At 54.5% G+C, this 67,439-nt stretch overlaps 5 protein-coding genes and 1 long non-coding RNA gene across 8 annotated transcripts; 3 read left to right on the forward strand and 3 right to left on the reverse strand.

Moving 5' to 3' along the window:
- Positions 1-2,454: 2,454 nt before the first annotated feature.
- Positions 2,455-28,952, forward strand: LOC109564202 (myosin-6). Its single transcript, XM_070797103.1, has 36 exons — positions 2,455-2,670; positions 3,864-4,007; positions 4,240-4,396; positions 4,493-4,520; positions 4,794-4,905; positions 5,159-5,251; positions 5,893-5,956; positions 6,228-6,326; positions 6,779-6,882; positions 6,968-7,106; positions 8,750-9,018; positions 9,256-9,426; positions 10,571-10,880; positions 11,798-11,868; positions 12,158-12,245; positions 12,336-12,453; positions 12,819-12,942; positions 13,223-13,359; positions 14,914-15,169; positions 15,316-15,558; positions 15,705-15,881; positions 16,392-16,537; positions 16,784-16,874; positions 19,355-19,744; positions 20,093-20,219; positions 20,311-20,429; positions 21,040-21,236; positions 21,761-21,944; positions 22,121-22,286; positions 22,412-22,536; positions 24,095-24,403; positions 24,714-24,917; positions 25,922-26,047; positions 26,264-26,539; positions 27,650-27,745; positions 28,391-28,952. Exons 1-36 carry the CDS (start codon positions 2,470-2,472, stop codon positions 28,703-28,705), a joined length of 5,976 nt encoding a protein of 1,991 aa, XP_070653204.1. The 5' UTR covers positions 2,455-2,469; the 3' UTR covers positions 28,706-28,952.
- On the reverse strand, positions 18,832-21,761 carry LOC139185209 (uncharacterized). The gene is made up of 4 exons (XR_011568757.1): positions 21,474-21,761; positions 20,486-20,603; positions 20,305-20,411; positions 18,832-20,152 (listed from the first exon to the last, which is right to left on the reverse strand). It is a non-coding gene; the product is annotated as an uncharacterized lncRNA (long non-coding RNA).
- A 2,308-nt stretch (positions 28,953-31,260) lies between the features above and the next one.
- On the reverse strand, positions 31,261-34,172 carry CMTM5 (CKLF like MARVEL transmembrane domain containing 5). The gene is made up of 5 exons (XM_019967907.2): positions 33,561-34,172; positions 32,454-32,606; positions 31,934-32,026; positions 31,639-31,723; positions 31,261-31,542 (listed from the first exon to the last, which is right to left on the reverse strand). The coding sequence occupies exons 1-5, from the start codon at positions 33,684-33,686 to the stop codon at positions 31,529-31,531; spliced, it is 471 nt and encodes a 156-aa protein (XP_019823466.1). The 5' UTR covers positions 33,687-34,172; the 3' UTR covers positions 31,261-31,528.
- Positions 34,173-34,522: 350 nt separating this feature from the next.
- On the reverse strand, positions 34,523-38,993 carry IL25 (interleukin 25). Its single transcript, XM_019967908.2, has 3 exons — positions 37,979-38,993; positions 37,543-37,787; positions 34,523-35,553 (listed from the first exon to the last, which is right to left on the reverse strand). Exons 1-3 carry the CDS (start codon positions 37,985-37,987, stop codon positions 35,298-35,300), a joined length of 510 nt encoding a protein of 169 aa, XP_019823467.1. The 5' UTR covers positions 37,988-38,993; the 3' UTR covers positions 34,523-35,297.
- A 5,985-nt stretch (positions 38,994-44,978) lies between these two features.
- EFS (embryonal Fyn-associated substrate) lies at positions 44,979-56,098 on the forward strand. Of its 2 annotated transcripts, XM_019968325.2 has the most exons (6): positions 44,979-46,736; positions 51,940-52,218; positions 52,477-52,617; positions 52,735-53,457; positions 53,821-53,910; positions 55,123-56,098. In XM_019968325.2, exons 1-6 carry the CDS (start codon positions 46,719-46,721, stop codon positions 55,555-55,557), a joined length of 1,686 nt encoding a protein of 561 aa, XP_019823884.2. In that variant the 5' UTR covers positions 44,979-46,718; the 3' UTR covers positions 55,558-56,098. The 2 variants fall into 2 exon arrangements, with proteins under 2 accessions (XP_019823884.2, XP_019823885.2); XM_019968326.2 differs by lacking the exon at positions 52,477-52,617 and having other exon boundaries at positions 46,107-46,736.
- A 3,340-nt stretch (positions 56,099-59,438) lies between these two features.
- Positions 59,439-65,570, forward strand: SLC22A17 (solute carrier family 22 member 17). Of its 2 annotated transcripts, none has more exons than XM_019968327.2 (10): positions 59,439-59,639; positions 59,836-60,342; positions 60,435-60,538; positions 62,609-62,763; positions 63,339-63,504; positions 63,703-63,848; positions 63,931-64,036; positions 64,203-64,420; positions 64,700-64,811; positions 64,941-65,570. In XM_019968327.2, the coding sequence occupies exons 2-10, from the start codon at positions 59,935-59,937 to the stop codon at positions 65,227-65,229; spliced, it is 1,704 nt and encodes a 567-aa protein (XP_019823886.2). In that variant the 5' UTR covers positions 59,439-59,639; positions 59,836-59,934; the 3' UTR covers positions 65,230-65,570. The 2 variants fall into 2 exon arrangements, with proteins under 2 accessions (XP_019823886.2, XP_019823887.2); XM_019968328.2 differs by having other exon boundaries at positions 59,446-59,639; positions 59,833-60,342.
- Positions 65,571-67,439: the final 1,869 nt, after the last annotated feature.

The following is a 67,439-nucleotide window of genomic DNA, read 5'->3' on the forward strand; positions in this document are numbered from 1 at the left end:
GGTGTGAGGGTGTAGGGAAAGCCAGGGCAGCGGAGTCTGGCTTTGTTTCCTGAACACAATGTCCACTTAGTCATAACAGGCACGGCTACTGCCTCTGAGAGGTGGCATCACTGGAGGCGGGGAGGGGGCCACGAGGGCCTGGGGCGCTTGGGGACACCCACCAAGAAGGACATGTGAGTATGAGCCCCACGAGGGTTGAGAGGTGACACCAGGGTTCTACCTGGGAAGACGGGAGCTGACTGCAGAGCCCCCACCCTGTGGAATGCCAAGCTTGGGGCCCAGCTGGTGTAAATCCCGGGGATTGCCAGGGCCCCAGCCAGCCTCAGCAGCACCTGCACCCTCTGGCAGCCCAGGGAGGCGGAAGGGAACACCGCCACCCTCACCCCTCCTGCCTCAGGCCCCAGGGATTAACGCCTCTCCCACCCCCTTCCCATCCCACATGGGAGCAGAGGATGGCAGTGAAGGGTAAAAGCGTCTACGTGCAAATGTGTGTTTGGGTGTGCAAAACAATGCAGAGGAAAATCTGCAAACTGGAGTATGTAAGTGTGGAAAACCCTCATGTGTGTGTTAAGACTGGGCATGGACCCGTAGTGGTCAAGTCTGGACAGTAGATTGCTGGACTGCGGGTCTGCGTGCACATCTGCCATGGTGGCATGGGGGAACTCCGTCTTCTGCTTGACAGGTCAGACAGTGGCCACTGTATCAGGAGCGTCGGGGAGGGGCTGGGGGCTCCGGGTGTGTCCCTAACGTAATGCAACCTCACGTTCCCAGGAGGACACCTGCCTGCAGACAGGGGAACACACAGAGAGGGCAGCACGAAATTCTTTTCCTGACAAAGGGAAACTGAGTCAAGGACCCGGGCAGTGGAGCCCCTCCCTGGGCATCCTGGCTCCAGCTGCCAGGCCCCAGCACCATGGGGCTCCAGGTCCAGAGAGGGTGGGGAGTTGCTCCCAGCCTGGGGCCATGTGAGGACAGGCCAGGGAGGAAAGGAGGAGGGGAGCCTGTAGCTGGGAGACAGGGGACAAGCCTCTGGTCTGCAGGAGAAGGTGGCCCTCACCCCGTGTGCTCAACTCCCCCTTCAGATTAAAAATAACCAAGGTAAGGGCTTGATGAGGGGGCGGCGGGGAGGTGGTGTGAGAAGTCCTGTCTTGCCACTATCTGCCCATCAGTCCTTTGGAGGGGAGGAATGTGCCCAAGGACTAAAAAAAGGCCCTGGAGCCAGAGGGGCTGGGGCAACAGACCTTTCATGGGCAAATCTGGAGGCCCCGGTGTCCTCTTGTCACCTCCAGAGCCAAGGGATCAAGGGAGGAGGGGCTGGGAGGAGAGAGAGGTGGAAGGGAGGGTCCCTCCGGAAGGACTCCAAATTTAGGCAGGGGGTGGGGGCAGCAAAATATAAAGGAGCGCGCTCCAAGGACAGGCTGACACTCCTCTGAACCAGGTAAGTACGGGGTTCAGGGTGGGAGCCCCCATCTCAAAGGGAATGGGCTGAGATCAGTCAGAGGCCCGAGGGTTCTTGCTCCAGCCCTGGGAAGTTGCCCCCGACGGAGGGGAGGTTCCCAGGGGAAAACCAGAACCCTCTTTTCTTCTACCGGCATGGCCTCCCCGGCTTTCGGCTTTCGTCTCTTCCGTATGCTTTCTTCCCCTTTGTCCTTCCTTGGATGGCTTCCCTCTTGCAGTCCAGTTTTTTGTTTTTTGTTTTCAAAGGGAGGATGGTTACAATATTGTGGTGGTTCTTGCCATACATCAACATGAATCGGCCACGGGTGGCTCAGTTTTATTTTTCCTCTTGGTTTTTGTCAGCACGTGTCACTATCACACTTCCTGGTCTGTCTCTCTTCCTGCCCCTCTTGGCTGTGTGTTCTAATCTCCTTGCATTTCTCTGTTTCAAACGCAGATTCCACACCCCACTCCTTGCACTTTTACCAACTCTGCATCCTTTCTTTCCTGTCTCTCTGCCTCTCACCTGCCCCTGACTGCCCCTTTCAAGTCTGTCCCGCTCGGTTGACTCTCTGGCTTGAGACTCGCAGGTTACTTCTCCCCAAGGGCTGCCTCCCTTGTTCTTCATTCTCCTTGTCTCTTCTTCTCTCTGCCCGGCTGTACCTCTGTGGCTCATGGTCCAGGGTCTTCAGGATTCTCTGTGAAGAGGTCACCAGGTGAGAATCACCCCAATTTTCTCCTGGAAGCCAGGTTGCTGGACCAGGGGCCCCTGTCTCTCCTCTGAGTGGCTCAGCACCCTGCCTTAGCAATCTCCAGTCCGTTCCACCCCACGCAAACCCCTCACAGATTTCCCTTCAGCCTCATATCAGAGGACGAGAGAGGGCTGGAGGCAGGCCAGGTGCTTCTCAGCTGGGGAGGTGGGAGTGACAGGACCCAGGTGGTGAGGAGATGGGGCAGGGAATGGGGACTGCAGAAGGCAAGGCCACCACTGAGGCCCGGGCCCTCCTGTCTCAGCCGCAGAGGAACGACAAGATGACCGATGCCCAGATGGCCGATTTTGGGGCGGCAGCCCAGTACCTCCGCAAGTCAGAGAGGGAGCGACTGGAGGCCCAGACACGGCCTTTCGACATCCGCACCGAGTGCTTCGTGCCAGACGACAAGGAGGAGTTCGTCAAGGCCAAGATCCTGTCGCGGGAGGGAGGCAAGATCACTGCCGAGACAGAGACTGGCAAGGTGCGTGGGACACAGCACAGGGTGGTGGGTGCAGGGGTGGAGCCACGTGCAGTGGCAGCTGAGGGGCTCTGGAAAAGAGCCAAAGCCAGCGGGGGCTCAGGACGATCTCCCCTCAAGTGGCCCAGCATCTGAGTGAGAACTGACCATTCTTGTTGGATCTGAGCAAGTGTAACAAGGCCACCCCAGGGATGCCCACCCCTTGCCAGGGAGGATGCTGCAGGCAGGGAACCTCAGCTGGTTTCCTCCCCAGATGGGTTATGTAGCTAAAGAGGGCACAGACCGCATCAAATGAAGCTCCCTTCTCAAACCTGCATCCCTCCACTCTGTGCCTTAGTTTTCTCCACGGACCAACTCTCCCCAGCGCGCCCCAACCATACCAAGAGCAAATTTACAGATGAACACAAAGCAGGAACTCTTGAGCAGAATGCTCAGTCCAGGGCTGACGACTAGCACTCAGAAGCCCACAGCCCCTGGTCCCTCATGCCAGCTGTGAGAACTGCCACCAGTCAACAGCAGTGGCTCTGAACCGTGTGCCCGGTAGACTGACTGTCTACGAGTCCGACTGTCTATACTGGCTGACTGTCTCGTCCCCTTGAGGTGTGCAGTAACAGGCCACAACCACTGGGGACTTTAACTATGACCCCAACTCTGCCACTAGCAGCCACCATATACTGACAAATCATTGATCATTTGCTCCACTGTAAAAAAAGTGCTGGAATACCTACTCACAGGATCTCATGATGCAAGGGCATGACAAACTGGCCAGTGGCAGTCAAACCATTTGACAGTGACCAGTGAAGAGTGTAGAGTAGATGGGTGAGATGTTTCTCCAGCAGCAGCAAGGTTTGCCCTTAGCAATTGATGCCCTCAAGCATGCCCCCAAGAGTCAGGGTAAGATCAGAGAGCTTCTGCCCCTAGACCCTCAGGGAGGGACTGAAAGGTGATGCTCATGGGCAGAGTCTGGGGAACTGGCAAGACACAGGGACTCTAGGACAATCCATAAGAAGGGACAGAGAGCAGGAAGGTAAATTATCTGGCATCATAGGAAGCTATGGGGTAGGGCCCAGGCACTATGAGAAAAGAGCCAGGGGAACAAGGCCAGGTCACAGCCTGTGTTCTGGGAGGAGGTAAGTGGGCAAGTCTAGAGAGGGTCCTGGAAGAAATGTCTGTCCTACTGCCCCTCGCCTCCACAGACGGTGACCGTGAAGGAGGACGAGGTGTTGCAGCAGAACCCGCCCAAGTTCGACAAGATCGAGGACATGGCCATGCTGACCTTCCTGCACGAGCCTGCTGTGCTTTTCAACCTCAAAGAGCGATACGCAGCCTGGATGATCTATGTGAGTGCGCCCTACACACGGCGGGGAGTCTTCTGCACGGGGTCCAAAGTCGGCCTGGGCAACTTTCTCAAGGGGAGGGGACTGGAACTCTCCCTCTGCTCCCTCCCAATCCCTGGTTAGCTGCAGGAAGACAGGAGCCAGCTGGCATAACCAGGGACGCCTCTGCCTAGCACCACGCCCATCCCAGGCTCTCCCCTCCAACTTCTCGTGACTGCCCTGTCTCTTGTTTCAGACCTACTCAGGCCTCTTCTGCGTCACCGTCAACCCCTACAAGTGGCTGCCCGTGTACAATGCCGAGGTGGTGGCCGCCTACCGGGGCAAGAAGAGGAGCGAGGCTCCTCCCCACATCTTTTCCATCTCCGACAACGCCTACCAGTACATGCTGACAGGTGGGCTGGCGGCCCTGACATGTGGCCCCTCGGCCCGACACCATAGACTGAGGCCCTGAGCCCTGACCCCTCTGCCTCTCCTCTTTTCTCTTCCAGATCGGGAAAACCAGTCCATCCTCATCACGTGAGTGAGCAGCACCCATCCACAGAGGGGCCTGGTGTGGGGGAGGCCGAGGCTGATTCCTGGGGTGCTAGAGATGGTTGAAGGCTGTGGTTGCCAGGAGCTGGGCTCTCTGAGGAGAGCCAGAGTGACCTACGGTGATGGGCAGATTCTGCAAGGAGCTAGGCCCTGGGGGAGGAGATTCAATGGCTGGTACTCTGAGGGAAGAGGGTGCAGTGCTGAGCTTCAAATGGAAAACTGGGAATCTGGGTTCTGATGGGTCCCTGTTGCCTCCAGTGGAGAATCCGGGGCAGGGAAGACTGTGAACACAAAACGTGTCATCCAGTACTTTGCCAGCATCGCAGCCATAGGTGACCGTGGCAAGAAGGACAATGTCAATGCGAACAAGGTACGAGGTGGGCTGCAGGCTCAACAGAGGGGGTTAGGGGGCAGGCTGACCAGATGACCCCTAGCCCTGCCCTGGGGAACAGTGCAAACAGCATCCCTGAGCCCAGTGCCCGAGACCTTCCCGGCAGGAGACATGCTCTGAGGTCTGAATATGGCCCTCTCGAGCTGCAGACCACCAGCAGTCCATCCCACTCCACCCCCACCCTCCCCAGCACCACCTGGAGGTGAAGCCCCACGCTCTGCCCCCTCTGCAGGGCACCCTGGAGGACCAGATCATCCAGGCCAACCCCGCCCTGGAGGCCTTCGGCAACGCCAAGACCGTCAGGAATGACAACTCCTCCCGCTTCGTGAGTGCACCTGACCACTGCCCACAGGCTTCATGCAGCATTGATGAAAAAAGGGGGTGGAGGTGCAGTTTTGCCAACAGTCTCCACACGTGGCTGACCATCCTGCATTTGGTTTTGGGATATCAAGTAACACACATGCACACTCAAACCCTCCCTACTCAACCTGGCCCCTGAGTTCTGAGAACTCAAGAAAAGAGACCCAGAGCCACCAGAGCTGTTCGTTGCAGAACCAAGTCATCGGGCTGACTTGGGTCACATTCTATATTTTTTTTATGACTGTTCCCAAAGCTCTTCCACGCTGTAAGTGGAAGAGCTGGAAGGAGGACAGCAGGGCTTTTGAGCCAATTCCCCAGCCTTCCATCTGTCTAGCAAGTTCCCAACCCTCTCTGAGCCCCAGGTCCTTCATCTGTGAGACCGAGGCAGTAGTCTCTACCTTGCTGGTTATTGGGAGGATGATGTGAGAGCATATCAGAGGCACAAACAGGATGCATTCTATTTTGTTTATGATACTAAACTGGGGCTCCAGGGAAATCATTTACATTTCCAAAACCATCCAGGGCATTCTGGATTGCACTGAGGTCCAGGATTTCCATCTGTCTCTTCTAGCCCCCTCCCTCACTCTTTGTCCCATCTACCCCCAGGGAAAATTCATCAGGATCCACTTTGGAGCCACTGGAAAGCTGGCTTCTGCAGACATAGAGACCTGTGAGTATGCAGGGAACCTGGCCCCCTCCTCGAGTCCTTCACCTCTGCCTTCACTCCTCGCTGGGTGCCATCTTCTGTCGACATTTCCCCTCCATCTCCTGTCTCTGACTTTAGATAAAGTCTCCCGGCTTTATCATTCTTTTCTCTTTAAACCCAGTCTTCCCCTGTCTCTCTCCACTTGTCATGACAGCCTTTCTCCCCTGACCTCCACCCTTTCGCTGATTGGTTCTCTTCCTTCCCACCTGCCCTCCCCCCGCCTCTCCTACTCCAGATCTCCTGGAGAAGTCCCGGGTGATCTTCCAGCTGAAGGCTGAGAGGAACTACCACATCTTCTACCAGATCCTGTCCAACAAGAAGCCAGAGCTGTTGGGTGAGCCCCGTCAGAGGTCCCTGCTGCCCCTGGCACCCCCCGCAAGCCCAGCAGTGCAGGGCAGACCCCTCCTCCTCCTCACCCGCCCCGCCCCCCTGCTCACCTGTCCCCTCCCTCCATCTGCCCGGTACCTTTCTCTTCCTCCACCTTGGACCCACCTGTGTCAACTCTTGCCTCCTATTCACACCCTTCCTTGTCTTCTTTCTCCTCCCCTTTACTTCTTTTCTCCTTCTCCTCTGCGTTTGTCTCCCCCTCTTCCACCTGTCACCCCCCACCATCCTCTCTCCCCATGTCCCCATCACCCACTTTTCCTTTTCTTCTGGATCCTTCCCTTGGCCTTTGCTGACTGTCCTCCTCTCTACCTGCTCCCGCTCCTCCCTTCTCCCCACCCCTTCCCCCACTGCGCCCCACTCCCGTCCCCTTGCCCCTGGCCCTGCCCCTCGCCTGGACAGACATGCTGCTGGTCACCAACAACCCCTACGACTACGCCTTCGTGTCTCAGGGGGAGGTGTCCGTGCCCTCCATCGACGACTCTGAGGAGCTCATGGCCACAGATGTGAGTGAGGAGGCAGTGGGAGGGCTCCGGGGGCTCCTGGGCCACCCGCCCCATCACCCACTCTGCGTCTCTCGCCCTGCCCCAGAACGCCTTCGATGTGCTGGGCTTCACTCCTGAGGAGAAAGCCGGTGTCTACAAGCTGACAGGCGCCATCATGCACTACGGAAACATGAAGTTCAAGCAGAAGCAGCGGGAGGAACAGGCGGAGCCGGACGGCACGGAAGGTTCGAGGACAGGAGGGCAGGCTGAGAAGGCCTGGGGGGCAGCGGGTCTGCCTCTCATGCAGGGACAGCACTCTGGGGGCAGAGTCTCCTCCATGCCATGTCCAAACGGGGTGCCTTTCAGTGATTCTTAAGGAGCAGCATTCACAGCAGCAATGTTAGGACCACAATACAGAAAGTGGGAGGAAACCCAAAGCAGAAGCAGGTGGTCAGAAGGTGGTGCCTTTTCTCATGGTGGGCTCTCCCCACCTGATCTAGACTCGAGGCTTTCTGTTCTATTATAACCTAGCCAGACACCACCCTCCATCCCAAACAGGCTGGATCCCAGAGGACCTGAGGCTTATGGGTGGGCGAGGGCAGGGACATGGGAGAAGTGGGAAGACAGGAGGCACCTCACAGTCCCGCTAGTTTCTCAACCCCAGCTGCACCGAGCAGAAGTGAAATGGAGAGATTTCCTCCTGTGCCCAAGACTCCGCCAGGCCCAGGAAAGCACGGACCTGAGTTCTGAGTATCCCCGTCACTAAAGCAGTGTGTATGTGAGAGTGCCCAGCCCTCAGGAGAGCTCCTCACAGGCTCCCTGCCATATTCTGCTGGGAGACAGGAGGCCAGGGGTCAGGACACAGCTCTGGGCATTGGCACATCACCCACATCACTGGCTCTCAGCTTCCGCCTCAGTGGAATGGAGCAGTAGCCCTTCCCAGCTCCCTCTGAGGCTGATTTGAGAATCCCTTGAGAAGTAGATGTGAAGGTGTAAACAGGGCTGGAAAAATGCCTGAGAATATTCCTCTTGACCTACCTTCAAGGATCCCTTCTCTGTATCTATCTAGATCAAGTGCCAAACCTGAGTTTCACAATAGCATGTCACCAGTTATCATAAAAACTCTCAAAATTAAACCAAGCAAGTCTCCTCTAAATAGAGATCATGGGGCTTTCCAGGTGGTTCAGTGGTAAAGAATCCACCTGCCAGTGCAGGAGACACAGGAGCTGCAGCTTCGATCCCTTGGTTGGGAAGATCCCCTGGAGGAGGAATGGCAACCCACTCCAGTATTCTTGCCTGAAAACTCCCATGGACAGAGGAGCCTGGTGGGCTACAGTCCATAGGGTTGCAAAGAGTCAGACACAACTGAGCATGCACACACACACACAAATAGAGTTCGTATGCTGGATAGCACATTTGGAGAGCTGAGGGTTGGTGGGCTGACCCACACACTGTTAGGAACCCTGATTTCCCAGCGAGTCAATTTGATGGACACATAGATTCACTGTAGAGCATGCCCAGTCCTGGGCTAGATCCTGGGACTGGGGACAAAGACAGCAAGGAGCAGAGGACATCATCAGCCACAATCCCTGCCCTGAGAGAGGAGAGGATGCATGAGGGCAGGGGACACGGCTACAGCTGTGCTGGCACTGAGCCGGGTCCAGAGACATGCAGGAGATGTAAAGATGGAGGTGAGCAGGCAGGGTGGTGGGAAGTCTGGGGTGACGGAGGGGCCTCAGGCACACAATGGCTGTGTCACCACGGCAAGCCCTGTGCCCTTCAGGCCTCAGTTTGCAGCTGTTTAATGACAGGGTTAGGACCTAGTGGCCCTGAGCAGTGAAGGACAGTCTATGGAAAGTGCTTGTTTATCCCTTTCTTTCTCCACCAGATGCTGACAAGTCCGCCTACCTCATGGGGCTGAACTCAGCCGACCTGCTCAAGGGGCTGTGCCACCCTCGGGTGAAGGTGGGCAACGAGTACGTCACCAAGGGGCAGAATGTCCAGCAGGTGTACTACTCCATCGGGGCGCTGGGCAAGGCGGTGTACGAAAAGATGTTCAACTGGATGGTGACGCGGATCAACGCCACTCTGGAGACCAGGCAGCCTCGCCAGTACTTCATAGGCGTCCTGGACATCGCCGGCTTCGAGATCTTTGATGTGAGTGGGGAGCCCCAGGCCCGGGAGAACGGGAACTCACTGGTTCACACAGGCAGCCACCGCTGGCCAAGCCAACTACAGGCCAGCCCCGGGGAAGGCTCCCCAGGGGTGGAGACAGCCATGTGTCTTCAGGGGGTGCTCCCTCCCTGTTGCCTGGCTGGACGCAGCCCTGGGCCGACCCCTCAGGCCACAGACCCCTGCCTGCCTGATCCACTCCTCCCCGTCCCCACCCTGCAGTTCAACAGCTTCGAGCAGCTCTGCATCAACTTCACCAATGAGAAGCTGCAGCAGTTCTTCAACCACCACATGTTCGTGCTGGAGCAGGAGGAGTACAAGAAGGAGGGCATCGAGTGGGAGTTCATCGACTTCGGCATGGACCTGCAGGCCTGCATCGACCTCATCGAGAAGGTGCTGCCTTGGCCCCTCCACCCAGGTCCCTGCACCTGCCATCCCAGACGAAGTGGCAGCCCTATCCCTCTACACCCAGGAAACTAGTCCCCAGATCCCCCAGCCTCCCTCCAGGCCCTGCTTCCCCTCATTGTGACACTGTGGGCATACACAGGTCCAGCCTTTCCTTCTCTCCCAGCACCCAGGACTTTGTCCCATATGGTGGACCTGAAGAGAGAGATGCAGTGAAGGAGGAGACTCCTAGCCCCTCTGATGCCCCATGAGAAGCATCATTCGTGGAAAGGACCTAGGCTGAAACTAGACACATTGGCTTCCTATCCTCTTCCAGTTGGCTGAGGATAAGCCTGTCTTCAGGCCCTCTTGTCTATGGAGCTTCCTCAGAGGACACTCCTTGTCCTGACTTGCTTTCAGTGAGCCTTTGCGGAGGGAGGCAGAGCCCACAGCAACTGATGGTCCCCCAGCCCAGCCACGACCAGTCAGAAATAGGGGCCTCCCCCCACAAGCTTTGCCTGGTGATCCAGGGGCCTGCTCTTCTGGAGGCCTCGGATTCCCCTGAGATTGTATGGAAAAATATGTGTGGACTGGTGGGGGCGTGGTACATACACAAGTATGTGTGTACACAAATTCTGGGGAGGAAATCTTGGGGTTCACCAAATTCTCAGTAGGATCCCTGTCCCAGGAAAAGTCAAAAACTGCTACACTTTCTGAAGTGCAGGACATCGTGCAGAACCTGAATCCCTCTAACCATTCCTTGGAACACCGTTCCCTGACATACAGGCACAGGTCTGGCCTGCCCTGCCCTGCAGTCTGGCGCCTCCCATCCCTTCTGTCCTGTCCTCATCCCGCTCTGGGGCAGGGACATCCAGGAAGAAGGGGCTGTGCTGTGAGCCCTGGGGGTAGGGACTGGGAGTACAGGGCTCTTCTTTGGGGCCACTGGGGCAGGAAGAGGTTCCCTAGGCCAGATCTGAACGTACTCAGATTTAGGTTAACGTCAGGAATGTTGGCTTCCTGTACCAGGACATGAGGTGGCAGCACGGGCTCTCTATGGCTTGCCAGATACACAGCTGCAATTTCTCCTCAATCGGGGTGTGGGATTCTGCAAGCCTGGGGATGCGTCCAGTAACGCTCTCCTCTCCCCCTTCAGCCCATGGGCATCATGTCCATCCTGGAGGAGGAGTGCATGTTCCCCAAGGCCACCGACATGACCTTCAAGGCCAAGCTGTACGACAACCACCTGGGCAAGTCCAACAACTTCCAGAAGCCACGCAACATCAAGGGGAAGCCAGAAGCTCACTTCTCCCTGATCCACTACGCCGGCACGGTGGACTACAACATCATAGGCTGGCTGGAGAAGAACAAAGACCCGCTCAACGAGACGGTGGTGGGCTTGTACCAGAAGTCTTCCCTCAAGCTCATGGCCACGCTCTTTTCCTCGTATGCCTCCGCTGATGTCGGTAAGAGGGCAGCCCTCCACCGCCAGAGCAGTTCTGGAGGTGCAAGGGGCCAGGGGCCCACTGCTTCAAAGCACGTGATTCCAAAGGCAGGAGGGAGAGTTCCCTGGTGGTCCAGTGACTAAGACTTCAAGCTCCCAATGGCGGGGTTGGGAGTTCGATCCCTGGTCAGGAAACTAGATACCGCATGCCTCAACTAAGAGTTCACGTGCTGCGGCTAAAGAGCCCACATGCCGCAACTGAGACTGGCACAACCAAATTTTAATATATATATATATACTTTTTTAAAATTAAGAAAATAAAGGCAGGAGGGAGCCATAAGAGGGGGACATCAAGAGAGCCCACAGCAGCCCATCTGTGCCGTTTCTGTGGGAGTGTGATTTTCCCCTCTGGGTTATGGATGTTGGTATACGTGTTCTGCGCCTCTTCAAGACTCAGAGCAACTGAAGATCGGTGCCAGAGGCACCCGCATCACTGCAGCAGGCCTGGCATAGAACCATCCTCTGCAGGAGGCCGCAGTGAATGTGTAGAGCTTCAGTGAATGTACGGTAGAACAAATGAGCCTCCCCTTCAGAGAAGGAAGAGAAAGGGTGTGGATTGAAATGAGGAGGGTAAAATACAAGAAGAAAGTGGAAAAATGTAAGCATGGTGTGGGAGGTTAGAAGAGAGAAGGAGGAGAAAGCACTAATGTTATTTCAAGACCTACTGTGTGCCAAACAGTGGAGAGGCAGCATGAAACTTTGATCTTTTCTAATCCTCTCTATACCATTTAAAGGGAATGACTCTCCTCCTCGTGGGAAAACGGAGACTTGGAGATAAATTGTCCAAAGTCACACAGCTAGTGAGCAGCAGAGCCCTGCCCCTGCTCAAAGGGTCTCCGATTTCAAGCCCTGGTTCATCATTCCTTCTCTTGTTACTAGGGGACGGCAGTAAAGGCAAAGGAGGCAAGAAAAAGGGTTCATCATTTCAGACAGTGTCAGCCCTCCACCGGGTAAGAAGGGCCCAGAGATACCAACAGACCTGTGGTGGGCAGACCCAGCCCAGAGCATTTTGTCTGCACCACCCTTAACCTGATGCTCTGAGTCTGGGGAGAAAAGAAGCTAGAGTTATGTCGTTGTTTTTGGCATGTAAATTCTACACAAGCCTGAATTCACATCATAAGTTATATATCACCTCCCAATCCCTTAGAGGGCTCTGGTGACAGGTTGTCCAGGGCCCGGGGTCAGGACTAAAGGGATGGTCACTGTGGCTCCTGACCTCCACTTCTCATCTGCCTCCAGGAGAATCTGAACAAGCTGATGACCAACCTGAGGACCACTCATCCTCACTTTGTGCGCTGCATCATCCCCAATGAACGGAAGGCTCCCGGTGAGCGACGCACAAGGCTCTAGTCTGGAGAGGGCATTTGGCATCCACTTGTCCTGAGGCTGACCCCCTGCCTCTCCCTTCCTGCTGCAGGCGTGATGGACAACCCCCTGGTCATGCACCAGCTGCGCTGCAACGGCGTGCTGGAGGGCATCCGCATCTGCAGGAAGGGCTTCCCCAACCGCATCCTCTACGGGGACTTCAGGCAGAGGTGGGTACTGGGGTGCCACAGGGCTCAGGGAACAGAGAAACCCTGGGCAGCCTTGTGGGGAGAGGAGTCTGCAGCTGGTCTCAGATTCTGTGACAAAGTGTTAGTCGTTCAGTTGTGTCTGATTCTTTGTAACCCCACGGACTGTAGCCTGCCAGTCTCCTCTGTCCGTGGAATTCTTCAGGCAAGAATACTGGAACGGGTAGCCATTCCCTTCTCTAGGGGATCTTCCCGACCCAGGGATCGAACCCAGGTCCCCAGCATTCCAGGCAGATTCTTTACTGTCTGAGCCACCAGGGAAGCCCCTTGATTCTGTGGGCAGAGCAAATCAGTGCAGAACGTGGGTAACTCCAGGCACCTCCTTCCAGGTATCGCATCCTGAACCCAGCGGCCATCCCCGAGGGTCAGTTCATTGATAGCAGGAAAGGGACAGAGAAGCTGCTGGGCTCCCTGGACATTGACCACAACCAGTACAAGTTCGGCCACACCAAGGTGAGTCTGGAGGCCCTTAGGGTGGAGGTGTAGGATACCCAGCCACACTGAGTGGAACAGCTGAGTTCGGAAGGCAGACCCTGACTCCTGGCTTCCCGTGTCAACCAAGAGTTGGGACCCAGCTTCTTTTCTGTCTTGTTTTTCACATTTCACTCCCAGGTCTAGGGTATGCAGGTGATGGGGCCCTGGGAAGCTCAGCCAGGGTCTCCCACACTCTCCCTCCACCTTGGCTACCCTTCTCTGAGGCTGTGGCCCCCTTGGCTCTACCCCTTGCCCCCAGGTGTTCTTCAAGGCGGGGCTGCTGGGGCTGCTGGAGGAGATGCGGGACGAGAGGCTGAGCCGCATCATCACCCGCATCCAGGCCCAAGCCCGGGGTCAGCTCATGCGCATTGAGTTCAAGAAGATCCTGGAGCGCAGGTGAGGCTGGAGGGAAAGGGAGACACACTCTCAGAAATGTAAGAGGTAGACAAGCAGAGCCCAGAGGTGTGGGCTGAAAGACCTAAGTTCAATCCTGGCTCCATCACTTACTAGCTGGTCTGGACAAGTGACTTGACCAGTCTGGGTCTCATTTTGAGTTCTTTTTAAAAAAAGAAAATTCCCTGTAGGAAATGAAAATTAAAACTCCAGTGAGATACCATTTTAAAACACTAGACTGTAGCCTGCCAGGCTCCTCCATCCATAGGATTTTCCAGGCAAGAATACTGGAGTGGGTTGCCATTTTCTTCTCCAGGCAATCTTCTGGATCCAGGGATCAAACTGGGGTCTCTCACATTGCAGGCAGAATCTTTACTGTCTGAGCCACCAGGGAAATGTGTGCAATCTCTTTGGAAAACAATTTATCATTTTCTTTGAAAGCTGAACAGTTACATCGCTTTCCACTCCTGAGTGCATTCCCACAAAGAAATACCTGCATGTGTTCACAACATGAGACAAAAATGAATCTTTATAGCAGCATTGGTCAAAATGGCAAAGATCTGGAAACAATTTGAATTTTCATCTGCAGGAGAACGGGTAAACAGTAGCATACTTATTTGGGGAATATTATCAAGTAATGAAAAGGAGGGGACTATAACTACATGGTACAAATTTGAGCCTTAAAATCATACTGCTGGGTTAACAGAAGCAAGTCACAGAAGGATACATATAGTGTGATGCAATTTTTATAAAACTCAGTAATAATTTTAAAATAGCATCCTCCTGCAATGCAGGAGGTGCACAGGAGACCCACCAATCCAGGGAAGTTCCCTGGGTTGGGAAGATACCTCATAGGAGGAAATGGAAACCCACTTCAGTATTCTTACCTGGAAAATTCCATGGACAGAGGAGCCTGGCAAGCTACAATCCATGGGGTCGCAAAGAGTTGGAAGTGACTGAGCACACACACACATTGTTTAAAAATACATACACATATGGTTTAAATATTTTTGAAAGAGTTAGGAAATGAAAAACACAAGATTCAAGGTAGTGACTACTTCTGGTGAAAGGACCGGAAAGGGGATGGAGTGTAGTCTACTAGTAGAATCAATGAAGGCAATGCTCTACTTCTTGTCTGGGTGATGAGTTCATAGATAAATCATTTTGCTTCATTCTTCATAACTTACACATACATTATATACATTCTTAAATGGAAAATACTATATTCTTAACATATTTGAGGTTCTTAGGAGATTAGAAACACTGAACACAGTAGAGGTGCTATAATTGGTCGCTTCCATAGCTACTACTACCCCAGAAAGGAAGATATAAACTGCCCTTTTGTTGAATTGATCAATTAATAAACATTTATAGACAACTCCATGTTCAGTGTGGTAATGTTGGGGTGGGGTTGCCTATCAAGCCTGCCAGAGCAGGTTCCTGCCCTCAGGTGCCCACACACTTGTTCAGATGTGCTGGGATCCCAGTGCAGCTGGCCCCATGACTGGAAAGTGCTCCTTCACAGTGTGGCTCCCTGCCTCCGTGCTCCTTTGCCAGGGATGCCCTGCTGGTAATCCAGTGGAATATTCGGGCCTTCATGGGGGTCAAGAACTGGCCCTGGATGAAGCTCTATTTCAAGATCAAACCACTGCTGAAGAGCGCAGAGACTGAGAAGGAGATGGCCAACATGAAGGAGGAGTTTGGGCGCATCAAAGAGACACTGGAGAAATCGGAGGCTCGGCGCAAGGAGCTGGAGGAGAAGATGGTGTCCCTGCTGCAGGAGAAGAACGACCTGCAGCTCCAAGTGCAGGCGGTAAGACCATCTCTCTTTCCCCCTCCCCTGGATCCTAACCCATCTCATCATCAGGGACTATGAGTCTCCAAGCTTCAGCTCTCTTTAAGGCTCTGGATCTCTCCTCTGTTTCATCACCAGCTCTCCTCTCTGTCCTCTTCTCTCAGGAACAAGACAACCTGAATGATGCGGAAGAGCGCTGTGACCAGCTGATCAAGAACAAGATCCAGCTGGAGGCAAAGGTGAAGGAGATGACTGAGAGGTTGGAGGACGAGGAGGAGATGAACGCTGAGCTCACTGCCAAGAAGCGCAAGCTGGAAGATGAATGCTCTGAGCTCAAGAAGGACATTGATGACCTGGAGCTGACACTGGCCAAGGTGGAGAAGGAGAAGCATGCAACAGAGAACAAGGTGAGGGCAGCTCCCTTTGAATCCAGACCAAGTCTCAGGATCCTCGGACCTGAGTGTGGTCCTGGCCCTTGGCTTTGGAGGTCTCCATAGATGTCTCCAGGTTGGTGATGTCTGACCCTAGAGGGGATGGGGTTCTTGGTCAACAGGTGAAGAACCTGACAGAGGAGATGGCTGGGCTGGATGAGATCATTGCCAAGCTGACCAAGGAGAAGAAAGCTCTGCAAGAGGCCCACCAGCAGGCCCTGGATGACCTTCAGGCTGAGGAGGACAAGGTCAACACCCTGACCAAGTCTAAAGTCAAGTTGGAGCAGCAGGTGGATGATGTGAGTAGGAACAACCATGCTTCCTTTGTCTCTCTCAGGTCAGGATTTTGCAGGCAACGCCAATGGCAAGGGGTTTTCAATCCCTAAAACTAATTTCCATCCCACCTGGGGTGCTTTTCTTGCTGTCCATGCTAAGTCACTTCAGTTGTGTCTGACTCTTTGTGACCCTATGGACAGTAGCCCACTAGGCTCCTCTGTCCATGAGATTCTCCAGGCAAGAATACTGGAGTGGGTTGCCATGCCCTCCTCCAGGGGATCTTCCTGACCCAGGGATTGAACCTGCAGCTCCTGCATTGCAAGCGAATTCTACACCACTGAGCCACCTGTGAAAGCCCCTTTCTTTCTACAGTTCTTCACTAGGCTGGGTCTCTGAATGCTTCATCTCTGCCGGGATGATTCTGCTGGCTTGACTTCCAGTCCCACTGGACTTTGGGTTTAGAAGGGAGCAGAGGGGATGTATTGTGGACCTCAGGTTTTCTACACCCTGTTCATTTTTACTTTCTCCACCAGCTGGAGGGATCCCTGGAACAGGAGAAGAAGGTACGCATGGACCTGGAGCGAGCTAAGCGGAAGCTGGAGGGTGACCTGAAGCTGACCCAGGAGAGCATCATGGACCTAGACAATGACAAACTGCAGCTGGAAGAAAAGCTCAAGAAGTAGGAGCGTAGGGAGGCCGGGAGGGGCCCTGGGGGTGTCTTGCCTGAGGGTTAGAGCTCAGGGTGCTGCACAGCCTCTGGCCAAGGCTGCCCAGGGCACAGCGGGAGCAAGCAGGTCAACCACAGCCCTTCCCCTGCCTTCACTCTTGGGGGCCAGAGGGAGAGGAGTGGTCCTTGCATGCAGAGGCAGGAGGAGAGGATGAGGGCAGAGAAAAGAAAACTTCCTGTCCCCTCCTTCTTCTCCAGGAAGGAGTTTGACATTAATCAGCTGAACAGTAAGATTGAGGATGAGCAGGCACTGGCCCTTCAGCTGCAGAAGAAACTTAAGGAAAACCAGGTGAGGTTCTTCTGGGTGCGGCCACCGGGGAGCTCAATGGCGGTGAGACAGCTGGGACTGCAGGAGCTGCTTAGGGTTCTAGACAGTATCTAGAACTCTGAGCTACCCAGAGGCCCCGTGAGCCCTGACTTCCAGGCACCTGGGAACATCAGCCTTCCCCCATTAGACCAATAATGTCTTATTTCATCTGGGCTATCTGGGGAGGTGGGTGGGGATCACACTTAACTAAAACAGCTTCTCTTGCTGAGCTATACTCTGCCTAATGGGTTTTCTCGTGCTTAGTCGCTCAGTCATGTCCAACTCTTTGTGGCCCCACGGACTGTAGCCCGCCAGGCTCCTCTGTCCATGGGGATTCTCCCGGCAAGAATACTGGAGTGGGTTGCCATGCCCTCCTCCAGGGGATCTTCCCAATCCAGGGATTGAAACCAGGTCTCCTGCATTGCAGGCAGATTCTTTACCATCTGAGCCACCAGGGAAGCCCAGTGGCCTTTCTGCCCTGGGACCATTGGTAGGGCTTGGTTCTCTTCTAACCCTTCCTTCGGTGCTTCTTTCCCCTCATGGGGGTGAGAAAAGCCTTCATGGAGCCCCTTCTCATGGGGAGCTCTGTTCTTATTCTTCCCAGGTACTTGCCTTGCCACTAACGGGGGCTGAATCCCCACAGAGCACTTGAGTCAACTCCTGAGACCTTGAGCAAGTCACTTCTCCTCCTGCACCTCAGATTCTCCTCTCATCTGTAAAATGGGACTAATGACCCCTGCCTTGCAGAGGACCGGAAGAGATACTGTATAGGAACCCACTTTGTCAACCAGGAGGCTATGTATACATGTGATTTTAGTATAGCTCAGGTTACAGAAGTCAGCCAGCCCCTTGCAAGAAGATGTTCTTTTGTCTGCCCATGGCTTTCTCATCCCTCTGCAGGAGGAGACTGAATTAACAGCCAAAGTCTCCCTTGCCTTTCACGCACCCTGAATTTTAATGTGCTTTTAGTCCTGTGTTTTTCAGAAGAACCCTGGAGGCAAGGGAGGCAGGTACTCTCTTCCTCATTTCAAAGTTGCATGACCACATCTGGACACAGTGACTCCTAGGCCAAGGGGACTCAGCTACTGACCCCCTCATTTCCTGAAGAGATCGCAGCTGGTGGAGAGGGCCAATATCCCCTCCGCATTCAGGCTGAGGGTCCAGGCCGCAAGTGACACGTGAACACAGTTCCACTCCTCTCCTCTGGGGGCTGCTCAGGGGCTGGCCTGCCTTCAGTGATGCTCTTACTTCCCATCTTCTTGGATGCCCCTTCTGGGTTTTAGCCAGAGCATCCCCAGGTTCTTCTACCCTGGGTCTGGGCAGCCTCTTGGACCCAGAACAACAGTGTATTATCCTCACCCGATCCTGGCAATGCACTGTGGCTCCTTCTTCTTCCTGTCCAAGCTCTTGCCCCATCCTGGGAGCAGAGGTATGGTGGTCCTGTCTCTCCTGCTCCCAGGAGCCCCCATAACCACAGATGAAAGGACCCCACCAATCCTCCCTCTTTTGGACTTCCCTAGTGGCTCAGACGGTAAAGTGTCTGCTCACAATGCGGGAGACCTGGGTTCGATCCTTGGGTCGGGAAGATTCCGTGGAGAAGGAAATGGCAACCCACTCCAGTACTCTTTCCTGGAAAATTCCATGAACTGAAGAGCCTGATAGGCTACAGTCCATGGGGTCGCAAAGAGTCGGACACGACTGAGCAACTTCACTTTCACTTTCAAACCTCCTTTTTGCTCCTGGCTAGTCAGACAATAGATCAAAAGGTAGATGGGCCAAGGCTAAGGCCAAAAAAAATGAGGTGGGAACATGATACAAAAGAGGGCATCCTGCTAGCACCCTCCTGGCCTGGAAGGGAACAATCAAGCTGGAATCCAGCCATGGGCATAAATACAGTAAGCTCCAGAGCTCGAGGAATAGGCTGATTAGAACTTGGTAGTTAACTCAGAAGATTATAAAAATTTTTAATTGAGGCATTTTGTTGTAAATATTTGTAAAACACAATCACCAGCTTTCCTGTCTTATCATTAGCAGAGTCTAGTGAATCTGTGGAATTCCTGAGATTCAGGATCTCAGGGGATCTCAAGATCCCTCTCTGAACACAGATTCTCAGGATTCAGGGCGAGAGATGCTCAGATTGGGTCTGAGATGCCCCTCCAGGAAATGCCTTAAAAGTATGGCTTCACCCAAATTCTTATTGGTAGTCTGTGCGTTATCAGATGTTTAGCAGCCTCCCCGGCCTTGCCCACTAAATGCCAGTAGCAACACCTCCTCTCCAAGTCATGACAATCAAAAATGTTTCCAGACCTTTTCAACTGTCCTCTGGGGCACAGAATGTCCCCTGGTGGGAACCACTGCTCCGCAGGACCTGGGCATCTTGGCCAAGAGCCTTCTAGAGCCCTGGGGGGGGCTCCAATGGAGGGGCCTAGGTGCTGGGTCTGAGCCCCCCGTGTCCTGCCTAGGCACGCATAGAGGAGCTGGAGGAGGAGCTGGAGGCTGAGCGCACCGCCCGGGCCAAGGTGGAGAAGCTGCGCTCAGACCTGTCCCGGGAGCTGGAGGAGATCAGCGAGCGGCTGGAGGAGGCCGGCGGGGCCACGTCCGTGCAGATCGAGATGAACAAGAAGCGCGAGGCTGAGTTCCAGAAGATGAGGCGGGACCTGGAGGAGGCCACGCTGCAGCACGAGGCCACGGCGGCCGCCCTGCGCAAGAAGCACGCCGACAGCGTGGCTGAGCTGAGCGAGCAGATCGACAACCTGCAGCGCGTGAAGCAGAAGCTGGAGAAGGAGAAGAGCGAGTTCAAGCTGGAGCTGGACGACGTCACGTCCAACATGGAGCAGATCATCAAGGCCAAGGTGGGCCCGGCTCTCCTCTCCTCACCCTCTCCTCCCTCACCGCCTCGCAGGGTACCTTCCCTCCACTTCGTCTCTCTGCCATCGCTCGTATTCTCACTCCCTTCACCACCCTCTGGTCTCTCTCCGTCTCACCCTTGCACCCACCTTGCCCTCCCTCTGCGTCTCCATCTCCTCACCACCTCTCGCTTCTTTAATTCATGCACCCTCTTCAGATTGTGGCCCTCTAGCCCCGCCCGTCGCCTCCCCTATCCCCCCACCTCTGTGTCCTCCCCCACCTTGGCCCATCTTTCCTCCAATCCACCCAACCCCTCCCACATTCACCTCTCCCGTGTCCCATACCGTCTGAAGGCCAACCTGGAGAAGATGTCCCGGACACTGGAGGACCAGGCCAATGAGTACCGGGCGAAGCTAGAAGAGGCCCAGCGCTCCCTCAATGACTTTTCCACCCAGCGAGCCAAGCTGCAGACCGAGAACGGTGGGTGCCCCTCACCAGGCCTGTGCCTGCCCCGGGGCAGAGCATCAGTTGCCCCCCTCCCTAGCCCACAAACCCTCCTTCCCACCTGCAGGTGAGCTGTCCCGGCAGCTGGAGGAAAAGGAGGCACTGATCTCCCAGCTGACCCGAGGGAAGCTGTCCTACACCCAGCAGCTGGAGGACCTCAAGAGGCAGCTGGAAGAGGAGGGCAAGGTGAGGCCAGCCGTGTGGGCAGTGGACAGGACTGAGAGCCACCCTGGGCAACCAACCTCAGGAATGGAGGCTGGAGTGAGGCTGGAGACTACAGATAGGCCTCCGAAATAGAAAGACTTTCAGGCCAGGTTCTTCTACTCTTCAGCTAAGCCACATTCAAACATCACTCCGTCCCTTAAAAAAAAAAACAACTTATTTATTTGGCTGCACCAGGTCTTAGTTGAGGCGTCTTTACTTGCGGCATTGGGAATCTTTTTTTTTTTTTTTTTTGCACGTGGAATCTTTAGCTGTGGCATGTGAACTCTTAGCTATGGCATGTAGATCTAGTTTCCAGACCAGGGGTCAAACCCAGGCCCCCTGCACGGAAAGCACAGAGTCTTAGCCACTGGACCACCTGGGAAGTCCCCCTCCTTTCTTATGTGGGACGAGGTGGGCAAACTGGGAAGGTACCTCATGATGTTGAGATTCCACACCACCAGCCCTCTCACCCTGAAGGAGGCTGGGATTTGATTCAAGGTCATAGATACGAAAAGATCCGAAAAATGGGGAGAGGGTCTTCCCTCCCACCTTCCCAGAAGCTGAGCCCACTTGCTGGTTCCGCCCCTCCCAGGCGAAGAATGCCCTGGCTCACGCACTGCAGTCGGCCCGGCATGACTGTGACCTGCTGCGGGAGCAGTACGAGGAGGAGACTGAGGCCAAGGCCGAGCTACAGCGCGTCCTGTCCAAGGCCAACTCAGAGGTGGCCCAGTGGAGGACCAAGTACGAGACGGACGCCATCCAGAGGACCGAGGAGCTGGAGGAGGCCAAGTGAGTCCCTGGCAGTGCCCCACCCCAATTCTAAGAGAGGAAGGAGCAAGAGGACCTTGGTGGAGACAGGCAGAGTGGGCGTGGGAGGCAGATTTAAAAAGGCAGACAGGAAGTGGGGAGAAATGTGGTGGGCAACAGAGGTGCTTGGGAGGGAGCCTGGATCCTGCACTCTTGAGTGACCCCTGGCTGGCCCCAACTCACTTCCTGTGACGGGCGAGCTTTTGGCCCGGGTTATACCTGATGCTCACGTATAAGACGAGCAAAAAGCTTGTTGGTCAGAGGAGCTACCGCCGATCAGCCTGGGTGGGGAGGGGTGGAGACTGCCACCCAGAGGCCACCGCGGGTAGGGAGGAGAATCAGTTCACACGCAGCCTTGGCTCCCTGGAAGCTGGACTTCCAGAGCATCCCAAGGAGCTGTGGGAAGGGGCCTGGTTCTTGTCATCTGGCAGTTCTGGGAGGGGTGGTCCCAAGGCACCACCGTTTCCAGGTAGAGTCACACACACACACCCAACCACCCTGGGCAGGAAGAAGCTGGCCCAGCGGCTGCAGGACGCCGAGGAGGCCGTCGAGGCCGTCAACGCCAAGTGCTCCTCGCTGGAGAAGACCAAGCACCGCCTGCAGAACGAGATCGAGGACCTGATGGTGGACGTGGAGCGCTCCAACGCGGCCGCCGCCGCCCTGGACAAGAAGCAGAGGAACTTCGACAAGGTGGGCCCGGGCTGCGGGCCACAGCCAGGCGACAGAGCAGGCCGGCAGGCGGGAGTCAGGAACATCCCCCCAGGAGGCTGAGGCTAGGGGAGGCTGGGCCTAGGAGGGGCACCTGGGTCCCGGAGGTGGGGCCGGGGCTGCCCCTTGAGCCTCTTCCGTCCGTTGGGTCCCTGCAGATCCTGGCCGAGTGGAAGCAAAAGTACGAGGAGTCGCAGTCGGAGCTGGAGTCCTCGCAGAAGGAGGCGCGCTCCCTCAGCACCGAGCTCTTCAAGCTCAAGAACGCCTACGAGGAGTCCCTGGAGCATCTGGAGACCTTCAAGCGCGAGAACAAGAATCTGCAGGGTGCGGGCTCGGGCCAGGAGGGGCGGGGCAGGGAGGGTCCGTACGTGGCACCGCCCCGCAGCTCCTCGAGGCCTTCCCGCCCTGGAGCAGGCAGCCCCCGACTGAGCCGCCCGCCCCTCCCACAGAGGAGATCTCCGACCTGACTGAGCAGCTGGGAGAAGGAGGGAAGAATATGCACGAGCTGGAGAAGGTCCGCAAGCAGCTGGAGGTGGAAAAGCTGGAGCTGCAGTCGGCCCTGGAGGAGGCCGAGGTGAGGGCCTGGCTCTGCCTGGACCCCTGCCTCTGACCCTCTCCTACCCACCTACCATCACCCTCCTGTCTCTGACCCCCTACTCTCCCTCACCTGGGGGTGATGCTGACCGAAGACAAACTCTATGAGATCATTTTCTTAGTCCGAAGTCATATACCCAGTACCCACTACTACCTCCAAAGCCAGAGTCTGCACAGAGGAAAATGCCACAGCTTGATCATGGATTTTTCTTTCCCACTGGGTTTATAAAGTTGAAACCTGGCCATCATAACAACTCCTCACACGGGGTGGGAGTGTCAGCTCCAGAGTCAAACAGATCTGAGTTTGAAACTTGGCTTGAGGACCTCCACTGTGTCATTGGGCAAGTTCCTTAACCTCTCTGTACCTCAGTTTTCTCATCTGTAAAATGGCATTAATTGTACGTACCTCGATCCCTGAGTTAGGAAGATCCCCCTGGAGAAGGGAATGGCTACCCACTCCAGTATTCTGGCCTGGAAATTTTCATGGACAGAGGAGACTGGTGGGCTACAGTTCATAGGGCCACAAAGAGTTGGAGAAGACTGAGTGACTAACACTTTCATACTCTCATAAGATTTTTAGTTCAGTCACTCAGTCGTGTCCAACTCTTTGCGAACCCATGGACTGCAGCATGCCAGGCTTCCCTGTCCATCACCAATTCCCAGAGCTTACTCAAATTCACGTCCATTGAGTCGGTGATGCCATCCAACCATCTCATTCCCTGTTGTCCCCTTCTCCTGCCCCCAATCCCTCCCAGCATCAGGGTCTTTTCAAATGAGTCAGTTCTTCACATTAGGTGGCCAAAGTATTGGAGTTTCCGCTTCAGCATCAGTCCTTCCAATGAATATTCAGGACTGATTTCCTTTAGGATTGACTAGTTGGATCTTTTACACATGACTATTATTAAACGAGGTAACGCACTTAAAAATTCAATATATATTAGCCATTGTTTACTGTTCATTTTTAAGAACCTGGGACTTCCCTGGTGGCTCAGATAAAGAATCTGCCTGCAATGCGGGAGATCTGGGTTCAATCCCTGGGTTGGAAAGATCCCCCTGAAGGCGGGCATGGCAACCCACTCCAGTACTCTTGCCTGGAGAATCCCCATGGACAGAGGAGCCTGGTAGGCTAAGGTCCATGGGATCAGAGAGTCAAACACGACAGTGACAGTATAGCACAGCACAGGGATAGCCCTGAGATTTGGGGCTTCTGACTTTTTTCACTATAGAGTGAGGGACTTGGGAAACAAAGAGAAACATTTGAATTTGTAGTTGTAGAAATCCTTCCTTTTTCTATGATATTTTAGATGGGTCAGGATCATGCAATATTAATGTTGGAGCATCTTGGCAATTGTGAGGTCAAAACATTTCCTTGATGAAGGAACCCCAGGGTATCCAGCATGTCCTCCCCCACAGCACCCACATGGCCTGGGATGCAGGTCCTGCCTCGCTGTCTCCAGCTGACACCTTGAACCCTCTCGGCCTCCCTCCCTGACGTGCCCTGTGCCCTGACTGCCTACTTTGGTCCCTCTCCCCTCCAGGCCTCCCTGGAGCATGAAGAGGGCAAGATCCTCCGGGCCCAGCTGGAGTTCAACCAGATCAAGGCAGAGATTGAGCGGAAGCTGGTAGAGAAGGATGAGGAGATGGAGCAGGCCAAGCGCAACCACCTGCGGGTGGTGGACTCGCTGCAGACCTCCCTGGACGCGGAGACGCGCAGCCGCAACGAGGCCCTGCGGGTGAAGAAGAAGATGGAGGGCGACCTCAACGAGATGGAAATCCAGCTCAGCCAGGCTAACAGGATAGCCTCAGAGGCCCAGAAGCACCTGAAAGTTGCCCAAGCCCATCTGAAGGTAAAAGAAGTGAGGGCTCTCAGAGAGGGATAAGTCAGGTTGCTCACAGGAATGGTGAAGGCCGGAGGAAAGAGTCCTGGGCTAACAAATACGAGAGCATGGGGAGCACCAACCTCCGGGATTTGGAGGCTTGAAGGAGGAGAACTGATCAGGCCCTGGAGCGTGTTTTGGACCAATCCCGCCTGTGGGCCTGGAGACCTGAACGTGTCTCCTGAGGTTAACACGAGCTTTGTGACTATAGGGAAGGGTGTATCAGATCCCAAATGGAGGCCCTGGTAGGGGCCTTCCCACATCACCCCATCCCTGGCAGGACACCCAGATCCAGCTGGACGACGCGGTCCGTGCCAACGACGACCTGAAGGAGAACATCGCCATCGTGGAGCGGCGTAACAACCTGCTGCAGGCCGAGCTGGAGGAGCTGCGGGCCGTGGTGGAGCAGACAGAGCGGTCCCGGAAGCTGGCGGAGCAGGAGCTGATCGAGACCAGCGAGCGGGTGCAGCTGCTGCACTCGCAGGTGAGGAAGCTAGGGGAAACCCGCTGAAGGCCAGAGATAGGATGTCTGGCAATGTTCTGAACTAGATGCCCAGAGAAAGCGTATGTCCAGCCAGGATCATACATTATTTCATCTCTTGGACCAACTTACATCTGTCAGTCATGGCTGCAGAACTACTACCTTGAGAAAGGGGTCTAAACGTAAAAGCCAGCCTCAATTTGCTCTATTAATGGGACTTTTGGAGTTTAAAGACAGCTTCCCTTGTGGCTCAGACGGTAAAGAATCTGACTGCAATGTGGGAGACCGAGGTTCCATCCCTGGGTCGGGAAGATCCCTTGGAGAAGGAAATAGCTATCCACTCCAGAATTCTTGCCTGGACAATTAATGAACAGAGTAGCCTTTAAGGCTACAGTCCATGGGGTCACAAAGAGTTGGACGACTGAGCGACTAACACACACATATATTTGCAAGTCAGATTCTCCGCAGAGCACCATTTTTCTGCAATCCCATATACACTGTTTTCAGCTATATTCAGCAATGAGTTTTTATGTCCATCTTATTGCACTGTCCTGTGGAATTCCGTTCCATAATCTAATACATATGGGAATGACATCACCCACTGACGTCATCCTCTCTTCCTTACCTCATTACATTCTTTCTATAACTACAATCTCTTCCAGGATACAGTCCTTTTAAAACAGTTGTACCTGTTTTTCTTGGAACTCCCTGCAGGGAGGGATTCCTTGGAATTTCCTTTCATTCCCCTACGTAGACATGTTACTAAAGAGCTCAGGAGTAGAACTACAGACTCTTTCCTGCTTGAAGTCTTCAGAGCTGAGTCATTTTACATAATGTCTACAGTACATATATTTTCATTGGAAAAAAAGAAAGCAGGTACAAAACAAGGAAAATACTAAAAGCAAGACTTTTTAAAAAAATGACTAGTTCTAATTTTCTCTGGATAAAGGTGTAGAATCATGTAACAAAAGTATATACATCCAACAGTTTTCTTTACCCTTATCTAGAACACCAGCCTCATCAACCAGAAGAAGAAGATGGAGTCAGATCTGACTCATCTCCAATCAGAAGTGGAAGAGGCAGTTCAGGAGTGCAGGAATGCCGAGGAGAAAGCCAAGAAGGCCATCACGGATGTGAGTCACTGCACCTTCCTGCCTCCCTGAAAGACTCAAACAGGGGCTCTGGGTCCAGGCCAGGGCACTGTGCTGTAACAACAGTGACTCTGCCATTCTGTGGGCTTGAGGGCCTCCAGGACCAAATGTCAGAATGAGAAAGAGGTGACTCTTATGGGAAAGAAGAGGCTCCCCCCGCCCCAGGCCCTGTTCTTTTACACTCTCTCCCGTTTGCAGGCCGCCATGATGGCGGAGGAGCTGAAGAAGGAGCAGGACACCAGTGCGCACCTGGAGCGCATGAAGAAGAACATGGAGCAGACCATCAAGGACCTGCAGCACCGGCTGGACGAGGCGGAGCAGATCGCCCTCAAGGGCGGCAAGAAGCAGCTGCAGAAGCTGGAGGCCCGGGTGCGGGAGCTGGAGAACGAGCTGGAGGCCGAGCAGAAGCGCAACGTGGAGTCGGTCAAGGGCATGAGGAAGAGCGAGCGGCGCATCAAGGAGCTCACGTACCAGGTGCGGGCGCTGTGGCCACGCCCTTAGAAGTAGACGTGAAAACGTATCCCTTGCCCCACCTCCTGACCCACATGGGCCCCACGCAGAGCCCTCCTGCCACCTGCCTCTTGAAAAGCTGTCTTGGGATTAGTTTTCTTTCACATTCTCTGAAGACAAGTTGGCTTGAGTCTATGAATTTTTTTTTAGCAAAGGGAGAATCTGCTTCTACTTCTTGAAAGCTCCTGAACCAGAATTTTCCCAGATGTTTAATAACCTGAAGTGCTACCATGAAGGCTTCAGAACCGTCCAAGGCATCTTTCCACCAGCCTCAGAGGCAGGGGCGTTGTGTGGCATTTAGTGATAAAATCAGGGATGGGAAAAGACTCAGATCTTCCATGGAACTCCTGGGACAACAGATAGAAGGCCTTAGAGAAAGAAGATTCCAGAATGTTCTAAGTCTTCCATCTGCATAGCTCAGGGCTTTTGTTCTTACTTTCCAATATGCCTGGGCAGGAAGGACAAAAAAAAAAGAGGTGTTGGTTCATTTTGACAGCTGGATATGAGAGGCATGGGAAAGAGGTACAAATGGAGAACTGCAGGTGTGTTGTGTGGGTGTAAATAGAAATAGCATCCTAGCAGAAGCAGTGATCAGGAGTGATCAAGCGACATAGGAACCATTGATCCTGGTGCTCAATACCTGACCCAGAACAATACATACTGGGTTGTGATAATTAGAATGATATGGATTATGATAATCCCTTCTTTCTGCTTTCCTCCTGGGTCCTCTCTGGTCACTCTAGACCCACTGCTGAGAGCATCTGTGGTGCTCCGGATTAGATCTGGAACAGCCCTGATGTCTCCACATTATCAAATGAAGAAATCCCGTTTGGTTCCAAGCCTCTCCTGTTTCTTACCTCAGGGCCACAGCCCTGTTTGCTTTTTAGATCCTGTTGTGAGACCTTTGGCCTATAAGTCTCATCAGAGATGAAGTTTGTGCACAACCTCTTTGGCCTGGCCCATGGGAGGGAGGGGCGGCTGAGGCATGGGAAGAGAATGGGGTCGTGAGGGAGGGAAAGATGATTGCTCTTGCTCCTTCCCCCAAACTGGCCTCCTCCACCCATCTGCCCCCAGACGGAGGAAGACAGGAAGAACCTGCTGAGGCTGCAGGACCTGGTGGACAAGCTGCAGCTGAAGGTCAAGGCCTATAAGCGCCAGGCTGAGGAGGCGGTGAGTTCATGGTTTTCTCTACTTCCTATGTGTCAGAGCCGACAAGCGTCCACCCCAGTGGACCCGGACGGAGGGATTGCTGTTCACTTTAACTCTCAAACTCAGAGCTGTGGCAGGCACTCCTGAGTTAACAAAAGCAAAGCTTATTCGACCCAGGACCTACCCACAAGCTACTTATAATCCATGTACCAGTGAGCCCAAGAGAAGGCAGTGCAGCTGCCAATGTAGCTTGCAGGGCCAGCCAGTGCTGAAAGCTGGATGGTGGCAGGGGAACTGGGCCTGGAAAGGGGCCTGAGCAGGTACAGCACGGTGGGGAAGACATTGGGTGAGCACAGAGGTGCGGACGTGAGTTGCTGATGAGCATACGTGTGCAGGACCCCCCAGGGGTGGGGGAGCGTCTGTCAGGGTAGCAGTTGGACAGGGGCGGTCAAGCTGGATTCTGAGGGCGGGGACCAGGCAGCATGGGATTCCTTTTGGGCAGTGGGTAGCCTGGATTCTGAGCACTGGGTAAGTCTGTGGAGGGTGCCAAGCCAGAAGCAGGACACTTTTGTCGCAGGAACATGGGTGATAGATGACAGCGAGCCCCTGGATTAGGAGCCTGGGCACCCCCTCACCTCATCCTCCCATCCCCCTGAACCCCCACAGGAGGAACAGGCCAACACCAACCTGTCCAAGTTCCGCAAGGTGCAGCACGAGCTGGACGAGGCGGAGGAGCGGGCGGACATCGCCGAGTCCCAGGTCAACAAGCTGCGGGCCAAGAGCCGCGACATCGGCGCCAAGGTGGGTCCCTCCCCAGGCCCTGCTACTCACCCCCATGGCAGCACAGCCCCAACATCAGTGGCCCCCAGAGTGGGCACTGCATCCTGTATGTGGTTATGCATCCTGAGGGTCCCGCACCCCCCACATCTGGGCATCCCCCTCCTGCTCAGACAAGCCCCGTACAGGCTGGAACCTCCTTAGAAAGTCCAGTCCCACCCCACCTATACCACAAAGACCTCTAAAGGGGACCCCAAGATTCCCAAGGCCTGAGCCTCTCCCCCTAAGGGCATCTCCCTTAGGCCCCTGAAAGCCCTGGAGATTTCTCCCCACACCCTTCCTTCCTGTTCCCTCACACCTTTTATTCTTTCTCAGCAAAAAATGCATGACGAGGAGTGACCCTGCCTCCGAACCTCACTCCAGCTGACCTCCAATAAACATGAGTACCAGACTTTGCCTGAGCCCCTGTCCTTCCCGCCGGCTGGCCAGGAGCCGTCCTGGACTCCTTGGGGGGTGGGTGGCCTGGCCCCTGCGTCAGAGCTGGAGGAACCAAGACACCCCACATCTCCAGAGGAGGAACTGAGGACCAGAGGGGTGCAGCAGCCTGCCCCACCTGAGTCCCCATACTGCTCATCAACCAGCCACTGGGGACGAGAGGGAGGAATTTCACAAATGAAGAGCACAAAGACACAGGAGGGCAATCGGACCCCAGACGCCTAGACGCGGAGTTGCACTGCTGAAACTGAAGCCCTCCTCCACCTACCCCGCCTCTGAAGCCACGGGGGTTAAAAGTGTCTTGTTCCCTCCAAAATGATTTCCCCACTGATGCTAGGAGAGGCTCAAAGCTGGCTGGGGATGGAGATGGGATGGCACAGGTGGCTGGAGCCCGGGTGTGTGGGCCCTACCTTCCCATAGGGCATCCTGAGACTGGAGCCAGCTGATGCCAAGCTGAACTGAAGTGCAGTATGGACCAAACCTGGGCTTTACGTGCCTCACGTTGACCCCTCACACACGTGAGCAGAGCACACACAGGCGCACACCACAGAGCACATCTCTGCTCCTTCCAAGCTCCCACCAGGGACAGGCTGGCCTGGGTCACACAACTGCTCAAGGGACAGGGTGGGTCCTGAGCCCCCTCTGCTAGCAAACCCCTGCCCCCTGCGGTGCTTTACAGCCAGGCTCTCCTGACCACCTTCTCATCCCTTCACTGCCCCACCCCCATCTCCTGGACTCCCCAGCTAAGCCCTTCTGATCCCTCCCCTGAGGCCTTCACCACCTCCTGTCCAGGATGTCCACCACCACCTGTCTTGAGAATGGCCTGTACAGAAAGTCCTGAGAACCATGAGCAAAGACCAAAGAAACACAAAATTCAGTCGGTTCTAACCCTGGAAAGGCCACCAGCCATGGTGAGGAGCCAGGATGTGAGGACAGAACAGGACGTAGGGGGCAGGAAAAGCCAGACCAAGAGAGGCAAGGTGGATAGCATCGAGGGTAGCAGAGTACCTCTACCAGAGCTCAGGTTCGGGCAGGTTTTGGGGACCAGGGCCTGCATCTGGACAGAGCACCCGAGAAGGAAGACATTTCAGGGCAGGAACATGCGAGTGTTGGAGAGGGGCTATGAGCAAGTCAGCTTGGAGGAGCTCAGCCATTTGGGGATCTGCAAGGCTGTGCAGGGTCATCCCGGCCACACTGGGCTCTCATGGGCCAGGAAGGGCTGACTTCAAACTCCCCCTGAGCTGTGACTACCCTTCACTAGCTGGTCTCCTTTCCCGTCTGTGAGGCTCAAGGATGGGGGGTCTGCCAGCCACCTCTGAGTCCCTGGGGCCCAGCACGGGGTCTGTACACAAGATGTTCAGGAAACATCCTGCTGGGGTGCTGGCAGCCTGGGAAGGTGGCCCTACTGATGGAGAGACCTGGAAATGAAGCTGGGCCGTTTTAATGAGCTTCAAGGGACTCAGTATAATATCCAGGACACCTGTTTAGGCGTTAGGAGTGCTGGGCTCCAGCCCTGTGTGTGCGTGCTCAGTCACTCGGTCTGTCGGACTCTTTGCGACCCCATGGACTGTAGCCCACCAAGCATCTCTGTCCATGAGATTCTCTCAGCAAGAATACTGGAGTGGGTTGCCATTCCCTTCTCCAGGGATCCTCCCAACCCAGGGATTGAACCTGGGTCTCCTGCATTGCAGGCAGATTCTTTACCGCTGGGCCACCAGGGAAGCCCAGGATCCAGCCCTAACTCTGTCACAAATAAAGAGGTCACGTCCCCTAACTGGGTATGTCCTCTCTTATGTGAGATGAGGGCATTGAACCAGCTGATATCTGAAGGCTTGTCCAGCTCCAGCAACAAGGGAATCTCCCTCTTATATTGGATGCTGACCTCTCCCTGGTGACCTGTGGGTCAAGTCCTCCCCACACCACCAGGGGGAGCTCTACACATGCCCCAGGCAAGCAACCCACTAGAAGGACTGGACAGGTGGGCCTTCATTCACCTGGGGAAGGCTTGTGCTTTTTCATACACAGGACCCGGGGTGCCCAGCCACCAGGCTCACCACAAGGTAGCCTTGCACCGAAGAGTCATGGCATGGAAATTCTGTGTTGAAGGATATCCTCAGCATCTTCAGTCTAAAGCCCCACTTGCTCATTCATTGTTCAGACCTGGTCCCAGAGAAAGGACCATGACCTGCTCCACGCAACATTCCCATGAATATTCCTAGCATTCCTGATCTGCCTAATTTCTGAGGAAGAAAGAGAATCACCAGTAGGATTTCAATCTTTTAATTTGGGAATGACCAGCTTCCTCCTGCACCCTCCCCTTAGTCCATAAAACCCCCTCCCTGGCCGAGCTTCATCAAATGCCAGACTAGCCCCCACAGACAAGTCCATGTGACTTCTCTCTCAGACTTGGCTCCATCACTGTAGGCTGGGGCAGTAGACAGTAGGCTAGGGAGCTAGTGAATCCAAAGGAGATGAGTCTGGGCTCCCCTGTCCCACTTTCTGGCTGGGCTCAGAAGCCAGGTATCCCCAGGGTCACTGCTGGTCCCCTGTGAAGATGGAGCCAGGTGGGGTAGGGCATGGGGGGGGGGTAGTTGGGTTGGGGGGCAGGGGGCATCTCCTCTCCCCAGAGGATAGGCACTCACCCTGGGCAGCCCTGGGCACCATCTCGGTCCGGTAGATCTTGAAGGCATCATAGGCAAAGACAGAAACCAGGATGATGCCAAACACCTGTGAGAGCAGGAGGAGGCTGCCACAACAAAGGCCAGCCAGCCACTGGACACCAGGGAGAGGGAGGTGGGTGATACGGGGCAGGTGTGAGCCAGGCCCTGGGCGCTGACTTGAGCTTGGGGTGGACAGAGGCACAGGAAGTGTGCGACCATCAGCCGGAGGTCCCTGGGGGATGGGGGAAGCCGGAGAATTCTGCAGGGCTGGACTCACAAAAGCAGCAATGGCAGCTCCGTCCCGGGAGGTCACAGCCGCGAAGGAGACCACCAGGAAGATGATGATGGCACTGACACAGCGGAGGAAGTCCTGGGGGTTGGGGGTGCAGGGTCAAAGGGAAGCAGAGGGCAGGCGGCATCAGCCTGAGGTTTTCCAGGCTAGTCAGCGGCTTGACCCTCAGGTACTGGGAATCCCTACATGGAGATGCCCTTGGACACAACATAAGGCACTTGAGAGACAGAAAGCAAGAGAGAGCTCACACAGCTCCCCAGAGGAGGGACGCAGATGGACACAGGGACAGGGACCAAGATGACAAGCCAAGGGGCTGGGCTGGGGCTGGACCTGCATCGGGGAGCAGTCTGAAGGATGGGGTCAAAGCCATGTTTGAGTATAGGACATGGGGGCTGGATTCCTTGCTTACCCAGGAAAAGGAGAGAGGCTAGAAGAGGAAAATTCAATGTTGAAAGAAGGGCCCAGAGTGGTGGGGAGGGAGGCAGCACGGGGTGGGGACCCTCACCAGACAGGGCCAGTTCATCCGATCGAATCGCTGGTAGTACTGGGTGGCATAGAGGAAGAGGAAGGCTAGTGTGATGAAGAACTCCAGCAGCGCGGCAGCCATGTAGGCAGAGATGGAGGCCGTGAAGCAGATGAAGATGATGAAGGTCAGGGCCTGCAGAGCCGAGGGTGGGCAGTTTACCAGGAAGGGGACACAGGCCAGGACAGGCCTTTGCCTCCCTCTTTCCAGGAAGCTCCCCCAGCCAGCACACTGCCTGCCTTCAGAGGTCTCGCCAACCCTGGTGGCAGGAGCCATGCCCAGGGCCTTTGCCCATCAAGGGCCGACTCCAGCCTCCCACCTCTGCCAGCCCAGGCTCCCCCTGCTCCAGGGCCCCAGCAGCCCCAGCAGTTTAACCAAGCTTCACGGCTCTGGGGAACACCACTCTATGAAATCCAAAAGAGAGTGGGTCCCCCTTTAGCACTGGGAACACCAGCCCCTTGAGTGGTGGGACATCAGCCTGTGCCCCCAGGAGGTACCCCATGCCCCATAATAATTCCAGGATGCCTAAAACTCCTCTAACAAGGACGAGAGCCCCTGGTTCCATGCCAAGAGGCAAGGATTAGAAGGCAGATGCTCCAGAGTGGATGTGCGTCCCCTCAGCTCTCAAATGTAGGACAAGGTATATGCCGAAAACTCAGGTTTACACTGAGGTCTTGCTAAGCGAATAAGGGAAGGTACTTTCCTGAGGACAGATGTTCACAGGGAGCAGGCGACAAAGTGGGTCTGCAGAAAGGCTGCCCTTTGGGGTAACTGAACTTCTTGGACATGCCAAGAAGTGGCCATCTAAGAGCCCGGGGAGAGGCCGGCTCGTGTTACCCCCGTCCCATCCCATCCCTGTGCCTCACGCTCCCTCAGTGTCGTCTAGCTTCAATCCTTCCTAAAGGCAGTGAAAGCTGCTGTCACCGCCTCCAGGTGGAAGAGCAACAAGAAGGCAGGGGAGGAGATGTGGGGAGGGTCGCTGGGGCAAGCGGGGTGTCTGAGAGCCGGGGGAGGGAGGCTGCTGAGGGGTGAGCCCTGAGGGGCCCGGGGCTGGGAGGTGAAGCTCTAGGCTGGGGAGGCGGCTGTTACCAGCTCAGTTTCCAGCAGGATGCCTTTGAGGGAGGAGAGGAAGGTCTTGTCCACCGCGAAGCCGTCGAGCCCTGCAGCTGTCCCGTCCTCGGGGGGCCGGTCCCGACGACTCCAAGCATTGAACATCTCCACGAGGCCCACCGGGTACAGCCCGCGACTGCCACCAGCCCAAGATGGAAAACAGGAGGATGGGAACCTGGCAGGACGGGAAAGCAGACAGGAGCAGGAATGGCACTGCGAGAAACCTCAAAGTGAAGCGGGCAGACCTGCTGTGGGGCCCCGGAGAAGGCGGCCGCGGGGTGCGGGCGGGGGGTTGCTTGCCCAGATAGGCCTTCACCCAGCTGCCCAGAGTGCCCTGCTGGTGCCTGCACTGGTCCACAGGAGGCACGTGGAGGAGGGGGGCGGGGAAGAGGGGAGGGGTCAGCTCTCCTACTTGGAGCCTGACCCCGCCCACCCGCCGAGGGTGGGCGAAGGGAGGAGGGGAGAGGGGGCGGACTGCGGAGAAACCGGGAGGAGCTGGGAGGTGAGCCGAGAAATGTGCCAGGCTAGGAGCCCTGGAGAACCCAAGCCTGAGGCAGTTTTCGTCCTCCCTTCCCTAACCTTAACCCTCTTCCTCATCATCCTTTCTCTCTTTTCCTTTCAGGGAGGGTGGGAGCTGGATCCCGGCCCAGGCAGCACCCCTCAGGACCAAGCTGTAGCAGCCAAAACTGAGGACAAAGGCAGATTGTTGGGGGGACAAGGGGGCGCTGTGTGCCTGCTGCAGTGCCTCAATGGGCCTCTGTTTCTCCAGTATGCCAGGAGGGCAGCCTGACCCAGGGAGCCAGGGAAGGGGAGGGATTGGGGGACCACAGCGGAAACTCCGGAGGGCAGTAGGTGGGAGCTGACAGTGGGGAGGAAATGGGACCAGGCTGGGGACCACAAGATGCTCAGGCACCAGGGATGCCAAAGACAAATTAGGCCACTTTTAAGTACAGATTATTTATTTGAACAATTCTCTCCCTGCTCAATAACAGCCTCTTCCTTAGCAGCATTCATGTCAAAAGACTAGCAACTCCACCAGGAGGTTTAAGGTCGATGCTCCAAAGATGCTCCAAAGTCGATGCTCACTAAGTGTTTGATGAATGAAGGAAAGTGAAAGTCGAAAGTGAAGTCGCTCAGTCGTGCCCAACTCTTTGGGACCCCGTGGACTGTAGCCTACCAGGCTCCTCTGTCCGTGGGATTTTCCAGGCAATAGTACTGGATTGGATTGCCATTTCCTTCTCCAGGGGATCTTCCCAACCCAGGGATTGAACCCAGGTCTCCTGCATTGTAGACATACGCTTTACCTTCTGAGCCACCAGGGAAGTCAGTGAACAAACTAATGAATTGAAGGGCTCTCCACTGGCGAAGGGAAAAATATCTGAAAGTGCCTGTGCTGCACCAGGGCAGCTGGGGGTGGGAGGAAAGAAGAGACAGACATAGCAGAGCTTTGAAGACCTTTCCCAGGAGGAAAGGACAGGATGCCAGTTTCCAGGGACCATAACCAGCCACTACTGCCTTGGATTTGCCCTGCATTTCTCACCCACTCCAAAAAGTGCAAAGTGCAGTCCCCCCATGGTCCCCCATCCTGTCCCAAGATCCTGCTGCTCCGAGTGGTCCTTTGGAGGGGCTGTGCCTTCAGGTGTCCTGGTTCACCACAGCAGGTGGTTGTCCAACCAGCTCCAGTGTTTGCCCAGGGACCAGCCATGGTCGGCACAGCTAGGCCATCACACGGGGCCGCACGCACACGCAAGCCAAGGAGACACGGTAGAGCCTGCGTTCCAGGCAGTAGCCATGGTGGTCGCCCTGCTGTCCAGGGCACGGCCGCCGGTAGAAGACGGTCTGGTTGTGGTAGAGCAGCTCTGAGTTTCCCAGGGGGTCCATGTGGGAGCCCGTCTGCAGGCTGACACAGTGTGGACACAGGCAACGTGCGTGGTACAGATCCTGCGGGAGCCGGTTCAAGTCTCTGTCCAACCTGTGGGGCGGCAAGAGTCAGGCCCTGGAGGGAGGCTGGCCAGGAGCCCGGGGGGCCGGCCAGGGGCAGAGAGGACCCAGGGTGGAAACACCAGGGCTGCTGTCAGTTCTGTGGCTTCGGTTCCAGCTCTGGTACCCACAAGCCAGGTGGCTGTGAACAAGTCACCCCCTCTCCCCTGGGATTTATTCTCCTGAACTATGAGGGTCGGGGATGGAAGAGTGACTTTCCAAATGGTCCTGGAGCCCTGAGGGAGGGGCCAGGTGGGGAGCTCCCCTGGGGCCTCTACCAGACCAGCTGTGGTTCCATGTGATACATATGCTGGGTTCTAGCATCAGGCTGCCTTGTGTGCTTGTTAGTATATATGTATTTTTTTAATTTTAAAATAAAAATTGCTCTTCTATCCAAGTATAAGAAAGCACGAAGTGAAGGCTGACAGTCTGTCTCCCACCAGCCCCACTCCCCTGAGGGAGCCACTGTCTGCCATGTCCTGCCCGTCCTCCAGATTCCAACTGTGCATTATAATAAGCACATGTTTGGGTGTATGGTAAGACTTATTAACTTATTCTGAAAAGGTTTCATAGCCCCCAGAAGATGTGAAAAGTCAGTGCTCCAAAGGTCTGTGCTCCAGAAACTCAGTAGGAAACAGCCAATAGGTTGGAAAACCATCCTCCCAACAGACAGGCCTTCGCAAACTGGGGCTCAGCTAGTGTAGCATCTCCCAGAGTGGATTCCCTGATAAACGCACTGTAGCGGAAGGGGTCTGGGGTCAAATGATTCTAGGAAGCATTGAGTTTAATGGGGTCTTCTCTGCAGACTTCTCGCTGTGAATGTGCTGAGCACGCTGAGAACCTCTAAGGGGGTGGGGACTGCAGCATTTTTCCCCCCACTTACTCGACATCATCACTTTTTTTCTGAGGAACAGCTTGTGTGACACATGTTGCAAAGCATGTCGGGGAAGACCAGCCCAAGTGGTTATCAAGGGTTCACAGCCCAGGTGTCTAGACCCCGGCCAGGTCAGCCGTCTGGCACCCAGCCTCCCCAAAGGGGTTCCCAACCTCTTTAGATTTAGTCTAGAAGCTAGCCAGCCTACTGAGACCACTTCAAAGCGTAGTGGCCTGGAGTCTCCATCCTGGATCTAGTCTCAATCAAAGCTGGCCCCCTCCCTAGCCAATGACCTTCTCCTTTAATCCCCAAAGCCAAGGCTAAGCCAGAAATAGACTTACAGTGGGTGGAAACACAGATACCCCAAGAGAGTGCAAAACAGGAGGAGAAATATGTTTGGGACCCCTAGAATACTAATTTTTAGTATTTTAATTCATTGTCCCAATTTCAGTACTTTCTAATATTTGTTTACATCATGACATAAATAGAGAATTATAATATGTGGCAGCACATGGAGAAAGAATAAGACAGCTCATGATCAAAGACAACCAGCCTGGAGGTCCAGCCACCCAACTGTCCCCCCAGAGCAGAAAGAGGGTATAATTAGAACCCATTCATGGCTCAGAACACTAACATTTGGTATTGGGCTGCTTTGTTCCTATATTGTACATTATTCCCTGATATTTTTGTTAGAAAAACAAAGCCATTGTAGGGGAAGGAAAAGGAGAAGGGAGAGGAGGAGGAAAGATAGAAAGGGAGGAGGAGGGGGAGAAGAAGTAGAGGAAAAGGAGAAAGGAAGAAAACCTAAATTTTCTGTACTGTTTAGATTTTTCACTATTTCATATGATCTGCATCATTAGGCTATAGAATATTATTTCATTTTACAGATTGAAAAAAAACTAAGCTTTGAACCCCTGAGCGATTGGCCCAAGGTCACCAAAAATGTGTCAGGGCTAGACCTTGTCTAACACCCAAACTTGATAACCTCCCTGAGGTAAAAGGGGGACAGATAGGCTGGAGTTGGCTGGAACTCCCCTGGTCCCTCACACACATCCTGACCAGCACATGAGCAGGCGTTTAGGAGGGGGCAGGGGCTGGCAGACTCACTCATATCTCCAGGGGGCGATGGAGCGGCTGTTGAGGGGTCCATCCCTGCTGGAACTGCAGGGTTCTGGGTGGTGGGCGAGGCTGGTGGTCTCTGGGGGAGGCATGAGCACACTGTTCCACTTCAGCCACTCCTCAGTGGAATTCTGTCCTTTGCTGGGGCAGCAGCTGGGCCAGTGGGTGCAACACCTCTGGGACCCCAAACAGAGGGTGTGGGTTCCCATGACCATTGCCAAGAATGCCATTGCCTGTAGGAAAAGGCTAGTGAGAAAACTGCTCCTGCCTAGTCTGGATGCCCCCTCCCCCAGCTGTTCTCTGAGATTCTGATTCATGCCCCATCTGGTCCGCAGCCCCAAAACTGAGAGCTCCCTCCATCCCCAGCCACATCTCTGCTCCTGCCTCACTCAGCACCGTCCCGGCCAGGCCCCTGCACACTTACCTGGTACATGCTGGATGCTGCTTGCCAAGCCTCAGTGCCACGCTGGCTGGACAGTAAGCCCTTGTGGAAGCTGTTTGACTGGAGCAGTTTAGGAGTCCTGGTTTTATTTTCAGCAAACCTGTTTTGTTTATTCAAATTTATTTCCACTACCTTTTGGAGGGTGTGACTTGAGATTAAAAAACAAAACAAACCCCTAAAAAAAAAACTTGTAAGTCTTTCCAAAAGCTGCTTTAAATGCTAGACTCATGGAAGTTGTGATTAACATCATCGTAAGCCTATTGAGTAAACTTTGTTCTTTGCCCTTTACTGGGCGTGGGGTCAAAGTAATAGTATCCTTTTATCCCGTGCCTTGGGGAACAGGCATTATGAGAATTCTGTTGGGTCACTTAATACCCGATACTAGGGAACATCACTCGGACTCTCTCTAAGAGGCCTTGCTGCTATAATCCCTGCTGCTCCCACCCAGGGTCTTGTCTCTTCTCTTCCCTTTCTTCTCAGATGTCCTCAGGATCCTCCACCTTAGTAAACATTTCCCTCTGTCTGCTTGTTCTCTGACCCCTTCCTCATCCTCCACGAGCCCAACTTCTATCCCCTGACCTCCTCTGGACTCAGGATACAGGCTTAATCCCATAGGCTGCCAGGAAGGCCTCGACTCCAACAATTTGTTGGCTGGATGTGCAGGGTCTGACGGAAGAAGTGCTGAGTGACTGTTCCCATGGTACAAATGAGAAGACAGAACCAAGAAGAGAGGCAAGGTGACAGCCTTAGCTAAGAGCCAACAGAAGTACCCAGCTCCCAGATCAGCCTGCCCCACCCCTACTCACTAGTTGAGGAGCATGGCAGGGGGAGCTGCTGCTCTCAGGCCGTGGGGTAAGGCCGTGCGGTCACAGGTCCATGGACCACTGTCGGCCAGGAGAGGGTATGTGTGCTCTGGCAAGGTTCCAGCTGGGCCTGGCCGCAAAGACACAGGTCAGTCAGGGGCCACCCATCCGGGGGGCTCTCTGCCTATTTTGCTCCAATCTTTTTCTCTGCATCCTTGTTCAACAACTCCCCTCACCCCCTCACCAACCCCGCCCCCGCCACTGCAGACTCCAACACACTCATATACAGACACCGTCTCTAGAGTGATGTTTCCTGATTTGCATGTGCTTTCCCTTAGAAAATACTCCTTTGGTAACCAACGACTCAGGAAATAAACAAAGGGAACCAGGAATAACTCAAATGGCAGAGCGATAAGGAATCTTTTGAATGCTTTAGGGCAAAGCAGCCCTAAAACAGAGGCATGATGAAGTCAGAGGGCATTCGGAAGTGGGACAAGCTGATCTGGTGAGTTCTGAGGGGCCTGGAAGTTGAAGGGCGGTGAGAGCTTAGGGTCAACAGGTGATGGCTAGGAGAGCAGGGCCACTTAGGAAGAGCACTGGGGCCAGGAATACATTGCCCCACTCCCACTGGCCCACTCTCTGGCCCTGTGCTCCCACACCCTCTCACTTCCATCCGCCCCCTCAGCTCCTGAGATCATGTGCCAGGAGGGTGCCAAGCCCTGCACATGCATCAGCTAGTTTTACCTTTATAATAAAACCATGAGATGGAAATTACTGTCCCCATGTCAAGATGAAGAAACTGAGACCCAAAGAAATTGAGTAACCTCATCAAGTTTGCACAGTTAGGAGGAAGCCGAACTGGTTCCCTCCCAGCCCTGAAAAACTCCAAAGCTAAGTTCCTGGTATGGAAATGCCACACTGTGGTGACCTCTGGATGGAAGGGAAGCCCCTGCTGTAAGTGATTTCCTACTCACCCAGGTGTGGGCTGGACAGGTCTCACCTAAACCTGCTCGAGGCCACAGGGCATTCCTGCCCACTCAGGCATTCAGCCAGCTGGCTGGGATCCACAGCTCTGGCTACCTCTCCCCCAGCCTCAGGTCTGCCCCATGGCCCCCAGAGTGGCTTCTGGTGTTCCCAAACAACCCCCAGCCCCAACAAAGGCTTTGCGGGGACCTTCCAGAAGTGCTGGATCCCTCGGGTTTCCCCCAAGTCGAACAAAGTCTCAGAGGCTGACACAGGCCCAGACCTCCTGATCTTGGCCCCCATCCAGGACAGGATGCTTGAAAGCGCTCACTTGCTGATGCTGCAAACGACGCACACTGATTGCATGGGATGTTTCCTCCAGGAGAGGCTTTTGGGTTGTCCCCCTGCCTCCGTACCATGACTTCCTCTGAGAAAACTGCTGAGGGGCATTCTCCCCTGTGATGACCAGGCCTGACACAGAACCTGTCCTTTGAGACACACACCCCTGCCCCCCCCCACCCCCACCCCCGCCCCCGCCCACCTCCTTGCAGTTGCTCAGCCTCCACCCTTATCTCAGGAGCAGCTGTGGGTCTCCTCAGGGTGACTCCCTGCCATGAGAAACATTTTCCAGAGGGTTTTCCTCTTGGGGTGACTAAGAATCCCTGAGTCACTTCAGCTTCCAGGGAATCCCTGGGGGTGTAGAGAGATGGCGGTGGCCATGGGGAGAACGTGGAGGCAGAAGCAAAGTTCGTCCAGTACCTGATATCAGGGGTGCCTCCCTGCCTGGGGCTGACCTGGCAGCCACAGGGGAGATCTGAACATGCTACCCCAAGCCACTGACACGAGGTCAGCCCCTAGCAGGAAAGAACAGGGAAGATGTGAAAAGGGGCATCCCACCTGGGCCAAGAAAGCCTGAAAGATGCTACGATGGCTGTCCTTCCCTTCCTCAGAAAGTCATTTGAGTTCTCATCCACTGTCTTGAAGTCCTGCCCCTGCCTCTGATCAGCTCTTCACCGAGGGCCCTCTCTTCTCCTTGTTCATAGCGATGGGCATGCTTGGTGGGGAGGCTGAAGGGAAAAAGGGCAACAAGGATGACCGCAAAAGTATCTTCCTGGTGGCTCAGACAGTAAAGAATCTACATGCAATGTGGGAAACCTGGATTCAATCCCTGGGTTGGGAAGATCCCCTGGAGAAGGGCATGGCAACCCACTCCAGCATGGTTTCCTGGAGAATCCCACGGACAGAGGAGCCCGGTGGGCTACAGTCCATGGGGTCACAAAGAGCCAGACATGACTGAGCAACAAACACAAAAGTGCCAACCAGCTTAGCAGCCCCTGAAACAGTGCTGGAACCGAACCGCAGGGCTCAGCAGGGTCGTGGATGCTCAGGTGCACTCACCTGAGGGGCCGGTAGGGCTGCAGCGGGTTAAAATGCAGAAATACTTCTGCCCCCTGCTGGTAAATAGATGCTGTCCTCAGCCCTGGAGCACCCCCACACCTCAACCTCCCTGTGACCCCACAACTGACGGGAGACTGCCTGGCCCAGATGGAGGCCTTCAGAACAGACTCCCATAACCTGATAGGGACACCATGATGGCACTGGTTGCTAATTATTTATCAGATCAGTTGCTCAGTCATGTCCGACTCTTTGCGACCCCATGAATCACAGCACGCCAGGCCTCCCTGTCCATCACCAACTCCCGGAGTTCACTCAGACTCACGTCCATCGAGTCAGTGATGCCATCCAGCCATCTCATCCTCTGTCGTCCCCTTCTCCTCTTGCCCCCAATCCCTCCCAGCATAGGAGTCTTTCCCAATGAGTCAACTCTTCGCATGAGGTGGCCAAAGTACTGGAGTTTCAGCTTTAGCATCATTCCTTCCAAAGAAATCCCAGGGCTGATCTCCTTCAGAATGGACTGGTTGGATCTCCTTGCAGTCCAAGGGACTCTCAAGAGTCTTCTCCAACACCACAGTTCAAAAGCATTAATTCTTCGGCGCTCAGCCTTCTTCACAGTCCAACTCTCACATCCATACATGACCACTGGAAAAACCATAGCCTTGACTAGACGAACGTTTGTTGGCAAAGTAATGTCTCTGCTTTTCAGTATGCTATCTAGGTTGGTCATAACTTTCCTTCCAAGGAGCAAGCGTCTTTTAATTTCACGGCTGCAGTCACCATCTGCAGTGATTTTGGAGCTCAGAAAAATAAATTTATAGGATCACCTTTAGTTACAAAGATTCCCCTGCCTTCAAAAGGAGTCTGCCTTCAAAGAGAACCCATTCTTGCCTGGGAGACGTGCAGAGAATCAGAGTGAACAGGACAAAAAACTCAGCAACTCCCTCCCCTAGCCAAGGGCTGGTTCCTCCCCAGGTGGGCCTTTGCCTTTCTCAATCCTACAGTCATGGCTGCCCTGCTCATTCATCCATTTGCCAAACATTTATTGAGCACCTACTAGATGCCAGACACCATTCTAAATGCTAGGAAGGCAGAGGAGGACAAGTCAGATAAGGCTCCTGCCTCATGTCTTAGGGGGAGAGGGATGGTAAATAAGGAAACAAGGTAATTTTTGATAATAGTAAGTGCTATGAAGAAAGTGAAACAATGTTAAGAGATAGGGAATTACTGGGGGTGGGGAATTGGTAGAGGAAGAGGGCAACTTTGACTTAAAAAGTCAGAGAAGGCCTTTCTGAAGATGTGGAATTTGACATGATGATGGAAAGGTTCTGGGGAAAGATGGTCCAGGCAGAGGAAAACAGGACAACAGAGTCCTAGAGGTGGAAGGTCTTGGCACATTTAAGAAACAGAAAGGACAATGTGGTTGGAAAACAAAAGCTAAGGAAGAGTGTAGAATGAGAGGAAGTGAAGAAGCAGTCAGGGGGATTTCAGTAGCTAAGACTCCTTGCTCCCAGTGCGGGGGACCTGGCTTCAATCCCTGGTCAGGGAACTAGATCCCATGTGTCACAATTAAAAATCTCAAGGATGAGGATGAGATCAGCTGGAGGGCTCTGCTGGGAAGGGACATGAGTGGGAGAGAAGACTGGGACCCAGAAAACCCAATGGAGGAGTTCCTTCCTTTCTACTCCATGAACAATGGCAAAGGCAAGGCCCGAAGTCAAGGGCCCCCATCTGAGTCAGCCGCCCACCCAGGGTCTTAGCTACCCATCCAGTCTGGGTTTTTTTCCATCCTAACCTGGGACCCAGAATCCTCCCTGAACAAGTTAGAATCACGTTAAACCTCTGTTTGCAAAGGAGAGGGCAGAGATGAGTCATAAGGACAAGGAGAAGACTCCACCTGCCATTGACACAGAAACGCTTGGAGCTTTCCTGAAGGTACAAGCTGGGGGTGGGGGTGGGGGTGGGGTCATGGGGAGCCAAGGTGAAGAGGGAAAGTCATCGTGATAAGCACTTCACATGTATTCACACCTCACCAAAGTCACTATTCCAGATGAATAACGGAGCTTCAGAGATGTTCCAGAACTTGACCAACTTCACACAGCTGACAAACCCCCCCACCCCCACCTCTCCCCAGGGCTTCCTGGTAGCTCAGCTGGTAAAGAATCGTCCTGCAAAGCAGGAGACCCCAGTTCAATCCCCGGGTTGGGAAGTTTCCCTGGAGAAGGGATAGGCTACCCACGCCAGCATTCTTAGGCTTCCCTGATGGCTCTCAGACAGTAAAGAATCTGCCTGCAATGTGGGAGACCTGGGTTTGATTCCCGGGTCAGGAAGATTCCCGGGAGAAGGGAATGGCTACCCACTCCAGTATTCTGGCCTGGAGAATTTCATGGACAGGGGAGCCTGTCAGCCCACAGTCCATGGCCTCGAAAAGGATCTGACAGGACTGAGCGACCTTCCACTTCACTTCACCTCTCCCCAAGTCTGACTGACTCCATTCCCTGCCTGGGCACTCCAGAAGCACAGATTCATTTTCCTGCAGGTTTGCACTCTGCTCCCCTCACCAGGGACTTCCCTGGTGGCTCAGATGGTAAAGCATCTGCCTATAATGCGGGACACCCGGGTTCAATCCCTGGGTTGGGAAGATCTCCTGGGGAAGGAAATGGCAACCCACTCCAGTATTCTTGCTGGGAAAATCTCACAGATGGAGGAGCTTGGTAGGCTACAGTCCATGGGGTCCCAAAGAGTCAGACACGACTGAGCAACTTCACTTTCACTTTCCCTTTTCCCTCACCTAGCTACAGGCACTAGCTAGACCCTCAGCTACAACGAAGGCAGTGAGCCTTCTTGCCCACCTCCCAAACCACCATTCTGCCAGGTCCCAGCACTTCCTTCCTGCTTAGTCTTTTCCAGTCTCTATTTCCCGAGCACCAGTCAGAGCATTCATCTTTAGAACTGTGTTTCTTACCCACCTCCATCTTGAGCCCCAATTTGCCTTGGCAGTCCTCTGGGCAGAGATTATACCCGTCACTCCCCAGTAGCTGACTATCTGTATTCCAGGCAGCTAGGCCCCTAGGGCTGGGGTCTGAAAGAGGCTGGACCAGGCTGGAGCTAGAAAAGGTGCATCTGAGAATGCATCTGAAAATTTAAAAGTTCCTCTCCCATCCCAAAGGAGTCTGAGTTTGTTCATAGGCGCCCAAGCAATAGGAAGAGGAGGGCGCTGGGGCAGGTGTCTCTCCCTCCCCTCCTGGCAAATGCCTGGACTTGTGGCTCTATGGAATGTGGAGGTGGGGGTGGATGGGAGGGGAAGTAGGGAGCCTTTATCCAAGCCCTCACGTTCTCAAAGGGCCTTAAATTAGACTTCAGATATTATCTCCAAATGAGGCTATGCATAGAGCCATTGTCTATTGTATTTGAAGTGTTAATGCGTTAAACGTAAATATTGAAAATATGCTACAGCTTTTCAATCCAGATTGGCATCTCATTTTTTTTTTTTTTAATTCTAGGAACCTCAAAAACAGAAGGCGGCTTTTCCAGCGTCCCTGAGGGGGCTTTGAAGTCTTCTTTCCAAGAGAAAGAACGCGGGGAGGGAGTGGGGAGCTGAAGGGATGCCGGCACGCAAAGGAGCAATAATAGGGCCGACAGGTGTGAGGACCAGAGCCTCGTCCTTTCAGCTCCTGGGGCTCCAAATCCCAGCTTCTCTGAACGAGTCCTGCCCTTTTGTGTCCGCAGTGACCACTTCTACTCCACTTGGCAGCAGGAGTGAGCCAGAGTGAGGGCAGGGGACAGGCCTAGACTGGCAGAGGCGTCACATCCCGCCAGCTCGCCCGCCCCCAGCTCCGGAACCAGCCGCTCAGGCCTCACGTTCCCTCGCCCGGGCTAGAATCTGTGTCAGCTCCAGACCCCCGGCCGGCCATCCCTGCGGAGGCCACGCTGAGGGAGCAGAGAGGCTCCGTTGAGGACCCCAGAAGGGCGGAGGGAGCGCGCTCCCTCCCAAAGGAAAGACAGTTGTGGGGCTGATGAAAGGGAGGCCGAGAGGCGCGGGGCTGGCGGGCGAGAGCGGGGGCGTGACGGGGAGACGAAAGCTCCGGGGAGGGAGAGAACCGGACCACCTGGAGGTCCGCCGCGACGTCAGGCTGGAGCTGGAGGGGGAGAGGAGCCGGGAGGGGGCGCGCAATTTAGCCCGAGGGTCCTGAGCTGAAACTCAACACCCGCCTTTGGAGGGCTCGTCCCCCTTTCTCCTCCGCCCCTTCCCTTCCCCTCCCTTTTCCCCTCCCTCCTTTCTCTTAATCCCCGGGACTGAGCCCCACGCCGGAGCCGAGAGGGCCCGAGGGGAGGAGAAAGGAGCTGCACCCAGAGGGCGCCGGGAGCCTGGGAAGGGGAGGGAAGGGGAGCCGCGAGCGGGGGGTGAGCCTGAAAGCAGCGCGCGACCCCCGGACCCTTTCCAGCCCTCTCAGTGCCCCCCCCCCACCCCACTTCCAGGCGAGTCCGCAGGACCCTAGCCGCTGCGCCTCCTTAGCCTTCTGTTTGCTCCTTGTTTTGCTTTGTGGCCTTTCTCTCGGTTCCCAGAGACACCTGGGCTGCCACGAGCCCTGGGGCGCTCAGAGGGGCCCCGCCAAGGGTGCGTGTAAGCGGGGCGGCGGGGGCCAGCGTCCTGGGCCAGGGGGCCGAAGGTGGGAGCGGGAGTGTTGGCGCCGAGGGTTGGAAGGGGCCGCGTGGGGAAGGCCGTCCCGCCCCCTCGAGCCCGGCCCGGGTGCACGTAGCGAGGCACGGTCCCGGCGCCCCCAGACCCCGAGGCGCGCTGCGAGCAAGTGTGCGTGCTCGGGAGCTCGCCTTGGGGGCTTCGAGCGTTGGGGCAGAAAGCCGCCACTGGGGTCGTCCAGCCCAGCCTCCCTACTCTCCGAGGCCTTTGGCTCCAGCCTGGCCTCCGCTGCCAAGTCGGGCGACTTTGAAGAGAGACAAACTTCTCGATTTTCACTACCCCCGCCCCCTCCCTCGCAGCGGGGCTGCTGCAGAGCCCCCGACGCCCGGATCTCAGCCCTGGGAGCACCGCTCTCCGGCGCGGCTCCGGGTGGGGAAGGTTGGCCCCTAAACTAGTTCGTCCAGCCCGACCGCCCCGGCGGCTTCTCCCTGCCCCCAGGGCCGTCCTGAGCGGCCCGAAGAGGCGTCGAGCGCAGCCCCAGCTCCCACCTCCTCGCCCGTCCTGGCACTGGAAGGGAGCTTTGGGCCCATGCGGACCCAGGGTGCCCCCGAGGCCTAGGACAGGCAGCTCCGGGGCCTGGCCCACCCTGCAGCCGCCGAGAGGCCGCGGGGACGGGGCAGAGCGCGCGCCCTTGGATGAGGTCCCGCAGCGACGCCCCGGCCCGCCCTGCTCCTCCTCCTGCCCGGCCAAGCTGCCTCCCATTTGGGGAGTTTTGTGGGTTTTCTTTCTCCTCCTCCAACCTCTGGGGAGGCCACGATTCAGGCGCCGCAGCCGGGGGCCGCCTCCATGGTGCGGGTCAGCCGCTGCTGAAGTCAGCGAAACCGAGCCTGGCCTGGAGCTGGCCGCGAGGAAGGCCAAGGCCATGGCCATAGCCACGTCGGTGAGTCCAACCAGAGAGAGGAGGCTGACGGGCAGAGACCGTCACGGTCTGTCCTGCACTCCTGTCACTTTTATTTCTGCCTTCTCTTTGTCTCGCTCCTTCGTCCCTTGCTTCTTCAGGAGACTGTGTCCCCCTTCTGGCACATTGGTTTCCCTTACCTCCTCTCGCCTCTCATCCCTAACTCCTACTGGGTCTGGCCTCCCCTTCTCTCCTCCCCTTCCCATTCTCCTCTCTTTCTTTCTGGAGGCTGCCCCTGGAAGGAGGGGAGGGGGCAAGCTTGAGTCTCCTCTTCTATGGGAGGGAACCGATGGCCACTGGAGGTTGGCAGGGGTTTGTGATTGGGAGGGCTGTAAAAGGTTGAAAGGGAGCTGAAAGAATGGAGGTGACTCCAGGAAAACCGGAGGGCAAAAGGCCCAAGGAAGCCCTGCTCTAGAGGAGGGATGGAGGAAAGGAGGGGAAATAGAGTAAAAGATGGAGACCAGGCAGGGAGCAAGGGAAAATAGAGAGAGGAGGGGAGGTTGATGTCACCCAGCCTCTGGCCACTTTCCTGGGACTGGGGACAAAGGGAGGAGACAGCTGGCATGATGGGACAGTGGGAGGAGGCCTCCCAGGAAACGTGTGGCTCACTGCCACCCCTCTTTAGGGCAGCCACTCCCTCACAAGTCAGCTGGGCCCCTGAGGAGGGAGTAGAGCTGGGGTGGCCACACCCATCATCAATCAGTCTATCAGCGACTCTAGCAGGGTTCCCGCAATTGCAAGGGAGGTTTGATCCCATTGGACAGAATTGTAATTGAACACAAGGAGGAGCTCTTCACAGCCCCGCCCCTGCTTTCTGTCTTGTACTCCTGTAGACTGAATCCCAGCAACTGTATCCCGTTTCTACCCTTCGCTAGGCCCTAGGATGCCCAGGGAAATCGGAGCTGCCACCTGTTTACTGGACTCCTCTGAATGGGCATTCTAGGAAGGAGGATTGTGACGCTGGGAAGAGAAGCATGGCTGCTCACCTCCTCCCACACCTCTCAAGGATGAGTTAGATGTTCACTCCTTCTCAGACCAAACTCCTTTTAGCTTCTCAATCTATATGATGGGGAGAAGACTCTAGTTCAGAGCCAGAAAGGGGGAGAGGGGGTACTCCGACATAAAGATGTTGCCTCAGGAGCCAGCTAATCATCTTTATAGTCCCAGGAGGTAGATCTTTCTTTTTGCTTGGAAGGGGAAAGTGTTGGTATTTATACCCGTGAAACACACAGGACCCTGAAAACAGCTAATCTTCTTCGAGTATTTACTGGCCCTAAACTTTGTCTTGGTATGTCCTGGTTCTTGATGCATTGTCTCATCCAGTACTCACAACAACTCTGAAGCTAGTACTGTTATTATCTGAAAGTGGATATTCAGCTATGGATATGGAATTCTACAAAGGAGGAACCTGAGTCTTGGCGAGGTTAAACAGACTGCCCAAAGTCACCCAGCTCGAAAGCAGCAGAACCAGGACTCAAAACTCAGGTCTGTCTGCCTTAAAAACAATGCTCTTAACTGCCTGCCTGGATCCAAAACACCAATTTCTAATTTATAGTTAGAAAGAAAAGTGCCAAGCTAACCAGGAATTTGTGTCATCTGGCTAGCATGTTTGCTTTCTGTGGCACAATTGCCTTTAGAAGCCAAAATGTAATCAGAAAAGAGTTTGATGAATTTGGAATCAGGCAAGAAGTCAGTTTGTTATTAATCTCATCCAGCTATAAAGGGCTGGACAACCTCTCTACCTGAGGGAAATATCAGTCAAGAGGAGCATGCACTCTCCCTGGCTGAGCAGGCCATCCTTCCCCCAGTGTCTGTTGACCAAATGCAGCCTACCCGATGGAGAAGTTTCACCATATTCATCAATCCACATGGATTACCTGCTCAGTACTAACTACTCAGCGCCTAACTACCTGTTTTCTACCATCTCTGTGTAAGCCACTAGCAAACATATCGGAAGTGGAATATATTTTAATAGTGTGAGTGGCTTAAGCCTGATTCTACCAAACGACTTGGTGGAACCAGAGTCCGGTGATGAGTGACTAGTAAAGGGAACTTGAACATCGTGAAAACTTCCTATGAACTTAAATCATGTTTGAGCTATGGATCGTCTTTTTTTTTTTGAAGTGTAGTTTATTTACAATTATGTGTTAGTTACTGCTCTACAGCAAAGCGATTCAGTTATACATATACACACATTCCTTTTTAGTATTCTTTTCCACTATGGTTTATCATACAATATTCAATATAGTTCTCTGTGCTCTACCCTAGGACCTTGTTCCTTATCCGTTCTATATATAAAAACTTACATCTGCTGACCCCAACATCCTATTCCGTCCCTCTCCCAACCCCTCCCCCTTGGCGCCAGCAGTATATTCTTTACATCTGTGATTCCATTTCTGCTGCACAGATAGACTCACTTGTGTCATATGTTAGATTCCGTGTATAAGTGATGTCGTATGATATTTGTCTTTCTCTTTCTGACTTCACTTAGTATGATAATCTCTAGTTGCATCCACGCTGCTACAAATGGCATTTATTCATTCTTTTTATGGCTGAGTAATATTCCACTGGGTGTGTGTGTGTGTGTGTGTGTGTGTGTGTGTAGTTTATGGCTAAGTAGTATTCCGTTTCATGGCATTTATTCATTCTTTTTATGGCTGAGTAATATTCCACTGGGGGTGCGTGTGTGTGTGTGTGTGTGTGTAGTTTATGGCTAAGTAGTATTCCGTTTCATGGCTGAGTAGTATTCCCTTATAGTAGAATTCCATAGTATTCCATTCCATTCCAATACTGAGTAGTATTCCATGTGGATATATACACCACATCTTTATCCATTCATCTGTTAATGGACATTTAGGGTGTTTCCATGTCTTGACTATTGTAAATAGTGCTGCTATGAAATTAGGGGTGCATGTATCTTTTTGAATTATAATTTTGTCCAGATATATGTCACAGGCCCTCTTGACTTTACTACTGTTACTATACAAGAAGAAAAAAGTAGATCCTTTCTTTTTGGCCATGCCACACAGCTCACAGGATCTTGGGTTCCCTAACCAGGAATTGAACGTGGGGCTTGGCAGTGAAAGTCCAGCATCCTAACCACTAGGCTACCAGGGAACTCCCCAAAAGTAGATCCTTATGCTTGTGGTTGTGAAAAACAGTGTGAGTGCAGCCTCTGGAATCACACAGCCTGGAGTTCAAATCACATTGCACCAGCTGTATGTCATTGGGCAACATATCAACATACCAAGCTCTCTATTCCAATTTCCTTTCCAAACAGGGATAATGATGACTCTTCCCTTATCAGGTTGAGGATTAAATGAGATGAGATGATTAGTGCAAACACTTGTTCAGTGTCTGGATATATAATTTGCAACTTGGTGTCTGTGATTTACCTGAGCCTATAGTGTCCAGGTGGCGCTAGTGGTAAAGAACCTACCTGCTGATGCAGGGGACACAAGAGATGTGGTTTTGATCCCTGGGTTGGGAAGATCCCCTGGAGGAGGAAATGGCAACCCACTCCAGTATTCTTGCCTGGAGAATCCCACAGACAGAGGAGCCTGGCAGGCTATGGTCCATAGGGTCACAAAGAGTTGGACACGACTCAAGTGACTTCGCACACACGCACATAGCTCTCAAAGGAAAAAGCTTAGATATCCCCACCAGGAGAACTGGAAACAGTCTGATAAATCTTTGCTCTTGGTTGGGCCACCAGCCCCCCTACACAAACACACACACACACACACGAGTGTATATACTTTTCTCTTCATGGTAACTTCAGCCTCTGCTGGTAGAACCTTACTTGCTAAGACTGAGAACAAAACAATTGCTTTGGTTTCTGTTTTCTTCCCTATTATGCCGAGGCTCTGTCTGGGCTGGACTTCTCCCAGTCTCTCTCAGAATGAGGTATCTCTGCAGCTGCTTAATCTAACCTGCTTGTAGGGGATACTGACTGGGAAACAGGGAAGGTGATGGAGATTCCATGGGAGACCTTTGCAAGATTTCCCTGTGTAATTCATTCAGCATACGTTCATGGAGGACTGATTCCAGGTCAAGCCAATTGCAGGGGCTAGGAATATAATAGTCCCTTTTCTCACAGGGCTAACAGTACAAGGGAAGAAATGTATTTTTAAAAGTAAGTAGACAAATAGTATGGGCTTCCCTTGTAGTCTAGCTGGTAAAGAATCCACCTGCAATGCAGGAGACCTGGGTTCGATCCCTGGATTGGGAAGATCCCCTGGAGAAGGGAAAGGCTACCCTCTCCAGTATTCTGGCCTGGAGAATTCCATGGACTGTATTGTCCATGGGGTCGCAAAGAGTTGGACACAACTGAGCGACTTTCACTTCACTTCACTTCAGACAAACAGTATAAACTAATGTGAAGGAAGTAATAGGTGGAGACAGACACAGAAGGAGGTGGGGAGAAGAGTGAGAAGGAGACATTATTTATTTTTTGGCCATGCCCTGCAGAATCTTAGTTCCCTGACCAGGGATTGAAGCTGCATTATCTGTATTGGGAGCATAGAATCTTAACCACCGAACCACCAGGGAAGTCCCAGGAGAAGGAGACATTTAAGAAGAACTGAAGGGGCTTCTCTGGTAGCTCAGTGGTAAAGAATCTGCCTGCCAATGCAGGAGACTTAAGCTCAATCCCTGGTCTGGGAAGATCCCACACACCTCAGAGCAACTATTGAGCCTGTGCACTGGAGCCTGGGAACCTCAACTACTGAGACCATGTGCTGCAACTATGGAAGCTCATTCACATAGAGCCTGTGCTCTGCAGTGAGAGGAGCCACTGCAGTGCGAGTCCCATGCACCACACCTAGAGAGTAGCCCCCGCTCTCCGCAACGGAGAAAAAACCTATGCAGCAATGACGACCCAGCACAGTAAAAAATAAAGAAATTGAAGAACTGAAGGATGAAAAGGTCGAATCAACTGAAGAGTCAGGGAAGGGTAAAGGAAGAGCAAAGGCCCTGAGGTGGGAAAGAGCTTGTCTAGATCAAAGAATAGAGAGAGAATGCAGGGAATGGCACTGAAGCCAGGCCGGGCCCATCAGGAAGAGCTGAGTCGGGAGGTCAGATGTTTAGCTTGAGGAAACCAGGGAGCTCTGTATTTTGAGCAGGGGTAACGTGACCTGATGATGTGTGTGAAGACCCCTCTCCCTGCTCCCACCTCACCCACCAGGCCCAGCTGGCCCGGGCACTGTACGACAACACAGCTGAGTCCCCGCAGGAGCTGTCCTTCCGCCGAGGGGACGTTCTACGGGTGCTGCAGAGGGAAGGCGCTGGTGGGCTGGATGGCTGGTGCCTCTGCTCCCTGCATGGCCAGCAGGGCATCGTGCCTGCCAACAGAGTGAAGCTCCTTCCCGCTGGCCCAGCACCCAAGCCTGGCCTCTCCCAGGTGCCCCCAACCCAGCCAGGCTCACCATATCCAGCCCCAGAGCACGGCAGTGAGGACCAGGAGGTGAGCACAGGAGCCCCCCAGCCCTGACCCTGGACAACCCATTCCTCTCTGCTGGTGCAGTGGGAACAGGAAGAGCCCTGAGACCCCCCAGCTCTGCACTGACTCTGCTGTTCAAATCCTGTCTGCCAAGTCTTTTCTGGGCTCTTTCTCCACTGGCACAGGGAGGGGGATGGAAGGTGTCTAAGCTCCTCCCGGGCGCACACTATGATTCCCTGCTCCCCACTCCACCTGACCCACCTGCCTGTCGATCCCCCCCAGTTGTACGTGGTGCCACCCCCAGCTCGACTCTGTCCTACCTCGAGACCTCCAACTGGACCCTGCCCACCCTCCCCTGACCCCATCTACAAGGTCCCCAGAGGTGGTGGGACCCAACTGGCTGCCCCTGGAGCTGCCTTGGAGGTGAGGGCTAGGGGTTCATGTGTCTGTTGGACAGAGGACAGATGGCTCTCGAAGATGGGTTAGGGGAGTGGGGAGCCCACTGCCGAGCCTGAGAGTAACTAACTTCTTCCTCTGCAGGTCTATGACGTACCCCCCACTGCCCTCCGAGTTCCCTCCAATGGCCCCTATGACTCCCCGGCCTCCTTTGCCCGCCCTCTGGCTCAGGTTGCCCCCCAGTCCCTTGGAGAGGATGAAGCTCCCTATGACGTGCCTCTGGCCCCAAAGTCACCATCAGACCTGGAGTTAGATCTGGAGTGGGAGGGGGGCCGGGAGCCAGGGCCCCCCCTCTACGCTGCCCCCTCCAACCTGAAACGAGCATCAGCCCTCCTCAATCTGTACGAAGCACCAGAGGAACTGCTGGCAGATGGGGAAGGCGGGGGTGCTGACGAGGGCATCTACGATGTCCCCCTGCTGGGGCCGGAGACACCCCCTTCTCCAGAGCCCCTGGGAGCTTCGGCCTCCAGTGACCTGGACACCCTGGCCCTCCTTCTGGCCAGAAGCCCCCCACCCCCACACAGGCCCCGGCTGCCCTCAGCCGAGAGTCTGTCCCGTCGCCCCCTGCCTGCCTTGCCTGTGCCGGAGGCCCCCAGCCCTTCCCCGGCTCCTTCTCCTGCTCCAGGCCGGAAGGGCAGCATCCAGGACAGGCCCCTGCCCCCACCCCCACCGCGCCTGCCTGGCTATGGGGGTCCCAAGGTGGAGGGGGATCCGGAGGGCAGGGAGGTGGAGGACCACCCAGCAGGACACCACAACGAGTACGAGGGCATCCCAGTGGCCGAGGAGTACGACTACGTCCACCTGAAGGTGAGCTTGCCTCAGTCAGCCCCCAGAAAGCCTCCAGGAGAACAGGGGTCAAGACCTGAGGTCCCAGAGGCAGACCCTGGCTTCCTCCATTCCTTTCTTTCCCTCTGCTGAGCTTGCACCCTGTGGCCTGGGACCCCTGTACTGGACCACATCATTTGTATCAGTGCCGCAACCCAACCTGGGGTCCCCAAGCTCTCTGACCTGCCACTAGGGCTCTCCCAGACCCAGAGTCAGGAGGCTGCTGATCCGATGGGAGGAGAGACCTTCAGGAGGAAGTGGGAGTGGGGAGGAGTGGGAAGACCCCGGGGGCTGCCTTGCCCTGCTCCCCTACCCCTGCACTGAGGCCCTTATCCCCTACTGCAGGGCATGGATAAAGTTCAGGAAGCCAGGCCTCCAGATAAGGCCTCCCCAGGGGATCCTGAGCAGCTGGAGAGGGAGCCGCCAGAGCAGCAGGTAACCGGTGTGGTTGGTGCTAGAGCAGCAGGCAGGGGAGGAGGAACAGGAACTTGGAAGAAGGGGTGTTCTTAACTGAAGCATCAAGGGAAATATATTTAGGAGGGGGGTAAGAGTTCAGTGAAACAGGACAGTTGGGGTGGAGAGGAGTTAGAATCCAGAAAGGAGCTGGAACTTAGAAAAGGATACCAGGAATTCAGAAAGAGAGGAAAGAATGTGTTGGAGAGGAGTCAGAAAACCGAGCACTCAGGGGAACAGAGTTGCTGGGCTGGGTGACTTCTGAGGCTCCTTCCAACTGTGAATTCCTGGGTTCCTAAGAGACCTAGCTCTTAATTCCAGCTCCACCACTAAGAAGCCAGGGCCTCTGAAGCCGCCAGTTAATCTCTCTCGGTCTAGGGAAATGAGACTGTCTCCTCGACTCATGGTCTAGAATGGTCCTAATCACCATAGCTACCAACGGTCACGTTTGTACCAAGCGCCAGACCCTGTGCTCCGTACAGTGCACCTGTCAGCACTGATCATAGCCATAGTCAGCACTCATACGGTGCTTACAGTTTGCAATGCTGTGTTCTCAGCTCTTTCTGTGAAGATCAACTAATCTTCACTGCAGCCTTAGGAGGCAGAAACAAGAACTGCACTATCCAGTGTGGTAGCCACAAGCCACATGCAGCTACTGATCCCCAAGTGTGACCAGTCCGAACTGGAGTGCACTGTGAATATAAAATGCACGCTAGATTTTGCAGACCTAGTATGAAAAACAATTTCAATAACTTTTATATTGATTACAGTGTTGAAACTACACCATTTTCAATATATGGAATTACAAAATATGTACCCATTTCTTTGTAACTTTTCTAACGTGGCTACTTGGAAATTTGAAATAGCACATGTGGTTGGCATTATGTTTACATTGGACAGTGTAGTACTAGGCTCCCCATAGATAAAGAAGATAAAGGAGATAAAGGAATGATGACATTCAGAGACTTGTTTTTGAGGTTGTTTGAATCCAGGTTTATCAGATGTCAATTCTGGGCATCTTCCTGTCACTCACTAAGAGAATCTAAATTGTCTGATAGGCGAAGGTACAATTTAAAGGGGTTGAGCTCAGGGAGAAAGGAAGGCATGAGGAACAAAGGGAGGGAAGGAGAAAGGAAATAAGAACGGAAGTGGCACTGGCCAAGCAGTCCCGCTGAACACTCTTCTCGCCCTTAGGAGGCCCTGTCCCCTGGGGAGTCACTGGTTCTGCCCACTGGAGATCTACAGCTCCTGCACTTCTACGCCGGGCAGTGCCAGGGCCACTACTCAACACTGCAGGCGGCTGTGGCAGCCCTGATGTCCAGCACCCAGGCAAAGCAGCCCCCGCACCTCTTTGTGCCCCACGGCAAGCGGGCGCTGGTGGCCGCTCACCGCCTGGTGTTCGTTGGGGATACCCTGGGCCGCCTGGCAGCCTCTGCCCCTCTGCGAGCACAGGTCGGGGCCGCGGGCACAGCACTGGGCCAGGCATTGCGGGCCACCGTGCTGGCCATCAAGGGGGCCGCCCTGGGCTACCCATCCAGCCCTGCAGCCGAAGAGATGGCGCAGTGCGTGGCGGACCTGGCAGGGCAGGCCCTGCAATTCACCACTCTGCTCACCAGCCTGGCCCCCTGAGCCCCTTGTCTCTGCTCTGCCCTCACCTGCCTCCCAGAGCCGCCTCCAGTCCTCAGGTGGCTGTTTTCGGGACTATGAGACACGGAGGCATCTTTCCCCCTACTGCCCTTTCCAGGCATCTCAGCCTCTCACTGAGGCCCTCCTCCCCTACCCCCACAGCTTTTTGTATGAGCCATTTTGTATAAATTATTTATATTTAATATTATTCCCTGCTTTGTCAGGGGCAGGCACCAGGCCCTCCAGGGACCTTCCTCCTCCTTCAGCCTGGGGTGGAGGCTCTTGGGCGCTGCAAGGCCAACCCCTCTGGAATCTTAACCCCACAGAGAGCCAAGTAGCTGAAACCTAGAGCCACCAGGAGCCCCTTTTTTGTCCTGTGTCTTGGCTTTGGAACATCGGCGCCTCCCTGTTAGCCGAGAGCAAGGGCAGAACGTTGGCAGCCCGGAGTGGGAAGGTCTGGGAGAGGCCAGAGGACTCCTCCACGCAGAAGCAGGAGAGCTGGGCCTCTGACATGGTGCACCTCAATAAACCGGGCTTTCTGGTTCCCCGACTCTGCTTCCTGGGAGCCTGGGGGGCAGGCCCGGCACCCTCGGCCAAACTGCTGGGACACACACTGTGGGCAGTCTGCCCTTAGGGTTTGTGGGGAAGTTCTGCTGTTTCTCCAACTGTTCATCTAGCAGGTTCTCAGTTCCCATGATGTGCCAGGCACAGTTCTGACGGTCCATTGTGGGGATGGGCTGGATAGAAACAAGTCAGCTGAAACAAGTAAATAAAAAAAAAGGAACCTGCCACAGAGTTGATAGTTGCTGGTAATGGAAATGAACAGGGTGATATAGATGAGTAGATGGGGAGAGGCCATTGGAGACTTTAGACAGGCTTGCTGGGGAGGTGGTATCTGTGCTGAGACCCCGAGGATGAGAGAACCAAGAATAGTCTGCAACATAGCATTCTGGGAAGGCAGGCCCTGATTCCTGACCAAGGCCTCTCCTCCAAGACCGATGTCAGATGATGTCATCAGAGAGGTGCACACAGGGGAGGGAGGCCATGAGGGAGCCTTGATGGTGCCCTGCTGAAGAGGTCACCCCAGCCGTGCTCAGCTTTGTGCCATAGGACAGCTCTGACCCACTGGAGAGGACTACTGGGTGCCCTCTCCCTTAGGTTAACCCAAGAGGGTCTAGTCCCTTAAACTCCCCTTCCCAACTTCCTGCTGACTATCCTTCCAGACACACCACCTTTTAGAGGAGCTGAGGGGCCAATGAATTCAATGTGTTAGAAGTCCATAGTCCACAGGGCCTTGGTGAAATTGATGGGCCATTCACCACAAGGGAAGAAGTCCAAGCCACAGATCCATCGCTTAAGCTCTGCTTTCCCAAGATTCTACCCTGGCACAGTGACTGGACTGGAGGTACCCCAAAATTCAATCACAGTCAGTCCCTTGGCCCTTCTCCCCATGCATTTGCCTCCTCCATTTGAGGTTCTTTGTTCTCATTTCACTCTCAAAAGAAACTCATTTCCAAAGGCTGGGGCCACCAAAACTCACCTGTAGGTGTTGGCATTAAAGACGTAACAGAGGCCATCCTCCACCACCTTCCAGAAAGAATTTCAAGAGATCAGCCTGGAATTAGAGTCAGAGGTCTCAATGCAAGCTTCCGTGTACCTGTGTCTGCAGGTAAGTCCTGTCAGATCCTCAGAATCCTAGTTTCCTCTCTAATATGAGAAGGAACGTAGTGATCTCCCAGGGCTGTTGTGAGGCCCTAACAAGATACTGCGTGTGAACAGCCCAGCAACGCAGAAAGTTACGTGGATTGCAATTCCAGGATAGACATGAGGAGACTAGCAAATAAATCCCCAAGGAATGTTGCCTGTGACAGCACCAAAGTAAATACTGAAGAGATGCTGAAATGGGTTGGGTGGGGGCGGGGGGGGAGGTTGCTTATTGCGTTAGAAGACTTTCCCATATCTGGAAAATTTCTGAACAGGGGACAAATTAGAAGTGTGGTTCAGTGGAGAAAATATGGAATGGATTTCCGTCTTGAGATTGACAGGACATCCTTTTCAACACTTACCTGGGATTAGAGAATGAAGAACCTATTAGAAATCAAATCTCAAAAAAAAAAGCGCAAATCAAATCTTGAGAAGTGCATTTCTAACTTTAATGTACATATACCTGGGGATCTGGTTAAAAATGCAAAGTATCTGAAAACAGCCTTTGATTCTACATTTCCAGCAAGTTCCCAGGTGATGTGGATGTTCCTGGTCTGTAAATCATACTTTGAGTAGCAATTCAAGGAGTTAGGAGAGACTTCTCTGAGGCAAATATACTTGAACTGACAGCTGAAGAACTTGACTAAAGTAGAGGAGACTTCTAGGCATAAGGACCAGCTTATGCAAGGGCCCTGTAGCACTGGAAAACCTGAAAGAATGTCAGTGTGACTGGTGTGCAGAATTTGGAGAAAGAGAGAGAGCTGCAGAGAGTATGGGATCACTATGAGGTCTAGAATATTGCATTTACCTTGATGGTAGAAGACGCTGATGGTTGTTAAATAGGAAAGAAGCACAAACATCTGTATTTTGAAAAGATCAGTCCATCTGCATTATGAACAGATAGGGAGAAAGGATTGGAAACAAAGCAGATAGAGAGTACCGGTTAAGAACTGGGAGGCTAAAGCAGTCTGCACAACAGGTATCTTGACTAGTGGTGCCAGAGATAGATGGAAAGAAGCAGAATATCTGAGAACTACACAGGAAATAAAATGGATAGGATTTTGTAGAGGATTTGACATGGGGTGGAGAGCGGGGCTAAGGAAGAGGGCACTCTAAGGGCTGTCACCTGAGCATCTGGCCACAGTTGGATGGTGAAAGTGCCATTCAGTGAGGAAAGAAGAGCTAGAAGACAACCTAGTTGGGGGGATGGGGGAGACATGACCATGAGTTTGGTCTTGGACGTATTGACTTTGAGATCCTTGTGAGTCATCCAGGGTAAGAAAGCAAATAAGAGGTGGCTTCAAGGGTCTGGGGCTCTGAAGAGAGGTGGGAACTGGAGATGTAAATGTAGGAATCAGGTTTATATTGGCTCATATTATTTATACTGAGGGTGATGGAAGCTGTGGGCAGAAGTGAGATTCTAAGGTGGAGAGAACAGTATGAGATGAGAGGAGGACCTAGAATCAAGCTTCCAAAGATCACAGGCACTGACTGATAGTGAGGAGAATGAGTCTGTGGTAGAGAAAAGAGTAGCAAGAGAAAGAAAATCTGGAGAGTATGGGACCTGGCAGCCAGGGAAGAAAGAGTTTAGAGGAAGGGGTAGCCAACAAAGCCAAATGCTGTTGAGAAATGATGGAGACTCAGCCAGGGTGGGGGTAGTGAAACCAGAGAAGTGGTCTTGTAGAGGATTAAAGCCAAGGCTGAGTACAGTGCCCAGTGCAGTCCACCATATGCATGCATCCTTTCCAGTATACCTGTCTCTCTCCTCAGTAAGCCACTCCGATATCGGTCTTGTCCATCCTGTTATCCCCAAAGCCCAGCACAAGGCCAGGATATAGCAGACACTTAATAAATTGTACTGATGAGTGAGTGGATGGATGGATGGATAGATGGATGAGGAGGAAGAACTGGAAGCAAAGAGGAATCGCTGGCACCTGCCTGGGATGTACTATCCTCTAGTTATTCCCTTTATACCGCAATGGCCCGCAGACCCAAGAAACAGAGACAGAGCCCCATCTTCTCCTTCCCCTGGGTCCTGGCCCCCCTTCCTCTCTCTGACGAAGAGTCTGGACCGAAGGTTCTGCTGACGTTGGAAGGGGAGGAGAGTCTGGAGGAAGGGGAGGGGAAAGCGGCGCAGAGATCGCAGAGACGGAGGAGGCGCCCGCGGCTGCAGAGCTGCAGAGCGGGGTCTCTCGGCTTCTCTGTCCGGGCAACGGGCGCGCCACTGGGCCAGAAGACAGCGCATCCTTTCCGTGCGGGCCGCCTGGGCCCCTGCGGTCGACAAACTGGCTCCCCGGGTGGCCACCGGGACCCCCGAGCCCAATGGCGGGGGCGGCAGCAAGATCGACAGCACTGTAGAGATCACCCCCAGCCCCAACGGAGTAAGTGCCCGCGCCCTGGGGGCTACGCCATCATCTCCCCGCACCCCCGGACAAGCGCCTGGCATTTTCCTCCCGTGCATCCCCCGCGGCAGACCGCCTTCCTCCCGCTCGCGCCCGCCCTCTTCCCTTACCCTGCGGTTTTCTCCGCTTCACCCTTCTCCTACACCCATCCAACCCCCACTCCCACCCCCAGCAGGTCGGGACCCTTGGAGATGCGGTGCCCACGGAGCAGCTGCAGGGTGAGCGGGAGCGCGAACGCGAGCGGGAGGGGGAGGGCCACGCGGGCGGCGACGGGATGGGCAGCAGCCTGTCGCTGGCCGTGCCCCCCGGCCCCCTCAGCTTCGAGGCGCTGCTCGCCCAGGTGGGGGCGCTGGGCGGCGGCCAGCAGCTGCAGCTCGGCCTCTGCTGCCTGCCCGTGCTCTTCGTGGCGCTGGGCCTGGCCTCCGACCCCATCTTCACGCTGGCACCCCCGCTGCATTGCCACTACGGGGCCTTCCCCCCCAACGCCTCCGGCTGGGAGCAGACCCCCAACGCCAGCGGCGTCAGCGTCGCCAGCGCGGCCCTAGCCGCCAGCGCCGCCAGCCGCCTCGCCACCAGTACGGACCCCTCGTGCAGCGGCTTCGCTCCGCCGGACTTCAACCACTGTCTCAAGGACTGGGACTATAACGGCCTCCCGGTGCTCACCACCAACGCCATCGGCCAGGTGAGGCGGCCCGCTGGGCCGCGGGTCTTGGGGCGGGCTGCGCGCCACCAGCGAGGGGGTCTCACACCCGCTCCTCCCTCTCACGTCCCCAGTGGGATCTGGTGTGTGACCTGGGCTGGCAGGTGATCCTGGAGCAGATCCTCTTCATCTTGGGCTTCGCCTCCGGCTACCTGTTCCTGGGCTACCCAGCAGACAGGTGAGGGCTCAGCAAGTAGAGAGGAGGGCTTGCTAGGGAGGCTGGCCCAGGCAGCTAGCCTTTGCAAGAGGCTGAAGAGGCTTTGTTCAACTCTGCAGTGTCCTCTGGATTTCTCCTGTTCATTGACAGGTGGCCCCAGCACTGTCTCAACTTCACTCTCCACCAAGAAATACTCTTACCATACCTCTTCCACACAGAATAACTCTCCCCGCTCTGCCAGTCCCACATCCATGAATCAGTGGCCCCATCCCTCCTGACCAAAACCCCTAGGTCCGCAGAAGTCCTAACTCCTCCTCTATTGTCCTGTTACCACCAAGCTCCTCCCTTGCCATCTTCATAGATTAATCCCTGTTAACAGTACTGTCTACCTGGACTGTTAGCTCTGTCTCAGTGGCCTCATTCTTAAAGATCATTATGTTAATTTCTAAATATCAACAGCCCCATTCACACTGACCAGTAGCTCAACTCTTCAAACAAATGACCACCCTCTTGGGGAGGGTCCATAGTTTAACCCCCATGGATCAATGACCACAATAGCACCCCTCACCCCAGGCTAATAGTCCCATCCTCACAGATCATTAGTGCTCTCAGATCCTCTCAGATCAAAAGTCTCATTTCCAGGAATCAGTGGTTTCATCTCAAAGATCTACAAACCCATCCCCACCAACCAGCAGCTCTTCCCAGGGGTCAAAACTCCATCTCTGGTCCTTGACACCATCACCACTGACCAGGTGCTCCATCCCTGGGGATTATTAGACATTTCCACTGGTCTACAGTCCCATCCAAATGGCTTTATAGTTCAACTCTCATGGCTCAAAGGCAACCCACCATTCAATAATCCAGTTCCCTAAAAACAACATCTATCCTCACTGTCCAATAGTCATACACCCCTGTGGGCAAATGATCCTAAACCCACAGATCAATAGCCATCAGTGGCCTCATACCCACAGACCAGTAGCATCATTCCTCTGGAGTAATAGCCTCATACCCAAAGACCTAAATTCAGTCTCCTAAATTCTGTAGCCTGAGCCAATAAGCTCAACCCCATGGGAAATGGTCTCACCCTACTGGGTCAGTAGTTTCACTCTCAGGCATCAGTGTCCCCTTCCCAGTGACCAGTGACCCCAGTCTACATCCACATTACACCAATGCTCTTACCCCTAAAAACCAGTAGCCTAGCCTCCAAGGATCAGGAACCCTGTCCCCACTGACTCACAGTCTGTGACCATCACCACTGACCAATAGTCTCTCTTTCCTCTGCTCTGTGACCCCATGCTTACTGATTATCCATACGGATTAATAGATTCATCCCTACTGGCCAATAGTCCCATCCATCTTGACTGAAATATCTACCCCAGGAATTAATAGCTACATCCCCAAAGATCAACTGTCCAATCTTCAGAAGTTAGTGATCAGCCCCACTGATTAATAGTCCTATCTCATGGATTAAGAGCTCCACTCTCATGGATCAATGGCTCCATCTTCTGGTCAGTGACCCCATCCCACTGACCACTCCTATGGATTAGTAGACCCATGTCCCAATCCCATGGAAAAACGGCTTCACCCCCCAAAATCAATTACTCAGTTCCTGAAGATCAAGAGCTCCATTTTCACTGACCAATACTATCCCCATGGACAAGTGGCCAATGGCCTACCTCCTTAGATCAGTAGTTCCAACCCTGTATGTCAATGAGCCCATCTCCTCTGATCAGTCTGAGCAAGACAAGCTCCATCCCCACTGACCAATATCTGTATTCCCAAGATCTCTTGGATCCAATTCCCCTAATATCCCATCCCCACTGATGGCTGGTCTCACTTCCATGAAGAAATGCCTTCATCTCTGACCAATAGCCCTGAGAGTCCGTGGTCTCATCCCCCACAGAACAATAGCCACGCCCCAGTGCCCAGTAGCCGGGGTCCCCATCTTCCCCATCTCCTGTAGCCTTAGTCCAACCCTTGTCCCCTGGGCCTCATCCTCGTGTCTCTATCTCTAAAGTGGACAGCTGGACCCCACACAGCCACTCCTCTCACAGAGAGTCTGGGTGACCAGAGGCTCTCCCTGCTTTCCAGGTTTGGCCGACGTGGGATTGTGCTGCTGACTCTGGGACTGGTGGGCCCCTGTGGAGTGGGAGGTGCTGCTGCAGGTTCCTCCACGGGTGTCATGGCCCTCCGATTCCTCCTGGGCTTCCTGCTTGCTGGCGTTGACCTTGGTGTCTACCTGATGCGTGAGTGGCACCCTTCCAGAGCTCCTTCCCTAGGGGCTCATGCCTGCCTGTCTGTATCCCCAGGTCATTGCCACTGCTCCTTAGGACCCCCTCAGTCCCTTCTTCAGCTGTCTGGAATCTTGGCTCTTTCTGGCCAGGCCTTTAAAGGATCCAGGGGTCTTGCTTCTCACACACCCCTTTCCTTCCCTGATCTTTAAAGCTTTCCTTGCCCTGGACTTACTGCTGTCAGGAAATGAGCCTTATTTTAAAAATGAAATCCTGAGTAGCTGTACGAGCTTGAACAAGGGTTAATGTGAAAGTCAAATAAGAGGTCTGATGTGAAAGGGCCCAAAAACTGGGAGTGCTGAGCCCCCACAGGGACTCTGAGCCTCAAGCCCTCCCAAGTTTGAGCAGGAGAGAGGAGAGGTCCAAACAGCCTCTCCACTCTGCCTTAGAGGTTAGTCTGTGGGAGGCAGTGGCTGCAGCCTCCACGCAGGGTCTGACCTTGCTCTCTGTCCTTCTCCCTCCCTCTCCCCTCCTCTCTTCCACACCTCCTTCCTCCCGGCCTCTCCTCCCTGTCCCTGCTGTATCTCCAGGGCTGGAGCTGTGCGACCCAACCCAGAGGCTTCGGGTGGCCCTGGCGGGGGAGCTGGTGGGGGTAGGGGGGCACTTCCTGTTCCTGGGCCTGGCCCTTGTCTCTAAGGACTGGCGATTTCTTCAGCGAATGATCACCGCTCCCTGCATCCTCTTCCTGTTTTATGGGTCAGTATCACCCTCTACTTGTTGTCTGGCCATTCCCTTCTCTACCTCCTACCTGTAGCTCTAGCCTGCAGACCCCTCCTCTTCTCCACTGACCCTCATCCAGGCCTGCTCTAGCCCCAGCCCCTCAGAGGTGGGAGTTTTCCATCCTGGGTCAGGAGACGGGAAGCCTCACAGTGCATCCCCTTCCCCCTCCCCCAGCTGGCCTGGTCTGTTTCTGGAGTCCGCGCGGTGGCTGATAGTGAAGCGACAGATTGAGGAGGCCCAGTCTGTGCTGAGGATCCTGGCTGAGCGAAACCGGCCCCATGGGCAGATGCTGGGAGAGGAGGCCCAGGAGGCCCTGCAGGGTAAGAGACAGGGGTCCCACCCATGTAGGAGGGCCCTGAGTGCTCAGCTGTTCCTTCTAACAGCTCCTCTCTCTCTCCCAAGACCTGGAGAACACCTGCCCTCTCCCTGCAACATCCTCCTTTTCCTTCGCTTCCCTCCTCAACTACCGCAACATCTGGAAAAATCTGCTTATCCTGGGCTTCACCAAGTGAGCCTTGTCAGGGCCAAGGGCCACGCCGGTAGCTAGGATGGGGGCTGGCTGGGTGGGGAAGGCCTGAGGACCCCTGCAGAGGGCAACCAGGGTGGTGAAAGGCTGCAGGTGGCAATGCAGACACCACAGACGCTGTCCTGTGCCTCCCCGCCCTGTCTCACAGCTTTATTGCCCATGCCATTCGCCACTGCTACCAGCCTGTGGGAGGAGGAGGGAGCCCATCGGACTTCTACCTGTGCTCCCTGCTGGCCAGCGGCACAGCGGCCCTGGCCTGTGTCTTCCTGGGGGTCACCGTGGACCGATTTGGCCGCCGGGGCATCCTGCTTCTCTCGATGACACTCACTGGCATTGCATCCCTGGCCCTGCTGGGCCTGTGGGATTGTAAGCACCCTCCCTTCCCCGCATCGTGGGCTCAGCCTAGGAACCCCAGCAGAGGTGCCCCACATGGACTCAGCCACTTCCCTCCCTTCCCTGGCTCAGGCTTCCCAGGACCAGACCAGATCCTGCCCAGATCTTTCACAACCTTCCCCCTGGCCACACACTCCAACTGATCAGTGAATGCCCAGACACACCCGGGTAGGGATCAGAAGGGGTGACGGCAGAGACGAGGCCAAGCATGATCTGCCGCCTCCACTCACACGCCCCGTCTTGGCCCTCCAGATCTGAACGAGGCTGCCATCACCACCTTCTCTGTCCTTGGGCTTTTCTCCTCCCAAGCTGCCGGCATCCTTAGCACCCTCCTTGCTGCCGAAGTCATCCCTACCACGGTCCGGTGAGAGCAGGCGTGCTGTCAGGGCAACCTCTGAGGACAGGGCCTGAGGGATGCCGGAGGAGCGGCTGCTGGGGAAGGGTGGGGATGAGGCCCACAGCCGCAGGCTCAGGGCCTTGTCGTCTCTCCCAGGGGCCGAGGCCTGGGCCTCATCATGGCACTGGGGGCGCTCGGCGGGCTGAGTGGCCCAGCCCAGCGCCTCCACATGGGCCATGGGGCCTTCCTGCAGCACGTGGTCCTGGCGGCCTGTGCGCTCCTCTGCATCCTCAGCATCATGCTTCTGCCGGAGACCAAGCGCAAGCTCCTGCCGGAGGTGCTCCGGGATGGGGAGCTGTGCCGTCGGCCTTCCCTGCTGCAGCAGCCCCCACCCAACCGCTGTGACCACGTCCCGCTGCTTGCCACCCCCAACCCCGCCCTCTGAGCGATCTCTGAGCACCCTGGCAGGAGGCTGGCCCATACCGAAAAGTAGCACAAGGCCCTGGCAAGGAGAGTGGGAGGACTGAGTGAGCGAGGCAGGGCTGCCCACGAGGCTCAGAGGCACCTCGGGCCAGACACGAAGGGGCGCTCAGGGGGCTGCCCTCACCCCATCTCCCCCCGCTGCTGCTTGGTGTTCACTCCCTTGGCTAGAGTCAGGGGGCAGGGAGAGAGCTCCACACTGTACCACCAGGTCTGGGCTCCATCCTGTGCCCAACCACATCCTCCCAGACCTCATTCTTTCTTGCTCTATCATTCTGTTTCAATAAAGACATTTTGAATAAATGAGCATACCATAGCCTGGACTTCCCTCCCTTCTGTTGTCCTGTCTCTCGGGGGAAGGTTTCTCTCAGTGGAATCCAAACCATTAACCATCCCCCTCTCCTTCCCTGTGCCCTGTCCCCTCTTCCCACCCTGCCCCCACCTCCATGTTAACTTACAGACAATTACCACCCCTTACTGATTGCTTGCTCTGCTGCTAGGACTGGGCTAGGCACTTCACAAACTTCATTTAATCATTTAATCCTCGCAACCTTGCAAGGTAGGTGTCTGGATCTATTAAAGTTTTTGTTGTTGTTTTTGCAAGCAGTAATAACTGACTGACTCTAATGAACTTAGAGCAACAAAGCGAATTTATTAGAGGGATTTGGTGGGGCAGGCTGTGGTTCTACCCTATGCGGAAGCTCATGGGGTAGAAGGAAAAGCAGAACTAGTAAAGGCCAAGAACCAGAAAGGGCAAGAGAGTCAGTGACTGGCTAGCTTGCCTATCACAACCACCCCCACCCTACCCCACCCCCATTACTGCCAACTGTAGAGGGGGAAGCAGTCCCTGAGTGCTGCTAGAAGACTGGGTGTTGTCCAGGTAAGAACAGTGGATGCCCACCACAGTACTCTTCTTCTTTTACAGATGACAAAACTGACACTCAGGGACTCAATAACTTGCCCAACATTGCAAAGTTAAGGAGTAATCGCTGGGATGTAATTGGATCCTGGAGCCGGTGCTCTCTAGTGATGCACACTGTGGGCACCTTCCCCATCCTTCCAATCTCTGTACACTACCCTTGGAATCAAGCAGAGAGTCTCTAGCCCCCGCCCCCGCCTGGGGAGGGGGCAGTAGGAGACGTCTTCCACCTCAGTGCTAGGGCCTGCCTCTGAGTAACCCTGGCCTGGCTTTGGGCCAATCTCTCAACCTCTAGCCTCCTTCAAGGGCTGCTATGAGTATTAAACAAGATAATATATTGTATGTGCCTCAAATTATCCCACTAGATGGTAAGTTCCTTGAGGACAGGAACTTTGTCTTACTCAACTTTGAAACACCAGAGCCTGACCCATGATAGCTGTTCAAAAAGTTGTATTTGTTCATTCTTTTGGCAAATCTTTCCTGTGCCAGATTTACAGACCAGTACTATCCTGGATATTAGGATTTCAAGGAGCTTGAAATCCACCTAACACTGGGAATATTAATGAGGAAGAAGACAGCAGTGGTTGGAGCATCGAAAGGCTGCCTCTTGAAGGAAGTGGGACTCAGAAAGGCAGGAAGACCTCAGGCAAAGACCCAGGAGACAGGTACATTGTTTTCAATTCAAAGGCCATAAAGCAGGGGGCTTCCCTGGTGGCTCAGTGGGAAAGAACCCACCTGCCAATGCAGGAGATGCGGGTTCATTCCCAGGGTCAGGAAGATCCCCTGGAGAAGGCAATGGCAACCCATTCCAGTATTTTTGCCTGGGAAATCCCATGAACAGAGGAGCCTAGTGGGCTACAGTCTATGGGGTCGCAAAAGAGTCAGACACAACTGAGTGACTAAACAACAAGGAGAGCAGAGGCCTGGAGGGAGGAAAGGGTGAGGCGGTCCTAGAGGAGGAATTCTTAGGAAAAGCAAGTCTTGAGGCCAGCCTCTTCCACGTAAGGGAGGCCCATTACCCAATTCCTGCAGTTCCTATCTCCTTCCCCTCTGCCAGTCCACATCCCAGGCCCAGAGTGCTGGGACTGAGCCATGCTTCTGAGTTCTCAGCCACTGGAGAACTCATGGGAATCCTTCTCATTTAATCTTCACAATACCCTGAAATAGGTAATAGTAGTTTTATCCTATTTAGCTACCAAGGGAATGGAAAAGAAAGAAATGGAAGGAAGTGCTGTGAAAGGCAGAGCCAGGACTTA

Source organism: Bos indicus, chromosome 10 (genome assembly GCF_029378745.1).
Source record: "Bos indicus isolate NIAB-ARS_2022 breed Sahiwal x Tharparkar chromosome 10, NIAB-ARS_B.indTharparkar_mat_pri_1.0, whole genome shotgun sequence".
Lineage (NCBI taxonomy): Eukaryota > Metazoa > Chordata > Mammalia > Artiodactyla > Bovidae > Bos > Bos indicus.

Excerpts from the sequence above, each read along its gene's own strand:
- LOC109564202 (XM_070797103.1), top strand. The coding sequence starts at position 2,470 with ATGACCGATGCCCAGATGGCCGATTTTGGGGCGGCAGCCCAGTACCTC. Across the intron at positions 6,327-6,778 it reads CAAGAAGCCAGAGCTGTTGG|ACATGCTGCTGGTCACCAAC; the intron begins GTGAGCCCCGTC and ends TCGCCTGGACAG. Across the intron at positions 12,454-12,818 it reads TACGGGGACTTCAGGCAGAG|GTATCGCATCCTGAACCCAG; the intron begins GTGGGTACTGGG and ends ACCTCCTTCCAG.
- CMTM5 (XM_019967907.2), bottom strand. The coding sequence starts at position 33,686 with ATGTTCAATGCTTGGAGTCGTCGGGACCGGCCCCCCGAGGACGGGACA. Across the intron at positions 32,607-33,560 it reads TCCTGCTGGAAACTGAGCTG|GCCCTGACCTTCATCATCTT; the intron begins GTAACAGCCGCC and ends TCGGCTCTGCAG. Across the intron at positions 31,724-31,933 it reads GAGCTGCCATTGCTGCTTTT|GTGTTTGGCATCATCCTGGT; the intron begins GTGAGTCCAGCC and ends CTGCTCTCACAG.
- IL25 (XM_019967908.2), bottom strand. Across the intron at positions 35,554-37,542 it reads ATCGCCCCCTGGAGATATGA|GTTGGACAGAGACTTGAACC; the intron begins GTGAGTCTGCCA and ends GCCGCCCCACAG.
- EFS (XM_019968325.2), top strand. Across the intron at positions 52,219-52,476 it reads ACGGCAGTGAGGACCAGGAG|TTGTACGTGGTGCCACCCCC; the intron begins GTGAGCACAGGA and ends GATCCCCCCCAG. Across the intron at positions 53,911-55,122 it reads GGGAGCCGCCAGAGCAGCAG|GAGGCCCTGTCCCCTGGGGA; the intron begins GTAACCGGTGTG and ends TCTCGCCCTTAG.
- SLC22A17 (XM_019968327.2), top strand. The coding sequence starts at position 59,935 with ATGGGCAGCAGCCTGTCGCTGGCCGTGCCCCCCGGCCCCCTCAGCTTC. Across the intron at positions 60,539-62,608 it reads CTGGGCTACCCAGCAGACAG|GTTTGGCCGACGTGGGATTG; the intron begins GTGAGGGCTCAG and ends CCTGCTTTCCAG. Across the intron at positions 63,505-63,702 it reads ATCCTCTTCCTGTTTTATGG|CTGGCCTGGTCTGTTTCTGG; the intron begins GTCAGTATCACC and ends CCCCTCCCCCAG.